Source organism: Saccoglossus kowalevskii, chromosome 4 (genome assembly GCF_978046115.1).
Source record: "Saccoglossus kowalevskii chromosome 4, keSacKowa6.1, whole genome shotgun sequence".
Classification (NCBI taxonomy): Eukaryota; Metazoa; Hemichordata; class Enteropneusta; family Harrimaniidae; genus Saccoglossus; species Saccoglossus kowalevskii.
In genome coordinates, this window is record NC_140644.1 from 10,993,737 (window position 1) to 11,065,825 (window position 72,089).

At 35.6% G+C, this 72,089-nt stretch overlaps 4 protein-coding genes across 5 annotated transcripts; 3 read left to right on the forward strand and 1 right to left on the reverse strand.

Moving 5' to 3' along the window:
• The first annotated feature begins 1,265 nt into the window (after window positions 1-1,265).
• Window positions 1,266-28,984, forward strand: LOC102806033 (glutamyl-tRNA(Gln) amidotransferase subunit B, mitochondrial-like). Its single transcript, XM_006824414.3, has 12 exons — window positions 1,266-1,360; window positions 3,430-3,583; window positions 6,136-6,249; window positions 7,212-7,413; window positions 7,705-7,827; window positions 8,494-8,607; window positions 9,676-9,760; window positions 10,816-11,050; window positions 15,872-16,005; window positions 20,653-20,776; window positions 21,583-21,672; window positions 26,494-28,984. Exons 1-12 carry the CDS (start codon window positions 1,266-1,268, stop codon window positions 26,632-26,634), a joined length of 1,611 nt encoding a protein of 536 aa, XP_006824477.2. The 3' UTR covers window positions 26,635-28,984.
• LOC102805795 (vacuolar protein-sorting-associated protein 36-like) lies at window positions 28,803-38,126 on the reverse strand. Its single transcript, XM_006824413.3, has 14 exons — window positions 37,959-38,126; window positions 36,785-36,853; window positions 36,173-36,243; window positions 35,764-35,878; window positions 35,165-35,233; window positions 34,564-34,647; window positions 34,346-34,378; window positions 34,011-34,088; window positions 33,435-33,569; window positions 32,360-32,425; window positions 31,916-31,980; window positions 30,998-31,082; window positions 30,045-30,121; window positions 28,803-29,040 (listed from the first exon to the last, which is right to left on the reverse strand). The coding sequence occupies exons 1-14, from the start codon at window positions 38,052-38,054 to the stop codon at window positions 28,941-28,943; spliced, it is 1,143 nt and encodes a 380-aa protein (XP_006824476.1). The 5' UTR covers window positions 38,055-38,126; the 3' UTR covers window positions 28,803-28,940.
• A 511-nt stretch (window positions 38,127-38,637) lies between these two features.
• LOC100376447 (kelch-like protein 5) lies at window positions 38,638-54,101 on the forward strand. Of its 2 annotated transcripts, none has more exons than XM_002741064.4 (10): window positions 38,638-38,776; window positions 39,139-39,448; window positions 40,293-40,489; window positions 41,962-42,174; window positions 43,879-44,068; window positions 44,894-45,118; window positions 46,435-46,597; window positions 46,805-47,017; window positions 48,366-48,537; window positions 50,487-54,101. In XM_002741064.4, the coding sequence occupies exons 2-10, from the start codon at window positions 39,169-39,171 to the stop codon at window positions 50,571-50,573; spliced, it is 1,740 nt and encodes a 579-aa protein (XP_002741110.2). In that variant the 5' UTR covers window positions 38,638-38,776; window positions 39,139-39,168; the 3' UTR covers window positions 50,574-54,101. The 2 variants fall into 2 exon arrangements, with proteins under 2 accessions (XP_002741110.2, XP_085353885.1); XM_085497759.1 differs by having other exon boundaries at window positions 41,962-42,018.
• A 6,391-nt stretch (window positions 54,102-60,492) lies between these two features.
• LOC100368599 (uncharacterized) lies at window positions 60,493-67,158 on the forward strand. The gene is made up of 9 exons (XM_085498483.1): window positions 60,493-60,587; window positions 60,776-61,876; window positions 62,415-62,534; window positions 62,793-62,906; window positions 63,953-64,123; window positions 64,404-64,590; window positions 65,459-65,736; window positions 65,893-66,044; window positions 66,362-67,158. The coding sequence occupies exons 1-9, from the start codon at window positions 60,563-60,565 to the stop codon at window positions 66,533-66,535; spliced, it is 2,322 nt and encodes a 773-aa protein (XP_085354609.1). The 5' UTR covers window positions 60,493-60,562; the 3' UTR covers window positions 66,536-67,158.
• Window positions 67,159-72,089: the final 4,931 nt, after the last annotated feature.

The window sequence follows — 72,089 nt, forward strand, 5'->3', positions numbered from 1 at the left end:
GTGGCGGCAAAAGCAGAGTATAGTAATCAAACAAAACCTATTTTTTATAAGTCATATAATATGACATTATTGAAATAAGAACAGTGTATTAGTTCTTTATAAAGACTAGGGTAAAAGCTTCGTGTTTATCTTGTGCTAGAGTAAACATTTGGAACAGTATTGATAATAATCGGAAAAATTGTAAATCGTTTCACACATTTAAACAAATGTACAAAATGCATTTGTTAGAACAATATCATGAAATGTAATTTTTCTTTTATGATAATGTTAAATTAAGCATGTTATTTCATGTTATTTGTAATTAATATTTTCAATCGCCTATTAACGCAATAAGCAGTGCTTCGTGATGTCTCTTTTTTCTTGTAACCATATTTATTTATTTATTTATATTTTTTTTATATTTTGTGCATAATGTATTAACTGCAGATGGATACAAGGAAATACAATTATTGTCATTGTCATATAGAAATTACATCTGGACGCCTTTTTTGTCCTACTCCATCCGTGTATTGGAAGATTATAAAGAAATGTCAGCTAGACAACTAAGGAAGTCATGTTGGCACATTTAAGGGAAAATAAGACTTTTCAGACGAAAAACCGCACAAAAAAAAAAAAAAAAAAAAATGCACGTTGTCTTTCAATCAATCCCCATGATACCAAATGATTGATTCCTATTCAAACAGCAAGTCCTACATTTCTGTGTAAAATTGCATAATTTGTGACTGAACGTTTAACACTATTGTCTTACAGTTGTCTTGAAACTACACAGTCCGATACTTGCTCTGAAGTTTGTATAAATACAAATTTACATAAGGGTTGGACCATTAGAAACTCTTTATTTATTTATTTATTTATTTATTTATTTATTTATTTATTTATTTATTTATTTATTTATTTATTTATTTATTTATAGCTTTTTTGTCAGTTTTAAAATGAAATGATAACAATGTTCATATTTGTTTTACTGCATATATATATATATATATATATATATATATATATATATATATATATATATATATATATATATATATATATATATATATATATATATATATACATATATATATACATATATATATACATATATATATATAATTCTTTGTGCAGATTTTGTTTTCTTCACCCCAAGTTGCTTATGGTAACCTTCTTATTGCCATTTCCCGGCATCCTCTGCAAAACAAAATGGCTGCGTCCATTAACAAAATGTGCCTTACACGACATGTCGCCCGACTATCCATTTGTAGGCGCAACTTCTCTAAAACATGTGTTTTGTGCAAAAAGAAGATAAAGGAGAAGTATACAGAAAGGTACGTCTCAGCAAAACCCGAGTGAACGTGAGCAACCCACTACATACTGCGTGAGTGCTCGGATGCTGGTTTAAATAGATGTATGTAAACAACAATTGAAGCACGATAATGTTGAAGGCAGATCCTCATTCCGGATCACACGAATTATCGAAACTGTACGCAATGCTTATGATATAGATTCTGAACGATACGAATCATGCATATTTTGCACAAATATATTCAGTTGCTGTGTTAAATTAGAAACTGACACCGGAAACACCACCAGCATCAGGGGTCATTCCATTTTGTTTTCACACCCCCTACGGATGGATATTAAGGTTATGACACCCTATGGATTCAAATCCCCCATTCAGGTGTCGGATTTTTGTTATCTAACACACCCCCTGGAAACTTTACTGATTTGACGTATACGGATGGGTATGTGAAAAAATTAAATATATAAAATATATGACACCTCTCGGAATTAAACCATCCATACTTTTTGTAGAAATATGACCACTCGGATTTAAACCATTCGTAGGGGGGGGGGGGTGGACAAAAACTGGAATGACCCCAGGTCGCAGAAATAGTACAAGTTACCTCTCTGTTATTTCGTGGTCCCTTCGAGAAGTACCCACGAAATAAATAAAAGGGAAAAAGTTTCTTTTGTATTCCACCACTATTTCTAACTTTCGCTCCAAGGCCCTTACCCCCAATTCACTTGTGTATGCCTCTCTAAATAACTATAGGTGTACTTAGGAGGGGCATATACTCTATAATGTTAACTCTGTCGTTACGGTATTAATAAAGCATTATTCTATTCTATTCTATACAATCAAATTGGAACAGGCTACATAAATAGTGTATGGGTTTATATCAAGTCTAGAAACATAATATTGGTTAAAGTTTTGATGACAACACTGACGTTAATTTTGATTTATTTAAACAAATTTGGGTATACTGCATACAGTGCTTTCAGAAATACCATTTCTGATATTTACAGTTTATAAACGTGAAATATTTATAAATTTGCAAACTGTCGTTGACAAATCACAATGATTGCTGAAACAGTGGATGAATACACCAGCTGAGTTGTACAGTGTACAATACTGGTAGCTGATTGGCTAATTGCTGCACATCCTGAAACACCAGCTGAGTTGTACAGTGTACAATACTGGTAGCTGATTGGCTAATTGCTGCACATCCTGAAACACCACCTGAGTTGTACAGTGTACAATACTGGTAGCTGATTGGCTAATTGCTGCACATCCTGAAACACTGAAATATTATAGCCATTCCAGTTGTCTCAATTTGACCGAAATGTTTGATAAATTTGTTATAATCTACTAATCTAATAAAATATGGAAACAGCTTTTCTAAAAAGTAGACAGTGTTGATCTAATTTGAGCCAATCACTATTAAATATGAATTACTGTTAGTGATTGGTGTTTACATTTATTATAAATATGTTAATTAACTAAGGTAAAGCTTCCCGTCATATACTGTATGCGGAGTGTGTCTTCACTAATCAGTGAATTTTAAAGTTGGCCAAAATAACTGATATATAATTTGTTCAGAATAATTAAAATTCTATTTTAATGCCTCGTGCATTTATTTAGCACAAGTTGTGCTTTTGTCCATTATGGTTCGTGAGTGGTTATTTTTTAAATCATAACTTCCTCATATTCACCTATATGACGTGATTTAAAGTGACAGCTCTGAAAAGCTCCAATATGTAAAGGCAGTGGTGGACGTTGGTGGTGTGACATTTGTGTTGATAAACATTGATTTTCCCACAATCCAATGCACAATTTTAATGAAAATCACAAGTATGATTTTTGACCTAGGCTCGATGTGCACTGATTACTGCTGGTGACTCGTTCAAGACCTTCCCATTACCTAGTTAAAGCATGGTACCATCTCTGTTTGTACTTGTTTTTTCTTTGTTTATATGAGACCCATATCTTGCTCATACTTGGCGTCAAAACCACTCTCTCTTAAAAAAGTATGTCTAGCCATGGGTGAGTGGATGTAAGAGGAAACAATATTCCTGTGTTGCAGCAGAAGACAATATCCTTTTTTATAAAAAATGAATATTTTTTGCCATTTACCTCTGTGTTTATGTTTACTTGTTTTACAGTATAAGTAAATCCTGGGAATCAATGGTTGGACTAGAGATTCATGCGCAGATATCTTCCAAATCTAAAATGTTTTCAGGATCAGCTGTTAAGTTTTCATCGCCACCCAATTCATTGGTCTCTTTCTTGGATGCTTCACTGCCTGGTACACTACCTGTAAGTTATCCATTGCGCTGTTTATATCTGGCTCATTGCTAAAAATTCATTCTCAATTTAGTTCTGTTTATATCTGGTACACAACTGTTTTTATCTGGTACACTACTGTTTTTATCTGGTACACTACTGTTTATATCTGGTACACTACTATTTATATCTGGTACACTACTATTTATATCTGGTACACTATTATTTATATCTGGTACACTACTGTTTGTATCTGGTACACTACTGTTTATATCTGGTACACTACTATTTATATCTGGTACACTACTTTTTATATCTGGTACACTATTATTTATATCTGGTACACTACTATTTATATCTGGTACACTACTGTTTGTGTCTGGTACACTACTATTTATATCTAGTACACTACTTTTTATATCTGGTACACTACTGTTTGTATCTGGTACACTTCTATTTATATATGGTACACTTCTATTTATATCTGGTACTCTACTGTTTATATCTGGTACACTATCTTGTGAGTCATTTTAATTCAAACCTGGTTATAGATTCCCATCATTTTGTTTTATGGTTTTGATTATATAAAAAATGTTGTTCAATTACATTCATACTTGTCACCCTGGGATGCATAAACACATATAATCAGGTTCCAAGTGGCCAACTGATGTACCAAAATAGAGCATTTCTGTCATTCTGCAATTTGATCTTGTGTGTGCCTTGAAAGCATGTGATCCATTGTTTGTAAAAAAAATCAGCATATTCAGATTAGCTTCATAGTATATGATACCATATTCATCAGCCAATCAACATCATGGTTTTAGCAGCCCAGACATTATTTATGAGCGAGAAATCAGCTGAAAAGGAACGGGGCATAGTACGAGTCACACACGCTGTATGTGTTTACTTTGATCACTATGTTACCTTGCTTGCTGTGTATTTGATGTTACCGGGGGGTATTAAGTTGTAAAAATGATTTAGATAGATTGGTGAATTACTAGAAGATTTACATCCTTATCTGCTTTATCTATCTGCTCCAACAAATCATGTGTACATCTTGTAAACATACCGTACTTCCTCGAACATAAGCCCCCTTCCTAAGTATAAGCACACCCCTCTGTTTTTAGACATTCAACGAGTTGAGGGCATCCCAGGCCCAGGGTGTTTTACCGAGCTTCGATGACATTTATTAAAATATGCATGTAAAAAGTGTATTTCATTGCATAATATAATAATCGCGGTACCTGCTTTTACAAGAAATTTCGCATTAATTTCAGAGTGCAAGACAGGCAAACGTACGGAACATGGTTCGCACTTTTGTATTCTGTTATTTGCTCACGATGAACCCCGATGTTGCAATACTGAAGTAATCCATATTTCTTTTGAGTAGTAGTTTTTGAAATGCCAAAAATGTGATCCTCAAGTCGTGAAACCTGGTCGTTGAGCATCCCTTTACTTTTTCGAAAAATCGTGTCCATTGAGACTATCGTGAATGGGGTGTGATCAACGGAGCAAACTATTCTTCAACTTGACTTGTTGGCGACCGTGAAAGGTTTAAATACTTCCTCACCCTCAGTTTACCTATCGAAAATTGCGAATCAACCGTTCTTAGGGAAAACATCACCATTTTGTGTCGAAATCAGTGTTAACAGATAGCATTTTAACATCGTGGCAATTCACTTCCGCATTGTGTTGAAAAATTACTCCATCAATAATCTGAAAACTTCGTATGTACAACACAGCATTTCGATTGGTTAATGAAAGACGTGACCTGTTAGGTCAAAGGAAGTTGTACAGGTCTAATCATGATGAAAAACACCTTGGCGTAAATTGCTTTGTATTGAGAGTTTGCGTACGAGCGAAAATAGTACAGTACAGGTCTAATCATGATGAAAAACACCTTGGCGTAAATTGCTTTGTATCGGGAGTTTGCGTACGAGCGAAAATAAAGATAATGATAAAGATATTGCTTTCGACTGTTTTTTTCTCACCCCCTACCCATTTTTGCACTGTAAATTCAGACGGTATGTAAAACATATTCTAATAAAATTTGTGTATTTTTATAACCATGTTTGTTTCTTCATTGAAAAAAGTGTTTTGGAAATCAATGACGACTTGTTGCGCATTTTTCCCACAGAAAGATGTAATATTGCTTCGAGACCGTCACTGTAAACGAAAAATGTAATTTGGATAATTTTTCGGGGGTGGGAAGATGGTTACAATTTTAAACCCCCTAAAAAAATTTCTTTTCTGAGGTGGTCCTTGAGAATAACCCTAATTTTCCCGATTTTACATGTTCAGGCCCCTGGGCTTATGATTGGAGAAGTATGGTATATACCATAAGGCATGCACATTCATCTTACAGTGAAAATGTACAACAACTGTTATGTCATAAATTTTCATACTGGTTTATTGAAATACATATTCAATATTTGCGAGTTAGTGGAAATCAGTTTTCGTTGCAGTGAAATTGTCATTAGGGTTTAAAAAACGCAGGGTCCCAGTTATTTTCACATAACTTTGTTCTACCTAAGTCCAATAAATAGAAATTGAACTTTTTACATTGTGTATTGATTACATTACAGGTATTGAACAAATACTGCGTTGAAGCCGGAGTATTAACATCATTAGCATTAGATTGTCAAATCAACAGAATATCATACTTTGATAGGAAACACTATTTTTATGCTGATCTCCCAGTAAGTATTTATTACCTGCAATTATATGACAATCATTTGTGCTAGTACTTTGGTCATTGGTCGTTTTCAGCATTAGTCAACTTTGGTCATTGGTGGTTGTTAGCATTAATTAACTTTGGTCATTGATGGTTTTCAGCATTAGTCAACTTTGGTCATTGGTGGTTTTCAGCATTAATTAACTTTGGTCATTGGTGTTTTCAGCATTAGTCAACTTTGGTCATTGGTGTTTTCAGCATTAATTAACTTTGGTCATTGATGGTTTACAGTATTAGTCAACTTTGGTCATTGATGGTTTTCAGCATTAGTCAACTTTGGTCATTGATGGTTTACAGTATTAGTCAACTTTGGTCATTGGTGGTTTTCAGCATTAATTAACTCTTGTCATTGGTGTTTTCAGCATTAGTCAACTTTGGTCATTGGTGTTTTCAGCATTAATTAACTTTGGTCATTGATGGTTTACAGTATTAGTCAACTTTGGTCATTGATGGTTTTCAGCATTAGTCAACTTTGGTCATTGATGGTTTACAGTATTAGTCAACTTTGGTCATTGGTGGTTTTCAGCATTAATTAACTTTTGTCATTGGTGGTTGTTAGCATTAATTAACTTTGGTCATTGGTGGTTTTCAGCTTTAGTCAACTTTGGTTATTGGTGGTTTTCAGCATTAATCAACTTTGAACATTGGTGGTTTACAGTATTAATCAACATGGTTTTCAGCGTTAATCAACTTTGGTCATTGGTGGTTTTCAGCATTAACCAACTTTGGTCATTGGTGGTTTTCAGTATTAATCAACATGGTTTTCAGCGTTAATCAACTTTGGTCATTGGTGGTTTTCAGTATTAATCAACTTTGGTCATTGGTGGTTTTCAGTATTAATCAACTTTGGTCATTGGTGGTTTTCAGTACCGGGGGGTATTAATCAAATTTGGTCAGTCAATTGTTTGCATATACATTCATTTTCAGGCAGGTTATCAGATAACTCAACAGAGGGTTCCCTTAGCAACAAATGGAAAGATAGAATTTTCCTTATTTGATCAAAACAGCAGCAAGAATGAGCCACAAAAGATGTGTGTGAGATTAAAACAAATCCAGTTAGAACACGACAGTGGAAAGAGTTTACATGATGACGTCAATCACGAAACTTTGGTTGATCTAAATCGTTCTGGTAAGCATTACTAGTATATTTACCTCATAGTCATACATGAAGTAGCACTTTTCAGTTATACATGTATGTTTATTTCAGAAGTGAACCTGGCTGAAACTTGGTATGATGACAAAACGTTATTTTTAGAACGTCAATTCCAGCTTACTGGTGACCATTTTGTGTTTTCACTGTCCTACCAATTTCTCAGTCTCAATGTTACTGTCTCAGTCTTTTACTTTTAAGTTTTATCTCAATGACTTCTCATCATTTTAAAATGATAAGGCACTTGAATAAAACATTGTTTTCCATTAGGCATTGGATTAATGGAGCTCGTAAGTGAGCCTGATTTACAGAATGGGAGCCAGGCTGCTGCTATGGTTCGGGAACTACAGTTAATATTACAGTATATAGGTACATGCGATGGCAAGATGGAAGGTATGTTATGGTGAGGAACTATTTGTTTTACTCAAAGCCATATTGTCATGGTCTGTGTTTGTGCATACCTCCTTAGCGCAAAAGTTAGAGGTCAAGATCGTTAGCTTATACTAAGATAACATGCACAGACACTAAGCGCTAAGTAACATAATGTTTGAGTTTAATCTGACATGCTTTCAAGACGTGACCGACCCATAGCATCGACTAACGAAGTGTGCAGCAAACAGTTAATTTTGGTATATCATTTCCGACATGACAAGCACTGTCAGCGCATCCAGAGATATTGAACAAAATGGACTGAACATAATTGAGAGTGTACTCTTCTATACAACTACAAGTCTTTCTACAACTTGCACTTTCTAAATTTGCATTGTTATTGTTTTATGTTCATAGATAATCATCCCGGGTTACTGTACTGTGGAATGATTTGTTAAAAAGACTGGAAATTTGTATATCATTTCTAAGATTGGTAGTCCCTTAGTGTCTCCCATACATAAACACAACTGAGTCGGGGTGATCTGCAAACATTGAATTATTTTTAATCCCAGTTGTACTGGAATGTAGTCTGAATGCTACTGATTACTAAAACTCATCTCAGTGGATTCAAAATCATTTGCAATGACTTGTAATTGTGTAATATTCAGTAAACTCTTTTCCAATACATAGAGGGCTCTCTTCGTGTGGATGCTAACGTTTCTGTCAACAGACCAGGAGAGCCTCCAGGAACTCGTACAGAGGTGAAAAACATCAACAGTGCAAGATTTGTTAAGATTGCTATTGGTAAGTATCATATAATGAATACTGCTTGATTTAATCAATGTAATATGTCTTAAATATTCCGTTAACGTCGCTCAATTCAATTTCATAAAAGTCTTTGGAATTTGTTTACTGTGGAATACTTTATTTTCGCTGGAATTAATTTTCACTGAAAAGGCTTTTTGGGCGTTTTGCTTGGAATTTATTTTCACTGATTTTTCATGAGTTTAATGTGAAATATAGGAAAAAAAGTATATTCGCTGGATTTTATTTTCACGGAATCATCCCTTCAGCGAAAATAGCGAAAATAAATTCCAAGCGAAAATAAAGTATTCTACAGTACATTTTGTGCTTGTTGCTGTACAAGGTAGTATGTGGAAAAAAACAATTTGAATCACAGACCAATTTTTTTTAGATAAAATGTGATAATACCTGATGTAGATTATGGAGTTAATACATGGGACTCTATGGGTAACAAATTATACATGATTCGTTCAATTACAACATTTTTTTTTATAAAACTTGAGATTGAGAAATAATGTTTCTAGCACGACCAGGTATATTTCAGAAAAATGAAAAAAAAAGAGGAGTATTAATCTATTTGTAAAGATACATCAGTTTCAGTATTCGCCATATGTTAATACATACGCATGTAGAAACTTCTGCCATCCACTGTGAAACCATCCACATTTGGGAAATTGTATTGATATAATATCACTTAAAAGAAATCGTGTCCTGGACTAGCTACGAATTATTGGTTAAATCTTGGTTTGTCAGTTGGCAATAATGTGGCATTATACAGGGTGCTGAACATTACTGCGGTTTTCAGAATTATTCAACAATTATTAGGTTTGGCTATCATATTACAGACAGAAATCAACTGCTAACATTGCATGTCATAAAATGGATTCAGTCAAACTGTTTAAAAGAACATTTGAAACAAACTTCAAAATAACTTGTTCAAGTATTCTAATGAACCTGTATTGTTTTCAAAAACTGTACTATGTTTTGCCAGGTTGCAATCCAACTAACTAATTGACAGTCCAAATAACCCTTATACCTGCTGTAATTCTTATTGGTTTATTGTTACAGATAATGAAATACAGAGACATATACAAATTCTTGAAAATGGTGGCAAAGTTAATCATGAAACAAGGGCTTTTGACTTTAAATTAGGGTGAGAAATTGTATTTACTATGTACAATAATTTACTACTCTCAAAGAATCATATAATCGTGTTAATGATATGGCAAATGTCTCAATGAATCACATTATAATGTTTAGGATATGGCAAATGTCTCAATGAGACACATATTCTTGTTTAGGATATAGCAAATGTCTCAATGAATCAAATAATCTCATTTAGGATATGGCCAATGTCTCAATGAATCAAATAATCTCATTTAGGATATGGCAATGTCTCAATGAATCAAATAATCTCATTTAGGATATGGCCAATGTCTCAACGAATCAAATAATCTCATTTAGGATATGGCAATGTCTCAATGAATAAAATAATCTCATTAAGATATGGCAAATGTCTCAATGAATCAAATAATCTCATTTAGGATATGGCAATGTCTCAATGAATAAAATAATCTCATTAAGATATGGCAAATGTCTCAATGAATGAAATAATCTCATTTACGATATGGCAAATGTCTTAATGAATCAAATAATCTCATTTAGGATATGGCCAATGTCTCAATCAATCATATAATCTCATTTAGGATATGGGAAATGTCTCAATCAATCACATAATCTCATTTAGGATATGGCAAATGTCTCAATGAATCAAATAATCTCATTTAGGATATGGCAATGTCTCAATGAATCAAATAATCTCATTAAGATATGGCAAATGTCTCAATGAATCAAATAATCTCATTTAGGATATGGCCAATGTCTCAATGAATCAAATAATCTCATTTAGCATATGGCGAATGTCTCAATGAATCAAATAATCTCATCTAGGATATGGCAATGTCTCAATGAATCAAATAATCTCATTTTGGATATGGCAATGTCTCAATGAATCAAATAATCTCATTTAGGATATGGCCAAGGTCACAATGAATCAAATAATCTCATTTAGGATATGGCCAATGTCGCAATGAATCACATAACCAGATGTCCATGTAATCACTTTCAATTAATCTTTCATTTCACGGCAAATGTCACTGATATATTATTTATAAAAACAACAAATTCTTTTTTCCCCCGTTGCTGCAGTCAAAGTGTTTCAATGAGAGACAAGGAAGGCTTTTCAGATTATAGATTCATGCCAGAACCTAATCTCCCACCATTGGTTATATATGATAAGAAGACGATAATGAATGCCAGCAAAGATGATATTGCTGTTAATATTGATGACTTACGTAAAAAATTACCAGAATTACCTGAACAACAAAGACAGAGACTCACAAGGCATTATGGTATACCGCTCTTACATAGTATGGTTTTAATGGTAAGACGATTACTTAATCCTGTAGTCCTTAAACAGTTTATTCTTCTCACAACCCATATATATTCAGACAAAGTCTAGAACTGGACACTGATACATATGCAGATTACCTCAGAGCTTCTATTCCTGGATTCATTTGGATTTGTATCTCAGACATACCTGGACACTGATACATATGTATATTACCTCAGAGCTTCTATTCCTGGATTCATTTGGATTTGTGTCTCAGACATACCTGGACACTGATACATATGTATATTACCTCAGAGCTTCTATTCCTGGATTCATTTGGATTTGTGTTTCAGACATACCTTGACTCATGATCATACTGAAACATGTTGTCAACCTTTTTCTATGTTCAAGATGGCTGGCTCTCATTTTAGTTGTAAAATTGCACTAATCTTGGGCACTAAATTGTATTGAAATATAATTTTCCTGGACTCTACTAATTTGCACACCCGATTAAATTTAAAAAAAATAAATATTCGTTGTGTTAAAAATAATTTAAATTTGTATTCTTTTATTTCGTGCTCTAAATTTGTATGCAAAACATAGCAAGAAATTCATTTAAAAAAAAAATGTGTTGTATAACATAACATGATTCCTTGATGTATACAACACCTTACAGCTCAGGTGATCCCTATATACCGGAGATTTCAACATATCCTACAACTGTTTCTACAAAACATGAACTTTAATCTGTTTTATTCACAATATAAAAGTAACTACAATGTACTGGCATGTGACAAGGAAAAAGTGCTTCAAATCAATGCATAAAAATCAGAACATTTCCTTAGTTAACAGAAAGCATCGCTGTGACAGCTTCAATGATCTTGACACCTTGATGTTGAAATTTCATAACTATTATATATTAATGCCATGAGTGACTTAATGCATGAATTCACATCTTTGATTGCATACCAAATCAATGAAGCTTTTAGTTGCATAATTTTAAATTCCTCATTGTGTCTAAAATTATTCAAACAATGAACTTATATGGTTTTCGAGGAAAACAAGAATATCCATTTTTTGACTCCCATGTGCGAAGCACAAAATGGGAGTCTTTGCAGTTAGTGTGTCTGTATGTGTGTATGTGTGTATGTGTGTATGTGTGTATGTGTGTGTGTATGTGTGTATGTGTGTCCGACTGTTCCACTGCTATCTCAAGAACCATACATCGGTTTTTGATGAAACTTGGTGCATAGATGCTCTGGGCCAATGCGCAGATTTGATTAGGTTTTGGTAAAAATCCATGCTCGTTAATTACCTAATTTGCATGATAATTAGCTAATTTTTAGCTGTTCTATGACTGTTCCACTGATATCTAAAGAACCACTCATTGGATTTTGATGAAACTTGGTACATAGATGCTCTGAACATATGCGCAGATTTGATTAATTTTTGGTAAAAATCCGTGCATATTAATTACCTAATTTACATGATAATTAGCTATTTTTTAGTGGTTCCATGACTGTTCCACTGATATCTAAACAACCACTCATTGGATTTTGATGAAACTTGGTACATAGATGCTCTGAACTAATGCTAGGTTTTGATTAGTTTTTGGTAATAATCCGTGGATACTAATTACCTAATTTGCATAATGATTAGTCAATTTTCGGTTTTTCCACTGATATCTCAAGTACTAATCATCACATTTCAAATGAAACTTGGTACATAGATGTCATACGACACTGCACAGACCTGATAGTTTTTATGGTAATATCAGTACATATTAATTACCTAATTTGCATAATTAATTAATTTTCAGCATTTGATATAAGTAGTTAGCATTACATTTCAATGAAACTTGGTACTTACATACTCAAGGACTATGCAGAGATTGATTGTTTTCGATAAATATTTGTGCATATTAATCACCTAATTTGCATAATTAGTTAATTTTCAGCTTTTCCATGGGTATCTCAAGTACTAATCATCGCATTTCAATGAAACTTGGTACATAGATCCTTTAGGACTATGCAGAGACCTGATTAGTTTTAGGGTAAATAATTGTGCATATTAATTACCTAATTTGCATAATTAATTTTCAGCTTTTCTACTGATATCTAAAGTACTAATCATTTACATTTCAATGAATCTAGAATTATGCAGACCCAATTAGTTTCCGGTAAATATTTGTGCATATTAATCACCTAATTTGCATAATTAACCAACTTTCACACTGATATCTCAGGTACTATACATCACATATCAATGAATGTACATGGATGCTGTAGGACAATAGACAGACCTGAATAATTGTGGGTTACAATCTGTAAATATTAATTACCTAATTTGCATAATTAACCAATTTTAAGCTTTCACACTGATATCTAAAGTACCGTAAAAACTCCAAAATTTCGACCGGTTTTAAATAATTGGCGTTAGAAATGTGACATGTTTTTAGAGTCGTGGCCGAGTTGTAACTCAAAATCTAAACAAAGTCATCAATCAGTGAGTATTATGACAAGCAAAACAAAACATCAAGACGCGCAGAAGAGGTCAGCACAAAACTAATAGGTCAAAAGACAAAGCTGTCTCGCACTACCTAGGAAAACTTGCGAATGTTCGAAGTACAGGTACCCATTGGACAAAAGATACATGGAAGTTTAGCAAACTATCTCCCCGACCCAGTGCAATGTATCCGGTTAGAATCAAAGCTCACGTGTCCCTTATTTGAGGGACCAAATTCTGCCGTAAATTCGCCCTTGGATTAAAAAATAAAATGGGATTTAAGAAAATAAAATGGGACTTTTAAGGTGTATTTTGGCGTCATTTTTCGGACATTTCAATCAATCCTGCCGGCTAAAATAGAGTCTAAGTTTTACCGTAGTCATTGACGTCTGTCTATTCAAGAGTACACGTGTATGATTTTTATCGTGACTAGCGTGAGCGGGTAAGCTTCCTTTCGAGAATGAGCTGTTATCACTGTGAACAATGTTAAATTATTCTTCAGATGACCAGTTTATTTTTTAAAAACAACTAATTTTTTTATTTAAAAAAAAATCATGCCGTTTTCGCATCAAAATCCAAGCCAAAATATCGTACTACAACATCAATCTCTTCGCATTGCGTTCAATAACATTAACATATTTAAATAAGCTATGGTAATTTGAACACGTTGGCATCATCCAGCTTTTTGATTGGTTAATTAGCGATTTGACCTATTTGACCTAAGAGAACATGGCAGATATCCTACAGCATCAAACGTTTATACGAGACCGGAATCATTCGCTTACGATGAAACTTAGTTGACTTTTATTTGTATTTCATAACCATTCAACAAATTTATTTTGTGTACATTATTATAATCACTACTGAGTACAGTAATAATCAACAATTCAGAAACGCAGCATGCCGAGATTTTTGTGTTCGTTTTTATTTGAAACTTCGTTTATTTAGAATATATTTTCGTTACCAATACCAGAAACCCGGATTCATGCCTTCGAGGAAGGTCCCGTTTGAACGCTCACATCGGTTTTTTTTTTCGTTTGGGGGAAAACTAAAACTGGTCGCAATTTTCGAATAAGAATGAGTCGGCAATTTTTAGTGGAGTCGAAAATTTGGAGGTAAATAAAACACCGAAACCCGGCAAATAAATAGCCAACCGAATTTTTAGAGGGGTCGAAATTTTGGAGTTTTCACGGTACTAATTATTCCATTTCAATGAAACTTAGTACAAAGATGCTCTAGGACAATGTACAAACCTAATTAGTTTGGGGTGAAAATCTGTTCATATTAATTCCCTAATAAACATAATAATTCATAATTTTTTGGTTCTAATCACATTTCAATTAAACTTGGAGACATAGATTTTCTGTTACATTGCGCAGACCTCATTAGTTTTACACTCAAATCTGGTCATATTAATTTTCTGATTTGCATAATTAGTTTTCAGCTAAGTAATTTCGAATTATATTTAATGTGTCTCCAATACTCTCAGCACATGGGAGTTCTTTCTAAGCTTTCTTTGATTTGAATGTCTATCTTGGAGGTAACTTGGATGTCACAGGGTTATTTTTTTTGACAGAATTGCATATTGAATACCGGTACCATGTGTCACAACATAGATGTGTTTGGTACGTCCATGTTCGTGATGATTGGTTCTTTAAATTTGCATTCCCGCTTATGAAACATCACTCCTAGAACAAGGAAAAAACATTAAATGTGTTAAAATGACGCAGGTTTAGCTAAACAAAATGTTAGATGTCCACACTTTCCACTCATTTCATTTTGAGAGTACTGGAGGGTCTTATCCCTAAGACAAACATACCAACAATGTAACTGACCTTCAGGGACAAACAAAGCCCCCTAACTCAGTGAGTCTATGCAAATGTAGCTTAATTTGAGGCATACTTATATTTTTATTCCGCACTTAATTTCTCATTATACCCAACAACATTTGATGGTGTATATGTTGATCACAGAATAGTACCACATAGATTTTGCAAACTGGGAATGCAATTTCATTAATGATTTCAGTATCATCTGCACTTGCATTTAATCAGCGAAGCACCAAAATCAACTACTTCTGTCCTTACAGAACTGGATCTTACGTGTACATATCAGGATTTCATTCAAACTCATAAGAACACTCCATGAGCCAAAGTGATGCCTGAATAATGCTGTATTTTAACTATTCCGAGGAGGGAATTGCTCATTTCTAAAATCCAGTGATCAACATGTCGAAAGTTTATAACTAAAAGTGTGAAATATCTACTCGTATATGATATAATACTTTATTAAAGTCTATATCTCACAGATATCATTGTGCGTATATTGATATTTATTTATTGAATATATTGTACATGTATGTTGTAGCAAGAAGATGGACTAGTGGAATATTTTGAGTCAATTGTTCAAGAAAAAAGTCGAAATGCCAAGACTGTAGCTGATTGGATTATAACTGTTTTCTTGAAAGAACTAAATGCACATGGCATGACATTAAAAGACAGGTATAGTAATCATTTTCACAATACAAATATATTCTCTATTTGTAATGCCAATTCTAATACATTTTATACATGTTCTAAATAATTATTCATGCTTAATTAGGCGGTCAAAATAATTGATCTATGATTCAGACATGCTTTAAAAGTTACTAAGAATGCTACTATGATAATCTGTACATTGTCTGAAAGCTTTCTGATATCTCAAGAACTACTTATCATATTTAAATTAAACTTGATGGGAATATGTAGGGACTCTAGGATAGATCACAGACTGCAAACTACAGATATGCATTCACATTCTTTAGTATTTCGGTTAGAATTACTGTGAAAAGATTTCTATCACATTGTGCATCTCTAAGAGCAAAGGTATATTAACCGACAATCTACTTGTTTAAAGAGGCTCAATTTAAATTATTAATTTTAAATGTTCTTTATTAGTCCCCGTTCGGACGAAGTCCGAAAACGGGGACTTATAATTCGGTCTCCGTCCATCCGTGCGTTCGTCCGGAGTCATATCTCAGAATCCCTTGGTCTGATTCCGTTCATTCTTTGCATGTGCCTAGTACTTTATGTTGGACATATGCACATGCAGTGGTTTAACGATTCGGTTCAAAATGGCCGACTGGCAGCCATCTTGTTTTTTGAAAATGTCGTATTTTGTACATGCTTCGTCAGTTTTCATTCAAATTTAGTACATAGATCATACATGTTAGGATACATGTCCCCGACCGTCCATGAGTTCCTGAGTCTGTCCGTCCGTCCATGCATCAGTCTGTCCAGAATCATATTTTAGAATCCTGTGGGCCGATTCCGTTCATTCTTTGCATGTGCCTAGTATCTTATGTGGGACATATGCACATGCAGTGGTTTAGCGATTCGATTCAAAATGGCCGACTGGCAGCCATCTTGTTTTTTTGAAAATGTTGTATTTTGGACATGCTTTGTCAGTTGTCATTTAAACTTAGATTATACATGTTAGGATAGATTATACATGTTAGGATACATGTCCATGACGATTTATTTCGCAATTGGATCAAAGATGGTCGACTGGCAGGCATCTTGTTTTTGTTTTTTATGCGGTATCTTGGATGTGCTCTGTCAGTTTTCATTCAAATTTGGCACATACAGGTACTTTATACATGTTAGGATGCATGTTCATGACAATTTGTTTCAAAATCTGGTCAAGGATGGCCGATTGACAGCCATCTGACTTTTTGGCCTTACTACTATTATATTTCCACAATTTATGTACCATTTTTACCTTGCCCGTACCATCAAAGATGGAAGGGAAAGGTATATTAAGGGAAAAATTGTGTCCGGCGTTGTCGTCGTCGTTGTTGTTGTCGTCGTCGTCGTTAATAATTGTTATTGTGTGCATGATAACTTTACTAATTCTATTCCAAACTTCATCAAACTTGGTCACCTTGTTCATCAGTATAAAGTCTTCCCTGAGTTTGAACAACAGATGTCCTGTATGAAAATATCATGCAAAAATTGAGAAAAACTGATAAAATATTTTGACTGTTTCTACTTGACTGATCACTGGTGATACACATCAAAGGTCACTGATCTCAGTGGAAATATGCTTTGTTGTATGTGTTCAATAAAGCAAATGATTTATCTTGTAATAATATCCTTGGTAATGTATCTCAGAATCCCTTACTGTGTTTCAAAACCAACTCATGGAGAGATTAGATTGCACAGTCTGATACACATTTGCAAACCTACCAATAAATCTTACAGAAAACAAGATGTCAGAAAATCAATATAAGCAACTCCTATGAACTGGGTGCCAAACTTTGATCAAGATCTGAAGCTAATAGAAAATCTGTTTAGTTCAAAGTTATCAAATCAAAAACAATACATAAAAAATACCTAAAAAGCAAAACATTTCATCCACATTTTAAAAAGAAAATTGTTCTAAAATATATGTATTCTGTATTTGAAAAACAGTTCATTCGACAAATGAAAACTCACAGGAATATGTTTCAGCTATTAGAACAGAATGATAGAGTTTTTATAATACTAGTTTAAAAACTCACTTCAAACAAAGATTGCAGTGTTTGAAGATGTAGGTTCTCAGGAGGCAACAGTACTGTTGACTTCTCCCTCCACTGGACACCAACTAACTATTTAAAGCAGAGCTTGCAACATAATAGCTATTCATAAAGGGTGTTTTTTTTTTTACTTTTCATATAATACAGTAGTCACACAATGAGGCAGTTCATATTTGTCTCAGTGAATCATTAATTTTTGACAGACACCTGTACAAAATACTTGGACAAAAGCCAGCTAAGATTTTCTGTTATCTTGCATGTTTTATGAATCTATTCACGTCTAAATGCAGCACTTTTTTTTTTGCAATGAGGCATTTGTTTTTATACTAAAATATCTGAATTACTTTGAATAAAGCTGGAAATTATGTCCCTTAAAATAATTAAACAAATAAGGCACAAATGTTTTTGTAAGATATTTACATCTTTAAAGGACATTCGGTAGACTGATTCCCCACTGTTAGTTCAACCCCAAAACTTTTTTGTATTCAAAATTAATTATGACAATGTATATTTATATTGAAACAAACTATGTTGAAGGGAATTATATTATATAACAAAGGGCAAGGTCACCAGAGTTCAACTATGTTCATTCCTATTTGGCACACATATCATACATATCAGTGTGTTTCATAATCAGATCAAAGATGGCCGAATAACGGCTGTTTTTATTTTTGGCCATATTAATTCTACATGGAACACGTGTTTTGATGTAAATAAACAATCTGTTGTGTACACCACTTGGAACTCAAGTTTCAAGGACACGCTCGCGACAACCCCTCCGCTTTAATATGACGAGTATACAGAGAACTTTCAAAAATTTAACAGGGACTGTGATAGATTTATTGATTTCATTCAATGTTTTCCAGTCCAGTATCATCACAGCTTATTGGTCGGCAGATAGATTTAATGATTTCATTCAATGTTTTCCAGTCCAGTATCATCACAGCTCATTGATCAGCTGATAGATTTAATGATTTCATTCAATGTTTTCCAGTCCAGTATCATCACAGCTTATTGGTCAGCTGATAGATTTAATGATTTCATTCAATGTTTTCTAGTCCAGTATCATCACAGCTTATTGGTCAGCTGATAGATTTAATGATTTCATTCAGTGTTTTCCAGTCCAGTATTATCACAGCTTATTGGTCAGCTGATAGATTTAATGATTTCATTCAATGTTTTCCAGTCCAGTATCATCACAGCTTATTGGTCAGCTGATAGATTTAATAATTTCATTCAATCTTTTCCAGTCCAGTATCATCGCAGCTTATTGGTCAGCTGATAGATTTAATGATTTAATTCAATGTTTTCCAGTCCAGAATCATCACATCTTATTGGTCAGCTGATAGATTTAATGATTTCATTCAGTGTTTTCCAGTCTAGTATCATCACAGCTTATTGGTCAGCTGATAGATTTAATGATTTCATTCAATGTTTTCCAGTCCAGTATCATCACATCTTATTGGTCAGTTGATAGATTTAATGATTTCATTCAATGTTTTCTAGTCTGTATCATCACAGCTTATTGGTCAGCTGATAGATTTATTGATTTCATTCAGTGTTTTCCAGTCCTGTATCATCACAGGTTATTGGTCAGCTGATAGATTTATTGATTTCATTCAATGTTTACCAGTCCAGTATCATCACATCTTATTGATCAGCTGATAGATTTAATGATTTCATTCAATGTTTTCTAGTCCAGAATCATCACATCTTATTGGTCAGCTGATAGATTTAATGATTTCATTCAGTGTTTTCCAGTCTAGTATCATCACAGCTTATTGGTCAGCTGATAGATTTAATGATTTCATTCAATGTTTTCCAGTCCAGTATCATCACAGCTTATTGGTTGGCGGATAGATTTAATGATTTCATTCAATGTTTTCCAGTCCAGTATCATCACAGCTTATTGGTCAGCTGATAGATTTAATGATTTCATTCAGTGTTTTCCAGTCTAGTATTATCACAGCTTATTGGTCAGCTGATAGATTTGATGATTTCATTCAATGTTTTCCAGTCCAGTGTCATCACAGCTTATTGGTCAGCTGATAGATTTAATGATTTCATTCAATGTTTTCCAGTCCAGTATCATCACAGCTTATTGGTCAGCTGATAGATTTAATGATTTCATTCATTGTTTTCCAGTCCAGTATCATCACAGCTTATTGGTCAGCTGATAGATTTGTTGATTTCATTCAATGTTTTCCAGTCCAGTGTCATCACAGCTTATTGGTCAGCTGATAGATTTAATGATTTCATTCAATGTTTTCCAGTCCAGTATCATCACAACTTATTGGTCAGCTGATAGATTTAATGATTTCATTCAATGTTTTCCAGTCCAGTATCATCACAACTTATTGGTCAGCTGATAGATTTATTGATTTCATTCAGTGTTTTCCAGTCCAGTATCATCACAGCATATTGGTCAGCTGATAGATTTAATGATTTCATTCAATGTTTTCCAGTCCAGTATCATCATAGCTTATTGGTCAGCTGATAGATTTATTGATTTCATTCAATGTTTTTCAGTCCAGTATCATCACAGCTTATTGGTCAGCTGATAGATTTAATGATTTCATTCAATGTTTTCCAGTCCAGTATCATCGCATCTTATTGGTCAGCTAATAGATTTAATGACTGATGGTGTTGTATCTGTAAACACAGCAAAGAAAATAATGCCAATCCTGTTTACAGATGAAACAAGATCACTTACACAGGTGAGTTCTTTTGAAAAGGTTGGTTTCCATAGTGTTGGTATTGATAATAATGGCACATCGAATTATGATTTTTATTAAAAATAATATGTTTGACAACCAGTCGTGGATTTCAAAACAATGTTGTTTACAGTGACCCAACTAAAATGGTTACCATAGCAACGAAGGTTGCTATAACAGTGGCCCAGAATTGATGGTTTCCATTTTCCACCAATGACTTGCTACAACAGTTAAAGAGTGGTGGCTATAGATATCTTTACATAAGGTTAATCAGGTTAATTACAAGGGTCTTAACATCATATTTTTAGTCCCCGTTCGGATGCAGTTTGAGAACAGGAATTATAACCTGTGTGTGTCTGTGCGTGCATGCATCCAGACCTGTATCTTAGACATGCCTGGACCAATTACATTTTTACTTCACACAAACATCATACATAATTTTATACATATGCACATCAATTTGTTTCACAATCTAATTTAAGATGGCCAAATGGTGGCCATTTTTGTGCTAAAAGTCATCAAAATCAAGCATTTATGGATGGATTTCATACAAACTTGGCCGACCGGTGGCCATTTTATCTTAATTAATGCAGTTCCAGAGCAGTATTTCTCAATATGGACAAGTACTTGATCAGATGCAAGATGTTAATCATTTTAATGTTAAAAAATTATCGTAATCAAGCATCAACTTCTAGATCCATACATGTTCCAACTATATTACTATAAAAAAAACTGTATACCATAAATTTGATAACTAATGAGGACTGTGCCATGCATGGCTTGTTACTTTTATTACTTTCTCCTGACAGATTATTGAAAGTAAAAACTGGGCACAAATAAGAGATGAAAAACACCTACAAACACTGTGTGATAGTGTTATAGCTAACAATATGACAGTGGTAAGTATTGTCATTACAGTAATTGCATGTACCATCCAAGTATCAACCATGTCTGATCAAATGCACATACCTGTGTACCTTAACCAAAGTCACATACATGAGTGAATAATTCTCAGCCAGTACTATAGCTTAGATTCCATCGAGGCCAGAGGTAACCACTAGTTGTTGAACCCAAGGTAGAATTGAACTCAGGTCTACTCATCATTGGTACAACAATCACTATACTACAGGTGGCTTCATTACTTTAAGTGTGTTGTCTATAAAGTGTTAAATTCACTACATTCAATTACCCACCATAGACTCCGGTCAGTCAAAATGATTATTTTGAACTGTAGGCATTAATTAGCGATTTTGCCGGTGACGGAGAAATAGAATCTAGGTCAGGGGAAGCCCCATGACCTCAAGATTCTCTTTCCCTTACGTCACGAACCGCGTGACCGAAGCCATATGGCAGCACCATTAACGGCTGCACAATCACTCTTTTTTCATCTCCGCCTCGTCGGGAATGATTCTGAGCGGCTCTGCCTGGCTCTTTTGCTTTTTCCTGTTTCCTGTTTCCTTTTTCCTGTTTTCCTTTTTCCGGTTTCTAGCTTGGGTTGTTGCCGCTGGGCGGCATTCGACATTCTACCTGGTAGGATAAGTTTTTCTTGTCTTCTTTACCCTTGTGTCGTTTTCCCCTTTGTGTGTAATATTTTTTCACAACAAAGAAATTAAAACCCAGCGCCACTACGCAACCACTTGTTTACCAGCATAGAACCTGCATCCGATATGCCTTTTCGCCGTGGCTGCGGTCTTTGCCTTGAAGGTGTGCGTTTTTTACTGGAGTTCTGAGGCCTGAGATTTTCTTTCAGAGCCATCAAAATCACTGAGACTGACCACGTCGCTCGTTTTTTCACAACAAGGTCGCGCGTCCAGTAAACAAATCAGTTAAAGTGAGTTGTGTGTCTGGCATGAGTGGAAAGTCCTCACGCTCGGCTACCGGTGCTTCGTGTACCGGGACGTCGAGTAGGAGGCCCGATGGTGGAGGTATCAATATTTTTTCTCTGCCTCCCCCCCGCTGATTGGAGGGTGTCCTCACAGTCTGTTTTTTCAGGCGGTGGTTTACCCAATTTTACTGGCTGCAGCGAGGCTGTGCCCCTGGAAGCTTTCCTCCTATGGGACCCGTTGCGGGGCCCTTTGTGGACCCTTCCTCGCACGGCGCCGGATTTGCCTCTGAGTTGAGGGCTTTGGTCGAAGGACTGTAGGGGCAATTGCGTCCCTGGCAGGCCGGGTAGATCAGACGCAGTCGGAGCAAGCTGTCTCCACTGCGGCCCCTCGGTGGGCAAGCAGGAAGAAACACAAAAGCATGTTTGCATTCAAACACGTCTCTTCCAGGGAACCCCCGTTCCCAGCCGCAGCTCTCCCACTAATTTGAGTGAGGCCAAGGCTCAGGCTAATTGCACCGGGCCTCCTCTGGAACCTTGGGCACTGAATGCCAACGGGGTGCTGGCAGCCAAGCCTCCGATCTCGGGGCAGGGCTTACAGGGCAGGGCACACTACTTTCAGCCAGCCAGGGTTCATCGCGCGGTAACGGTACAACAGTAACGAATTTATCCTTGTGTCCAGTCTCCGCTGTGGGTTTTGACTCCCTTCTTACCGACCCACGGGTGTCCCCAGAGGGAACCGACCCTGTCATGAGACGCACAGTGGAACACGCTCCCTCTCGCATATCTAAAGTGAAAGGAGACACAGTTCGCTCGCGTCGGATACAGCTGGTATTCTGGGCAGTCCCTCGGAGTCTTCCATCCGTAATGACTCGGTGAGCCATGCTTTTGGGGTGATGCGGAGTATCATCGATCCTAGTTATACGATGTAAATACCCCCACCCTTGATCCTAAGGCGACCACCTAAGGTTGCTTCAACGCTTATGGGATCACGGGCGTCGGGATCCAAAGCAACCCCGTTGGCACGTCTCTCCCTGTCCGTCCGAGTGCGGAGTGGGATGCATGACACGCAAACGGTGTTGATGGGTGGACGTTGGTCAGCTGCGGAGGACGAAACGCTTAAGGCCCCCGGGTGGGGAAAACCTTAGGCAACACTTCCCGCTGGACCAAACGCTACCCGGTCGGTCCAGGGGTGAGGAACAGTCTGGCAGACGGCCTTTCAGGGCGGCTCCGTCTCCAGAACACTGAGTGGCTGATACAAGCCTCCAGGCTGTTTCGGCTGTGGGACGATCCAAGGTTAGACCAGTTTGCCGCACCCAGGAATGCCAAGCTCCGGACGTACGTAACACTCCTGCCGACTCCAGGAGCCGGGCCCAGGGTCGCTTTGCTTAACCCCGTAGACCCACTTAGTTGTGTACGCCTTTCCTCCCTTCCCGCTAGTTCACCGGGCACCGGAAAAAACTTCGACAGGTGCACACCTGCATATTATCATTGGTCGCACCCAATTGGCCAAACAAGGCCTAGTTTCCACTTCTGTCGGAAATGCTAATCGAAACACCAGCAGTGCTTCCGGACTTACCAGACCTGCCGCCCCAACTAGACGGCGCACTACCAACAAGCCCAGCGGGTATCACTTACATGCATAGAGGCTCTCATTAGACACATACGAAAACTTTATCTGAGCGGGCTGCCAACGTCCTGGCCAGGGCGAACAGGGATCCCACCAATGCAGCCTACATTCCTAGGCTGCAAGCATACACTTATTGGTGTAGCGGAAGGGGGATTGATCCATACCATCCCTCTACTGGCCAGGTAGCAGGCTCCTTTGTCCACCTGTTTGACGAAGTGGGTTTGTCCTACGCAGCTATCGTTGGCTACAGGTCGGCCTTGTCCCCCACCATTGAGACGTACGGGAACAAGACTAGCCGATTGTCCTATTAATATTATTAGAAGACTATTTACTGCTTTCCAGACGCCGAGACACATACAAGGGAACCGCCCAACTGAGACTTGTTGGCTGTGTTGTCCGCTCTAAGCAGACTGCCCTTTGAGCCTCTCTGATCAGCACCACTCAAATCTTTGACGTCTTCCTACTGGCCTTCACCTCAAGTAGGCATCGGCCAGAGCTGGGGACATTGTCCTTCTCGGATGATGTTGTGCTAAAGACACAAATTGTGTTTCTCGCCTAGAACCAAATCCCAGGACACAATCCTCACCCGATTGCCATCCCCCGGCTGTCAAATTTTGTCTGTCCGGAGGGTCAGGAGGAATATCTTCTCTGCCTGGTTTGAGCACGGAGTTGCTACCAAACCGTACTAAGGATTCAGGATGGGGTGCCAGGCACATGTCTTTGTGTTACGGCCCAGGCAGGCAGGATAGGCCGGCCTCCCCAATTTCCATAACCAGGTGGTTTACTGTGACTGTATTAGAGGTCTATAATATGTTAACTTCCTTGACACAGGGCTTGCAGAGACACCAAGTACGTGTTCATGAGGTTTGTGCGATTGCCAACTCACTAGTGCTAGCGTCAGGTGCCTCCCCTCGAGCATACACGGAGGGCAGGCTTCTGGAGAACGAAGAACGTCTTTATCAACTACCACCTAACAGACACCAAATCCATTGAGGAAGGTCTCTTTAGGTTGGGTCCCGTTTTAGCCGGATCAGTCTTGTTTTTCTGACCCAGCCCAAACGACCACAAGGGTCCCTGCACATAGGCAATAAGTCAGTCTCGGCATTTTATGCGATCAGATTTCTCTACCATCAGCACTCCCTGGAAGTTCCCAGGGCCCGCTTTTCAGCCTATGCCCTCATGCAGAACTGTTTTGGTCTTTACTTCGACAGCTTACTACCCCCAGAATTGGGTTGGGGTCTAGCTTTCTCAGGCACACTGAACCTTGTCACCAGAGCAGCATTTTGGCTTCTTGCTCCGGGGACAGCACAGGCAAGGTAAGACACCACCCTTTTTGGGGTCTTAACTAAGGTGTTGAATTTATTGTAGTTTGTTTCATCCCGGACTGGGAAAAGACTTTCATCATTTTCTGTTTGCTTGGAAAACCGGCCACCTATCGGCGTCTGACTCTGCCTACAGTTCAAAATAGTCATTTTGACTGACCTGAGTCTATGGTGGGTAATTGAACGTAGTGAATTTAGGTAGAGGGTTCTCCGAACCCACCTATTCACATAGTTCATACCCACCATAGACTCTGGGTCCCCCCCAACCACCCCACTCTTTCCATAGCGTTGGTCTAAGTTCTCGAGGCGGAGAGAAAGGAATCAGAGTGATTGTACAGACGTTAATGGTGCTGTCATATGGCCTCTGTCACGTGGTTCGTGACGTAGAGGAAAGAAAATCTTGGGGTCATGGGGCTTCCCCTGACCTAGATTCTATCTTTCCGTCACCGGCAGAATCGCTGATTAATGCCTACAGTTCAAAATAGTCATTTTGAGTGACCGGAGTCTATGGTGGGTATGAACTATGTGAATAGGCGGGTTCGGAGAACCCTCTGCCTAAATCTGTGGAACATACATACAGGTCTCCAATAAAAAGTACATTATATTAAATTCATTTAAATTACATAACATTAATTTCAATTAAAATTGAAGTTTAATTCAACTTAATTATATAGAAATGTAATTAATACACTTTAAGTAAACTACTATATATCCAGCTGTAATACAACTTCAGTTAATTTTAACATGTCTTGGCATTAGGATTAGGGTAAAGGAATAAGTAGGTACACTGTATATCGACCAATGCCAAGACACAGATTTTTTACATTGTCTATTAAAATAATTTCCATTTTTCAGTGATGCAATCCCATTTTCGGTTGAAGGTTAATTCTTGGCTTCCCGACTTTTGATCTGACATCCAGAACTAATTGTGCATTGTATTTTACAGGTAAAAGCTTATATTGATGGCAATAATAAAGTATTCAACAGATTAATGGGATTAATACAGCATCAAACTCAAGGAAGAGCCGACCCCGGCCTTGTGAGAAAAATACTACAGACAAAACTCGAAGAGATGAAACTCAAATGATACAAAGTTTCATTATAAGATTTTTAATAACGTTTCATAGATTTACTCAGAAATAACCTTATTGAGGTTAAATACAGGTCATTCATACTGGGAGCTAGGCAATATTTCATATTGTGGAAGTGCAACGTACCAAGTACACTCGTGGTGAGATGAAGGGTGGCATAAGAACCAGACAGATAATAATGAGAATGAACTGAGATTTGCATATTTTATGTATGCTTCTATAATTGAGATGTTTCTATAAAGCAAATATACCTCAAATTCGAATACCCAGAATTTCCTCATTTTGAAATACATTGTACTGTAAAATCTGTATTAGAAGCCGCGGCTTCTATTAAAATGATACAATGCAACAGAGGGGATGCGGCTTCTATTAGAGCATCTACACATATGAGAAATGATGAATTTTTGGTTCTCAATTACTGTAGAATACTTTATTTTCACTTGGAATTTATTTTCGCTATTTTCGCTGAAGGGATGATTCCGTGAAAATAAAATCTAGCGAATATACTTTTTTTCCTATATTTCACATTAAACTCATCAAAAATCAGTGAAAATAAATTCCAAGCAAAATGCCCAAAAAGCCCTTTCAGCGAAAATTAATTCCAGCGAAAATAAAGTATTCCACAGTATTCAAATAGAATGGATGCGACTTCTATTAGGGATGCGGCTTCTAATACAGATTTTACAGTACTCTTGGACAATACAAGGAAATTGACTATAAAAAAGTTGGGAAAATGATGGTTGTATTTTAGTGGATAGTAACCATTTTGTCAATATTATAACATTATTGGCTGGTGACATAGGCTGAATTGTTTCAAAAATCTATGTTTTAAAAAATGTAAAAAATGCAATTACCCCTTAACATTGTGTTCTATGGGATTGTTCTAAAAATTTTGATTTTTGAATAATATTAAAACAAGTTTCCCAAAATATGTGACTGCAACACACAAAAGAATGCTATTTCATGGTGCTATGCGACAATACAAATGTAGCTCCATGAGTTTACATAATAAACCATTAAACATTGCAATTTTATTATCTAATATCAGCTTGTATGTTACTGATCGGATTTATAAACTAGAAAAGAATTTTATTTTTTAATCTGTAAACTTTTCATGTTTATTGGTTACCGGTAATAGGTGATTTTTTGTTTACTGTGAGATCTCATGTATGGCGTGAAAAGCATGGACTAAGCGTTTTCCACAAAAATCTATTTGATTTTGAACTTTAATTTTTTTTTATAACTCTTAAAATTATGCTGATCTTTGAGAGGGGAATATTGCGTTGAGAATCCTTCATCAAAATCGACCATCATCAAATGTGTATGGCACATTATTAAGAAATGTTTGTTGAATCCCATGCGATGTTTGTTGTCACGACAACGCTATGACCTTTGTTTTTCCTCTTTATATGTTAAATTTCTTTCAACAAAGGATATTGCAGTGAATGAAAAATGGTCCATTTTGCCTTTCTGCGTGATTTGTTTTTGTTTCTATAATTTGGTAGTAAAGATCTTACCAAATATGTCCGTATTTTACTTTTATTTTGATGTTATTAAAAATGTTTATTATTTCAACAATAATTACATCCCACTCATACTATTGAGTGACATAACATTACCTGCCGTGGTTAGCTTCTAAAGCCTGATTATTGGTTATGAGCTTGAGCCGAAAGAACAACTAATGTTTTATCAAGTACTCATGAGCCACCTGGTGCCCTACCTGTCAGTAGAGAGCACTGGCTTCCAGTACTACAGCTATAACAAATGTACAGCCAGATAGAGATAGGTAAACCTTATTGTGTTGGAATTGACAAACAACATGTAATTGCATTTCTTAGCCCCTGCGATTTCAAAGTTGAAAATGAATGGTCAGATCCAGATGGCTGCCATTTTGCTCAGATAATAAAATGAATAAATGTGCTATATTACCGGTATGTGTGACAAAAAATGACCCTAATCAGTCGGGGCATGTCGGTGATATAGCTCAGATCGAGGGATTTTCATGAATGTTTATAGCACATTAGGCCATCTCATCTGATATGTATCCTAAAATGGAATTTTAATGTTATCATTCTAGGAATATCTGGTGGAGACTGACACTTGCTTGGAGGTCAAATAATAATTCCTAGTTTTTGAACTTCTTTCAGCTTGAAGCACCACAGTCTTTTATAAATATCTTTTTATTCTGAACTTTACAGAATAATTCAAATCTGTAACAGTCACAAATCATAAGAGTATACATTCTATTCATATTGGGACGGGAGACGTTTTAGTTGGATCCTTCACTGTAACACCAAAATGATTATCCAACAGATTGTGTTTTAAATAAATTTGGGAAGAATCTTATTCCTTCTACTGATTCATCACGACAAGCTCTTCCCTTCTCTTCTGCAGCCAAAAGTCTGAAAAAAAGTAGAAAAACAATTAATTTAGAAGAAATTGGAAGTCAAGAGAAGATCAAGTCCCCAATATTCCTAACAGGAAGCACTACAAAATGTCTGTATTTTGTTGAGTGAGTGGTTCCATCAAAGAAATGAACATGTCATTGTCATAGTCCTTGATCAGTTTTAGTGACTAAGAACTATAATCAAAGCGAGGGAGTCGTCACCTGCGTATGCGTCAGATGTCCATAGCTTGTCATTGTTTAAAACAAGCATTTACCCATGTGCCTTCGCGTTTTTAATATGCATTGTTACCGTCCCTTGAGAGTCTATTCTCGCACAGGTGACAATCCCTTCGCTTTAAATGTTGGGAGAGTAAATACAACTGTCAAGTATGTCAGAGAAATGGTAATAAGTTTGAATAAAATCAGCCAAGACGTATACAAGACCATTATTTCTTAATAAAATCAACATGGCCGTCAGACAAACCACAAAATAAACTGATGTGTATAAAGTAGTCAAAGTTTAAACAAGAAAATCATCAGAGATAGCAGATCTCTAGGCATCTATTTTACAAGCACTGGTTGAAAGCCTGTATTTCCAATAGTATTTATGCATTTTTAATGGAGTCACATGACCATATATGGTCATTAAATATGTTGATCTGATTTAATATGCAATGTTTTCAATGAAGCACTGGTTGAACATCTATAACTCCAATAGCGTTAAATTTATGCATTTTTAATAAGGTCATCCAAATTCAATAATAACTTAAGCAGAATTACAACCCATTATGTCATGGTTTTGTACCACATTTAAAGGGTGGTGGTTGTTGCGCTGCGTCATGTGCAATATAGGACTCATAGCGACGTATACAAAGCTTGTAAAATACATTGTTTTATTTACATGAAATTAGAACACGCACTGGGCGACGACCCCCCCACCCTTTAACCCTTATCTTGTCTTCCAAAACCAAAACCCGAACTATTAAAATACTGACATGACAATATTATCTGATACATTACCTTCCTTTTGCTAATAAAACTGATATGCCAATAATATGTGATAATTCATCAGCTGAAAGACATCCCTTACTTGATAACTAAAAAAACAAAAACAGAAACATTGATTTCAAAGTTAGTTGTGACGTTTTTGGAACTACTTTATTGTATGCGTCAGAATACATACTTCTGTAATGGTGTTATATGTCACCTGATCACCTGAGTGGATTGATATTTAGAGAGTGGTGCCGTTGGGGTAACTGAAAATGGCGGAATAAACAAGTTAAATTTGAAAGCTTTCTGGTTTCTTTGATGTTCTGTGTGTTCCTGAGTCAACACATCTCAGTTGTGCTATTCTAGTGGCATGGTATTGGGGACTATGATAAAAACAAGCAACCTCTGGGCTGAGATAGCTTCGCTGTTAGCAATGCACATTTCAATTAAAAAACTGAAGATATCATTAGAAAATGAACAAATATGAGAGAGGTCTATTTGTAGTACCGACAAGAATTCAAAAATATCACTTTTTTCCAAAAATGACAAATATTCATCAAAATCAGAGAATTGAAGATATCATCACGAAATGAACAAATCTAAGTGAGGTCTACCCAAGGTACATATACACTAAGTATCAAAGCAATAAAAATTGTAGTTTTCAAGAAGAAAGTTGACATGGACGACGGACAATCACTTATATGATAAGCTGCACTCGACAAAGTTGAAAGCGAAGCCAATAAAACTGCTGTGTCTCTAACATGGTACGCAGACTATGTTCTATGGATGACTGTTACGTGATTGGCTGATAATTATAGCATGATATATTAATTAGAAAAATCTAAGCAGTAAATTCAGACTAATTTAAAGGCGCCTACTGCATAGTTTGGTTATCAGCCTTAAGTGCTTCCAAAATAACATGGATCTAAAAAGGAAATGTCCATTAATAATTGATTATGTAACAGCGACCAGACACTACTCACCAGCTCTACAGTCTGGTTTATTGCTTGTTCTTCTGCATGGGACACCAGTTCTAAAACTTTGACTCCACTTGCAAATATTCTGAGCCTATAAGGAAAAGGGAACAGCAATACTTTAAACTATGAAAGCTAGAATTCAGTGATGAGTGACTCTTCATGTCTTGAGAATGAACTAAAGGAGTGGTTTTATTAGGGGAGGGAGGGAGGTATGTTTGTGATGGTCAAATGACAATGTTGCAATTATTTTAGTAATGGGAATGTTGTTTTAATGTTGCCATACGAGTGCATAGACAGAATTGGTGGTGTCATGTGACCTAATTAATATGCATAAATGTGATTATTGGCAAACTATCATATATGTATTTAGAGATATGCAACCAGATGTATTAAGGGTTGGGTTGAGTTGGGTATTATATCCATAGCAACCACCAAGTAAAATGTTTTTGATGAACATAAAAATAGTTGACACTGGATTGAGGATAACATAGTACATAGCAACCATGATCTCACCTGTACACAACCATAACAAAATCCAATACATAAGTTCCACAAGTTCATTACCAATAGAGCTCATACTCAGAATATACATTCATTTTGTAAACGACTTTGTAGTAGTGGGTCATCACGGCAGTATAGAAGACATGTATTGAGTATACCTATCAACCATGATCCCACAAATTTATATGTTCTATAACAATAGCTTATACATGGCGAAATTTCCATTCATTTTGTTGACAACATTATGAATATCCTTAGTACCACCATCACACCAATCAGTTCAACAGCATATATTTCTATTTATTGCAACTTATTCAGAAACTTACATGTACACTCTAATCAAATTTGCATTGTTCACTTAGCAAGCCGATAATTTGTTGTCAATGTTGCCATATACCACACAATACATGATGAGCATCTTACCTTAATGGCAATCCCAGAATTTCAAATTGTTTACAGGCTTCGACAAGGTCATCCGGTGACAATAACTAAGAGACAACGTATGATATATAGAAAATATATTATGTATCAACTCCAGGTAAAAAACAAATAGTATGCATAAAGCATGCACACTTCTATTACCACCTCTGTCATCAAAACTATGGCAGACCTCTCGGTTTGGAGTCTAGAAGTTCACAGGGATCAGCAAGGGCTATTTTCGTAAGCTGTAATCAATTGTTTTTATTTTCGTAATAATGTAATTTCCTCACTTGCAATGTTTACTTATATACCCACACTTTAAATACCTCAAAAGTAAATAAATTGTATCATTATAAAAACGTAATACATGTGACACTATTAAAGTGAGGAAGCTCATTATAGATGCATTACATCATGCATTTTGTCTATGATGTATAACATTCTTACCTCCATACCCCTTGCTCTATTAACTCTACAGTACACATCTGTTAATGCCATTATACCACCATTATCCTGTAAATAACAGTAAAAATCAAGTGGGAATATATTCAAAATTTCGCTCCCCAGGAACACACTGTATCTGAGTTTTATCCAAGTTTTACAACCCATCCCGACCAGTCACAATCCCGGTCATTGAAGCCAATATGATCTGAGCCATGGACAGTACCATTAATTTTGAACCCAACCTGTCCTGCCAACACTCTGGTCTCACTGCCTTCATTTCCAACCTATCTTAATTTACATGATCAACACTTAGACACCTGGTGCTTTTGTACACCAACCCATATCACTACAATGTCAAAATCCTGGTCCTATGAGCATTGTTCTTCAACAACCCAGTGACACTGACATGACACTACCCTGAACCCAAGAGCCCTAATGTTGTTCAAACTAACCCAAACAAAACACACCGAGTTCCTTTGTTGATACTGGTAACCTGTTACAATCATGCACCAAAAATACAGTATAGCCTGAAGTGTACCTTCCAAGTATTTGCTGTAGTTACTTATTCAGGCAAATTTTACAAACTGCAAATTACATTGATTTTCAAAGCAAGCTAAGCTAACATTAAATCTAAATGTTAACTAGATGTTAACACTCCTACTGAATTGTATCTTGTGTGAAATATTTAACTATGAAATAAAGTTTACTGATTCTAGACTCCACTTATTTGTTTGGACACCTGTGTTGCCATTGGAAACAATCACCTAACAATTCAGGTTATAATGTGCTATACATGGTCAGTGTCAGTGTACTACTGTAAAGTAATTTATTTGCACTTGGAATTTATCTTAAGGATGAATCAGTGAAAATAAAATTCAGTGAAAATACCTTTTTTCCATATTTTACATTCAACTCATCAAAAATCAGTGAAAATAAACTTTATACAAAACAGCAAAAATGTCTTTACAGCAAAAATTAATTTTAGCTAAAATAAAGTATTATACAGTATACATTTGTAGAATACATGATGTGATCACCTCTAATATTTATATCATGAATAATATAGGATGTGACTTACTTTGATGGGAGTTTCTAAAATAGTGGCCAACTGCTTAGCTAATTCTTTATGATACTTAGTCCCAGATCCATGTGTTTCCCGCGTCACAGGATTAGTTATACCAAGACTTAACAGGTAAGCTTTGAATTTAACAGTCTGAAAAACAACAATAAAACACAAATTAAAAAAAAGGTAGTTTTAAATTTGCCCTTCACTTGACACAGGACTGACCTTGAAAATTTGCTGCAGCAATCTACCATGTATGATGATCATTTAAAGTTTGATTAAAATCAGCCTGTGCATTTCAGAGAAGTAGTTGTACAATCACTTTATACTCACTCATACAGATGTGGGTAAATTCCCAAACATCGCCCAAAACAGGATAGAATCAAAAGTTTATTTACATAACCACCTTTTTACTCACACATACAGACTATAGGATTGTTTTGAACTCATGTGGTGCCAGTAATGAGAAAAAACATATCCCTAGATAATGTACAACACAAATCATCTAGTTGAACAGTTCTACTCATTTACTCACTTTTACTAAGTACTAAACTCAACCATCACAAGAAGTAAACAACAAATTTATAATACCTCATCCTCTGTAATGTCTCCCTTCTTCTCTTTAATTTTTGTTGCTATATTTTTGGACAAATCAACCATTTGTTTTGCCTAAAAAGACAAAAAAAGTCCAATGTAGATCCACTGACAGATCATTACATGCAGTTATTTTTTTTTTGCACATCACCAAAAAGTGGAGAATATTTTGCAAGATAGCATTTAAAGCGGGAGTGTCGTCACCTGCGCACACGCAGGAATTGAGTCGCAAGTGACGATAACAACACACGCAAAAAAACAATGACATGCTGTGGTCATCTGACGCATGCGCAGGTGACGACTCCCCCGCTTTAAGCTATTACATTACTCACCTGATGCATTAATTTATTCAAATCTTGAAAAGCCTGGATAAAGAACAGAAGTAAAAACAGACTGGTGATATATGCAAATTAGAATAATGTTAATATATATCACTAGGGACAACAAAATTCATTTTGAGGCAATAAGTTGCCATATTTGGTTTTCCCATGACATACATGTAAGTAGTTGTCAATTGCAATTCCTGCTGATAAACGTTATGAAAATTTACCATTGAGATGTTCTGGTCAGTTTCTTTCCTTTTCTCCTCCAGCTTTCTTTCAATTCCTACAATCCCTGCATGAACTTTTTTCATCTGAAATCAAAACAAAGTACATGCTTAGTTTGACACTGAAAAAGAATATCACTACCTTACTTCAAGTACAACTGGAAGTTACACTCCAACTTTGTATTACTTGCAGAAAATCTGCCACTTGATTTCTTTCTTACATGTAGATCCTTAGATGTTTACTGGGGTCAGTGGGAGGTCTCAAAGTGGCAAGGCAACTTTAAATTATGATGTAATTATGTGATTTCTTCTCTTACATGAGAGTAATAAGTGTAGACAAAACAAGTTCTTCTCAATGACATAGTCCCTGTTGGGTGAACTGAAATTTGAGGTAAAAACACAAGGATGTCGAGGGAATTTCATGAAACAAAAAAATAAATTGGCATAAATTTGAAATTTAAAATGGCTGCCAAATAGTTAAATTTCATCAAAACCCCCAAATAACTGAAGAGAATATGCAAACCATTATGTCTTTCCCTTATGTCATATTTAATTCCAATCAGAAAAAATGTATCTGAAAAATACTACTTATTTATATTCTTACTTTCAATGGTTGACTTGATTGATGCTCCCATAGTCGTCTTGACAACTGTTCTGATAAACATCTGTAAAACTAAATAACAGGACTCAACATACAATGAATAACAAGGCGAGGCACAACTATACTTGTGTCCTAACCTAGAGTACGCACAACTGCTACATTGAAACAAAGTGAGACTTCCGCTTCCATACGCACAACTACCATGATTGATTTACATACATCACATTGACATATATTCACTACAAGAATTGTTTTATGATTTGATGATTGATTTGGAAAATTCAATAATTTTTTCAAAACTAAAGCAGTCTACAGTAATAATAATTACCGTAAAATCTGTATTAGAAGCCGCATCTCTAATAGAAGTCGCACCCATTCTTTTTGAACAATTGAGAACCAAAAATTCATCATTTCTCATATGTGTAGATGCTCTAATAGAAGCCGCATCCCCTCTGTTGCATTGTACCATTTCAATAGAAGTCGCGGCTTCTAATACAGATTTTACAGTAATTTGTATTCCGCCACCAATATTAAAGATATACCATAGACTCTAATCCACAATTATGTTTTGTACGGAATATGGAAATGTACTGATTACTTACCTCTGTCTGCCCTCCTTCTTTAAATGAAATTCTAATATACGGATACTGACTATGTACAACTGGGCCTGCAGGTTTACTGGCTTCAGCAGGATGCAAGAATAAAACAATTTTGGGACTGTACAATGGAAAAAACATAGTTATATTATTAGATACATAAATTAGATGCGCACATAAGCCAAAAATTCTATTAATTATTCTGCATGCGACCATAGATAAACCTCTGGTATCGGTATTTACTTAAGTGCATGCGCTACTAGTACTACAGCCAATAAAGTATTGCAATAGGCTGTAATTACATTTAAAGAATAAACCTTCGTCTTGCATGGTATTTATTCCAAGAGATTACGCAAGCAAATTATCATATACCAGCACACTGAACTTGCGTGAATCAACAAATATTTGAACTTGCCTTTTAGTGAAGCTTGATTTTTGTTCTTCAGTGAAAACAATACTTCTCAAATTCAGACAAAGTGAGCAATTCTGTGGAGGATAGACTTCAAGGCTTAAATGCATTTGTACAAAGTGTTCATGCCAGCAGCAAGGCAGTCAAGATGAATAAATTAATTGTAATTCATTTCACTTTCTCGGTTTTCATCAGTTATATTCATACAATACACTCATATTAAGCATGTAACTACAATGCACACTTTCACAACACACTGCCTTAGAAGAAGAATTGCCAGAATCACTGACCTTAAAAAGTACAAAACATGTTGGTGCAAAATTAATAAGCTATAGGGTGTTATTATGAACAATCAACCAAACACTGAAACCAAAACAAACCCTACATCGAAGTCTCATACATTGTTCTCACAACTGTGCTGCAAACTTAAGAGGGTGGGGGGTTCGTTGTGCGTGTAAAATTGAATCGTGTAACTTACACAAATTGTATTTATAACATGGGACCCATTGTTTCAACCACAGCCCTAACTCACACAGCGCAATCACATCTACAACTTGATTATATATACATAACACATGCACTAACTGAAGTATACATTTGTTACCAATATCTACTTACTGGTCTTACTGCATCTTGCCAAAGAATTCTGTATGAGGTTAGTTGTATGTTACCTCGTTCAAATTGAGTCTGTATAACAACAGCAAAAATAATTAGACGCATAATAACAACGACAGATTTTTACAAAACATCCAGATTGGGCAATTTAATGGTCAGATAGGGAAATAGTTTAAAACATGCATTCAACTCTCTTTAATATCAAATTAACACCACAACAGCATAGTTACCAGTAGTATATTCTTCTTTATAGCACAATTCACATTATTTAATATTACTGAGAAGTTGATAATCCTTAGCTAAGTTCTGAACAAAAGTGCTACCCTGTGATACTTTTAGAATAATAATAACTTTATTGTATTTTTAAAAATACACAATTTTCTATCAGTACAGTTGTATATGGCAATAAAAAAAAAACAATGAAATAAAAAATAAAATTATTTGTGGATAAGATTACATATCATGTTTTTTTTATTTCTAACTAAGAAGACATTGTGTATAAATTCTCCTACAGATTTGATAATATTTTTATCTGTGCTTTGCAATAAATAAATGAACTTTTTCAAAGTGATATTTATTTGGAACATTTCATGAAAAAGTGTAGTTCGTCTTCTATTTCTTGAAGTGAGTATTGAACACAAATTCTATTTTCTAATGGTTTTTTTTGAATGAGTTTCCTTGTTACAATAGCTAGGTTATGGTTACTTGTTCTGAAATTCTTCATTTTTGATTCAGAAGAGTTAAATATTCTTCAAAATTGTATTTGGTTTCCAATGTAGCATATGTCCTCAGTTTAGTTTTTTCTTTCACTATTTTTTGGCTGCATCGATTAATATATTTTTGTTTGATAGTGTTGTTAATTATTTTCTTAATGTGCTGTTGTGTAACTTAATTTTGTGATTTTGTTGATATACCTGAGTCAGTTAATATGTCATTCATACAAGATTCCCATTGTAATTTGGACAGAGACTGTTCTAGAAATGCTTGTTTTGTATTCTTATTTAGTGCTAGATCTTTAACACGAATCCATTATTTCATCATGGTGCAAATAAGTTAACATCATTACAACCTACCAACCCCCCAAGGGTTGTAAATGGGTCATCCCAACCTAGCAAACTAGTAAATATTTTCTAAAATGGTATACGCGGACTGTTGGACATTTAATTCATCGACGTACCTTTTCTTCGCCATCATAAATCTTCACGTCTGATTGCTGGGTTATTATGGACTCTGTTGGCATCAACCTTCCGTCGGACCACTCAAATCTGTCCATTTCCAACACAAAACAGTACACAACGAAGGGATCTGGATTATATACCCACTTTATAGATCTCACTTCCGTATATACGCATGTCACCTCTAGAGGGCGTCCCTAATACACATTCTCAAGTAGGAGCCCCCAAGTCACAACTAAAATGCCCCTTGTAAAAGTACAAACTTGGAAAGCAAGTACATGTATATTTATTTAACCTCAGATTTTATACATATAACTACATATACAACATTGAATTTTCTACTTTTACAAACATAGCGGGTTTTTTTTCTAATGATAATTAGTTATCGAACTACAGGTACATTAAAACCAAGAGCAAAGAAAAACTGCAGATATACCGGTAATAATAGTTAAAAATCAGTCTAAATTACTCAATGTGTACCAGTACATATTCCTAAAACTTTGGACTGGGTCACCCCTTGATATACTGGTATTTACGCAGCTACTAATAAATATAAAAAAAAGATTTAAAAAAAAAACAGCCTGTGTGATGTCCCCGCAATACACATTTACTTTACGACATTTCTAATACTAGTACATCGGTAGATTTATAGGGTCTCCTGTGCTTTTTTGAGTAACTTAGGGTGCCTGCCTTCAGAGATTAAACTTTATGCGCCGTGGCCGTGCGCACAAATGTACTGAGAGGGCGGAGCACAAAGCATAATGATTGAAGTTTGATCGATGAATGAAATTTTGCTTCTGTCTTCCTTTCAAACAATTTGGTAAGTAGAATTTCGTTTTATTTAAATAGTACGATAAGTTAGTTGTATTGCATGTATGAAGTAAATTATCCTTGTGAGGCGTTTATCTGGAATTGTCTGCTTCGTTGATGACTTGATGTTGTTTTTGAGTCACGGGCCCCGACAGACCTCACACCACGCAACACAATAAACATGGGTGATGAGGATCATCTGACGGTATTATCATAGTGTATGAGATGGGCGAACTTGGCATAAAATCTGCCAGCAAGAAAATGCGTTGGTGAAGATAAATTAGATTGGAAGTACAGTACGTAGTAGTCTCGCCATAGAAATGTTGTTTTCTTCAAAATTTTCTCTGATAAAATATACCTTTTATTTAACAGTAAAACTGGCTTAATTTTGTAAAAAAAAAAATGGAGGACAATAGCGACGGTGAATGTTTCCGGTCCGTAAGCCATGCTGAGAAAACGTTTAAAAAGATGGAAGACTATTTACACAACAAGCAATTGACTGATGTGATACTAGTTGCAGGTGATATGAAAATCCCTGCACACCGTCTTGTTCTTAGCGCAGTCTCTGATTACTTTGCTGCTATGTTTACTAACGATGTCAGGGAAGCAAGGGAAGAAGAAATTGAACTTCATGGAGTTGACCCCGAAGCTTTGAGATCTCTCATCAAATATTCTTATACCGGTAAGTACAGATGTATCAACAATACATTACTATGTGTTCTCATTGGAAAAGTTACATTACTGTGATTGAAAGAAAACAATTTAGGCACCTATTTTCTTGATTATGCCTTCTGATCTAAATCTCAGGGAAAACATGATGTGTTACATTGACTGTAGTGGTTTAAATATAGTGGTTTTTGAGTAGTCAGTATTGTCTGCAATGAATATTACTCCACTTCCCTAATTTTATTACCTGGTTTCCCCATCTACATACATCTAGATTTGTAAATATTAGTAATCACATTTAACATCCTACATTTTGACTATGCATTAATCTTGATTCAAAAAAATCTTCACACACAAATGGGAAAAAATCATTGCTAGATTTTATAAGCTAAGAAATCCCTGCTTATGTAATTTAATCAAACATGTTTTCTGAGTCAGCAGTTTGGCTGTTATGTCGGTCTCAGACTGTGGCTCTCTGATGCAACTCTAGTTTGATGATTGTGTTATGAGGGTGTGTACATCATGTACCAGAAAAAAAGGGGACATCTTGTGCGACATACGAGTATGTGAAATATTGTTCCAGTTTAGGGTTAGACAATATAATAATAATAATTTTATTACAACATAACAACCCTCAGAAGGAATGAAAATAGTTATAAGTAAAATGGAAATATGTGATAATCGAATTTAAGCAAACATATACCAGATATGTTGGTGCATTGAGATATTTTCTCAAAATATCTGGGGAAGACACCTAGGTAGAACCATCCTGATTATTCATAGTTACTGGCATTATAAAATATTACCGTTAAATGCTATTAAATTCATGTCAGTTATTATGATGTTGTCATTCTTTTCAGGTCAACTTGATTTAAAAGAAGAAACTGTAGAAAGTTTATTATCTACGGCTTGTATATTACAATTATCGGAGGTAGTTGAAGCTTGCTGTGGTTTTCTTATGAAACAGTTACATCCCTCAAATTGTCTTGGAATACGTTCGTTTGCAGATACCCAAGGATGTAGCAATTTGTTAAAAGTTGCTAATAATTATACAACGGTAAGTGTTTTACAGCAAGAGCTGAAATTAATAGGTGGTGGTCGATGCGCCACACAAACGTGAAATATGGGTCTTGTATAAACAAAGATGTTTACTTTGACTGTTTGCAGATGAAGTACCAACTGAGACGTTACCCAGCTTTAACTAAGTAATTGGAAGATATCGAAGGAGCCATTGACGGTTGCTGGATTTTATTTTCACTGAATCATTTTCTCAATGAAAATTAATTCCAAGTGAAAATAAAGTATTTTACAGTAACTTCTTTTTTCCTGTCAGTGTTCTTTGCAACATTGTACGGGTAATATTCCTAGGAACATTACCAGTGGTGATTATGTATAACTTCCCTTCAACCATTGGAAATTAACAATACTTATTTGCATATCAAAAGTCCAAACTATTTTATAAAGGTGTTTCAATTGTATGCTTGAGATCAAATAATAATTGACTGTTTTCTGGAATAGAACATTCGTAGCTATATATATAGGTTTTAATAATTTACCATTTTCATATTTTGCTCAATTCTACCACTCAAAATCTGACTTTTGAATTGAAATCCGTAAATCCCATTTGAAAATGATCCTTCAAGGAGTGTTGGCTTGCTGGTATTGAAAGTGCTGAAGTCAAGACAAACACTACTGGTAATGTTCTTAGGAACTTTGCAATATTGTAAGGGAGATTAATAGTGAGATAGCACCCAGGATAAAAATAATGAGTTTCTGATAAACCCAACCTTGTCTTGTTTTTTCATACTGACCCTGTATCCTTTTTATGGCCAAACTGGAAAATAGGCACTTCTAGGTACACCTTTCAACTTTACTTTAAATTCTTTGAACCAAAATGTCAACCTGTACATGCAAGATGTGTTGTATTATGAAAAATCCTCGGGGGCGGACATCCGGGCATTTTCTACCGCCTGGCAACCCTCGCGGTGAAAACAAAGACCAAAAACTCGCAGAAAACGATACTTTGCGATGGTTGTCCCCTGAACAGTGTAACAAGATTAGCCCTACGTGTGTAACATATATGAATTTGGTTGTTCAGGATTACTTCAAAGTTGAGTTTGTGTTGTTTTCTCGAGTTTTCACCGGCTCCACCGGCGTTCCACAGCAGCGCGCACAGAGCCCATAGAAATATGTGGTACAGTGGTGCGCGTCTTAGCAACGTAGAACGTCCGTGACGTAGCTCCGCCTCCGAGGGTACTCTCATATAGGCCAAGCAGCACTGCAGAATAATTAATTGAGAATAATTATTTAATTTTCATAAAATAAAAAAGTTATTCCTATCAACCTATTGTACTTTTATTTTCAATGTCACTATTAAATTTACTTGGCCCCACTATAAAATCTGTCCGCAGCTGATATTGACAATATTGAAATCGGAATTTCTCTAACTACTACTATAAATTTTCCATGATGTGTTAGGAACCTTTTTTTGTGCATGTAATTCTGCTATTTTTGTTTTATTTATTACAGGAACATTTTGTTGAAGTGACACAAAATCAAGAATTCCATATATTATCCGTAGAAGAAGTATGTGAATTATTTTCCAGTGATGACTTGAATATATCGAGTGAAGAGATGATGTATTATGCTATGCTTACATGGGTTAATCATGATTTAAGTAGCAGAAAAAAAGATTTAGCTAAATTAATGCAGCATGTTAGATTACCATTACTTACACCACAGGTAAATAACAATAGAACATTTCTAGCACCTTGCGAGCTCTCGTGTGATTCGGCAAATTAGCGTGTCAAAGGTCATATTTTACATTTGGTACATCTGTTAAGTTACCGGGTAAGTAATATTCACAAAAAAGGGTGTTAAAATCCAACATTATTTTTGTTTTTTTCGTTAGAAATATATTTATATAATTCAAACAAAGTGATTCTGAACAAAACATCTTAGATTAGTGATATTATATCGTTCGGATATTCTTCCATTGTTACTCAATTTCTCACCTCAGGAACTTGTTCAGGATCATGAAGTCAGAATTATACACAAGTATAAACAAAAATGATGGTAAATAACCAAAGTTCGCTATGAAAGAGCTGACAGAAATAACCTAGAAAGGGTTGATTCCTTGTCATACCATTCAGAACGTTATAAACTCACTCCGTGCGAGATCACGCCAGGAGCTGAAAATCCCCCATTGAATAGGTGTGGCAGTGTGTTCTGAGGATGTGGTGTGTATAATGTTTTGAAGACTGAATGTAAACGTGTGTGTGTGCCCAAGTGTCAGTGTAATTAACATAGTGGTGACATAGAAATGAAAATTCACTAACAAAGTGACAACACTAATATGAAGCACCATCAATTCTCCTTTCTAGTCAACTCCCATCCTCCTCGTGACAGGCAACCGTCCATTCTGCTTACCAAAATATTAGCATTACTAACATATGTGGGCGAATGTTAGCTTTGCGTCAATGCAAAGCTAATTTGCATTGACACCTTGCTGATGTGTCGTGCATTAGCATATTCATTGTTAATTGATTCAAATAGCTTTTTAGACTTCAATACGGAAACTAGAAAAGTTGAGTTGTGCTCTGCCTAGGGAATAATTTAATTTATGACTTTATCATTTTGAGTTGAAAAATATAAATTTTTGCTATTAAAAAATTAATTAATTAATATGAATTATATTTATTATGGAAGTTAGTTGGGTGTTTTTTTTAGCAGTCAGAACTGTGTTTATGGCCCCAGTACATACCAATGGGGTACACTAGTTTTGATAGTTCAGTATAGGAGTATTTTTAAAATCCATTCATGTGTTGTCCTGCATGTAAGATCATTGATTGCTTCCAAATGCTTATTTCACCCGTTACTTTTTCCCCAATTATTATCATCTTTTATTCGTTCACATTGGGCGTCCAATCGAAATGGGGAATCTTGTTTCTATCTATCTGCCGTCAAACGTCATTTCTCTGACATGCCCAGACCATGAATTACAAGTTGATACAAAAAATATGCATGTTGATTGCCCGTAGTTTTTTGTTTTGACCAATTGGTGGTAATTTTAGCTCTCCATCTCTCATGTTGGTGATATTTTTATCTGTTCTTAAACTTGATTTTGTACTTTGACTTGATTTGTTCAAAGTACGTACAATATCAAGACATTTTGATGACTTTTGGCTGACTTGGCAGCCATTGCTTTCATCTGCAATTGCAGTTGTTTTCTTGTACATATATCCTCCCTTTTCTTATTGATATCTGGTGTTTAGTTCATATGGGATAACTTTGAAAAAGTACCAACAGGGGCTATGTCATTGTCAATGATATTTTTGTGAGTCGGTTGACTTTTTATAAGGGGTTCTGTGTCATGCTTATGATGGGTCTCTCTCAAAATTGATAGAAAGTGCCTGGTCATTGAACTATTTTTCCCATTTTTTTCAGTTTTTATCCGATCATGTTGATACAAATGTGCTGTTCAAAGGTGATGACCAGTGTCAACGTCTGATAGTAGAAGCTCTTAAATATCATTTACTGCCTGAACGAAGAGCCTCATTACAGTGTCAACGAACTAAACCACGGAAATCTACAGTGGGCTCACTTTATGCCGTAGGTGGCATGGATAATACTAAAGGTGAGTACGCTTATATATAATCCCATGACATTTTTTTTTTTCTTAGCTTGATGTCAGCAGACATCAGCAATGACAGCCTGCATCAATCTGAGCCATAGGCGAGAATTGATGCTACTTCTTAGGCGGTATACCGGTAATCATGAATGTCTGTTGACGTCACCCTAAGAGAAAATATCATGGGATTGTATATTTAGCATATGTTTAATTTCATCGAAAACAAAATCGTTTAATGGTGGGTATAGACAGTGGAACTATTGCTGCTCATTCATGACGTTTGCTTCAAATTTGTATTTTTGAAAAAAATGGCTTGTAATTGGGAGGACATGATTTTGTAGCTTGATCATAGTAATCGATAATATGATACTGTAAAAGGGTTAATTATTCACCTGGTTTTAATTTCGCTGACTGGAAAATGCGCTAAATTAAAACCCAGTGAACATGTAAAATTCAGCATAGAAAACATTATCTAAATGATGAAACCGTGAGTTTAAAACCCACTGGATATGCCTGAAATGCTAAATCAGTGAAATTTAAACCTAGTGAAAATTAGTCATTTTACAGTATTATATTTATTCACCGATTTTTGAACAAGTCTAATAGTACCTAAACTAGTCTGTTGGAACTTATTTGATGCAGAAAAAATAGATTAAATAAATTACTGGAAAAAGTGAATGTGTTGCAATGGAAGCTTGCGAAATCAAACGTGATGCACCAAGAGAGGTCACATGGAACATCGTTCTATTTCTTTTTATGTTTACTACCATTGCCTGTCTCTTATTCTCTAGTGCATTTGCTTGAACCGATTATTTTTCTATGTATTGCCAGGTGCTACAAGTATAGAGAAATATGATTTGAGGACAAATAGCTGGACACAAGTTGCCAATATGTGTGGAAGAAGACTTCAGTTTGGTGTAGCTGTATTAGATGATAAGCTTTATGTTGTTGGTGGACGGGATGGTTTGAAGACTCTCAACACAGTAGAGTGTTATAATCCAAAAACTAAAAGCTGGACAATGATGCCAGCAATGTCAACACATAGACATGGCCTTGGTAAGATATTGTCCATGTTTGGAATATATATTGCATCAGATTTATTATCAGATATCAAATATTCTGTCAGCCTAAACCTGCATCATTGTGATGTTAGATTGGGTAACAAAAAATGATGCAATGTTTCTGCAGTTATGGAATTTTTAAGTAAGAACAAAAGAATAATTTATTCATGTTTAATCATATTGATATTAATTTATTTATTAATGTCTCTGTGTAGAGTGACACACATGTGTATATAGCAGGGTTACAACATTCTATGCTATGCACTAATCAGGTTTGAGAATTAAAATGAGCTGAGTCTGCATAACCCTGAATTAAAATCCCATTTCAAAAAAACAACGGTTTACACTTTACAATTCGAACACGTTCTGATTCCCAGTTTGCTGATCGATTTATAACAATAGACAGGATGTCTGCATCTTTAGTATGTTTTCCCGTACGTCTGTTTTGAGTAAAATAAATCAAAAGGTCTATTTTAGAGCGAAACACACATACACTTCACTAGTATGAAAAAAACAAAAAAATTTTCACACACAGAACTACTGGTAACTAAAAATATATAACATGTAGGTTGTCAAATTCTATCTTCACTGTGAATTACAGGTTTGAATATAAGCGTCCATGAACCTGGGTCTCATCCTTAACTTCAACTCTATTTTGGGTTAAATTCAACAAAATAGAAATAACACCTTATAAAACGTAAATGTATCTAATTACATACAGACCTCAACTTTATTTATAACTGTTTGCTTAATTTAGGATTAAGAAAAGTGGCAGGGTCAAGATAAGTGGCTGATTCTAAGCTGGATAGATGTAGCATGTTTGACTGGGCTTTGCTTACTATCTTGCATAGAATCAATGACTCATCCAGTATTGCACTGTGAGGCAGTCATTATATGTTATAATATTAATTGTATTGCATTCTTCATATTTGTTTTTACTTGGCAAAATGGAGTATTGTGTTCTGAAACCAGTATACATGTATGATAAAAACTTCCCCTTTAGTTTTGTGCACAGCGATACACATGCCAGCTGACTGTGGTTATACCCAAGATAGCATCATACACAACCATAGGAGTTGTGTACCTGTATCTTGCATATAAACCAACAAAAAAATAAGCAGAAACATTACAGATATAAACACATAGGCAGGTTCACTGAGAAAACCCAAAAAAGGGGGGAAAAAAAAACTTGCATTCCCAGTGTTTCAAATAAAACAGATAAACCAACTTGCTATAATTCTTCTGTATGTCTATATTGTGTACTGTGTATATTATTATTTGTGTATTTTGTTGTTTGAATTTATATTTCAGGTGTTGGTGTTTTGGAAGGGCCTATGTATGCAGTAGGGGGTCATGACGGATGGAGTTACTTAGCAACGGTGGAAAGATGGGATCCTCAGAGCAGACAGTGGAGTTTTGTATCACCGATGTCTATGCCAAGGAGTACTGTTGGAGTGACTGTTATGAATGGAAAGTAAGTCAATAGCTGCAGACTAAAATGAAAATGGTGCAGTGTAGCATGTATCAAGATGCTCGGAATCAGCAGGTTGCATCAAATAACATGAGTCATCTGTTGAAGTAAAACACAAGGTTTTACTTCAACTAGCTGTGTATACGATTGTACACTGCAAGTGATTCAGATCACGCGCATATATTAATTTACTGCATATTTTTGTTACAGGCTATATGCTGTGGGTGGCAGAGATGGTAGTTCATGTCTGCGTTCTGTCGAAAGTTATGATCCACATACTAATAAATGGAGCACATGTGCACCTATGTCTAAAAGAAGAGGTGGAGTAGGTGTAACTGTTTGTAATGGTTGTTTGTATGCGATAGGTGGACATGATGCTCCAGCAAGTCAACAAACATCAAGGCAGTTTGACTGTGTAGAGAGGTACGTAGTCTCTTGTGCAGATATACACCTATTGGAATATGCTTGGATTAATTACAGTCAATTCAGTTTGACATTAACATCATGTAGTGTGATTACTGATGTGGATAATGTTTGTGTTTATAGTTTGATTCAGGTACCCTTCGCATAGGCCCTTTTTGCTACTCGCAAATGATACATTTTACCACTCGCATATACCGTTTTTACCACTAGCATATGGCATATTTTGCTACTTGCGACTTGCAACTTGGTACTCGCATATGGTACTTTTTCTAGGTCGCACATACCTCTTTGATTCAAAAAATGGCGTACTGGCAGCCATGTGTACCTTGTCTGTATCATCCTGCATGAAAGGCAAGGTATATGAAGGGAAAATGTTTGTTCTTCTTGTTGTTTTGTTGTCATTGACTCTGTCATAAAACTTGTTCTTGTATTTATAATAACAAGAACAGTTAATTTTTATCCAATTTCTTTCAAACTTGGTTAATAAATTAACCAGATTGACCAATTTTGATTATGGTACATGTTCTAAGTATATTTTTCAATATTCATAAAATTTAAACCAAATTGTCTTCTTTCTGTGGTTACTATGACACTTTTTATCTGATTATCTTTAAATTTGGGAATCTTATCAATTGACATAAAATGTCAACAAGTTCAATTTTGGTGTAACTAGCAAGTGCAATATGACTGAAATAAAAGTTTTTGGACAGAATGAAGACATTTATACTGTTTAATAATGGGAACCTGATGCAAAATATTAGATATGTTGCTGTACTACTATTTTTGTATACAATTCAAGTTGTATTACTTGTTGAGGAATGTACTATTATTTGAGGAACATGAATTAATTTTTTTATGTAATTTTGATAACTATTTGAAGTCAGTATTTCCATGCAACATGCTTAGATAATATATTATTGCACCATTTCAGAACTTTTATACTCACCATTGCTATACAAAGATTAGATAATATATTGTATTATATAAAGTTTGTTATCCATTCATTTCATACATTTGTTATTTAAACTAGGTTCTCAGTGGACAAAGTTGTAATAGTTTCGCTATGTATTTTCTGACACTTTGAGCATTGGTCGTTGCATTGAATCGCTCTCATTAAGAGTCTTATAGCGATGAATATAACGCATGTAAAACACAATATTTGTTTACACGAAATTTGAACATGCTCTATGCGACGCCAACCACCATTGAAATTTAATACAATGGCAGGGCAAGTGATAGTCATTTACATATGTATGTCAATTTGTTTTTGGATTCAATGAAGTGGTCATGCTTTTCTCTTTTGTGTTCACAATTGCAAAAAAGATAATTTATTACGTTTATTGTGTAGGTATGATCCAAGATCTGATACGTGGACCACGGTTGCTGCAATGAATATTTGTAGAGATGCCGTAGGTGTGGCAGTCCTTGGTGATAAATTATATGCAATTGGTGGATATGATGGATCAACTTACCTTAATGCTGTGGAATGCTACGATTCACAAACCAATGAATGGACTATGGTGAGTATACCAGTATGTCATTTTTCGATCACATACGGTCTGTTGCCTTTCTGTAATATATGAATTTTCTTTTACTAAATTTCAAATTCCTCAACTATATTTTTAAGATATTTTCCAAGGTAACTTTTTCAAAGTCAAAGATGCATCAAGGAATGAGCATAACTACATTGTAGCTACATCACAAAAATGGTCTGTACATAAGTGATGCATTATATTTGCTTAGAGTGTGCATGCAATGTGTGTGTATACACAACATGTGAATGCTTGATTGTTGTGGTACAAAAGTAAGTTACGGAAAGTAAGTTACGAAACATGTAACTGTGTAATTACTATATATATTATATTGCAAGTGAATTGGTGGTGATACACGAGTCGAAGTTGAGTTTCTTGTTTTCAGTTATGAATTAACCTTGACTTTTTACCTTGCCCGTACCATCAAAGATGGAAGGGAAAGGTATATTAAGGGGAAAATTTTGTCTGTCGTCGTTGTCGTCGTCGTTGTTAATAATTGTTATTGTGTGCATAATAACTTTACTAATTCTATTCCAAACTTGATCACCTTATTCATCAGTATAAATTCTTCCCTGAGTATGTTAACAGATGTCCTGTATGAAAATATCATGCAAAAATTGAGAAAATCTGATAAAATATTTTGACTGTTTCTACTTGACTGATGACAGTGGAAATATGCATTGTTGTATGTGTTCGATGAAGCAAATGATTTATCTTGTAATAATATCCTTGGTAATGTATCTCAGAAGCCCATACTGGGTTTCAAAACCAACTCATGGAGAGAATGCACAGTCTGATACACATTTGCAAACCTACAAATAAAATCTTTACAGAAAACAAGATGTCAGAAAATCAATATAAACACTCCTATGAACTGGGTGCCAAACTTTGATCAAGATCTGAAGCTAATAGAAAATCTGTTTAGTTCAAAGCTATCAAATCAAAAACAATACATAAAAAATACATAAAAAGCAAAACATTTCATCCACATTTTAAAAAGAAAATTGTTCTAAAATATATGTATTCTGTTTTTGACAAACAGTTCATTCGACAAATGAAAACTCACAGGAATATGTTTCAGCTATTAGAACAGAATGATAGAGTTTTTATAATACTAGTTTAAAAATGCACTTCAAAGATTGCAGTGTTTGAAGATGTAGATTCTCAGGAGGCAACAGTACTGTTGACTTCTCCCTTCACTGGACACCAACTAACTATTTAAGTTGATTTGCTTACAAAGCAGAGCTTGCAACATGATAGCTTTTCATATAATACAGTAGTCACACAATGAGGCAGTTCATATTCGTCTCAGTGAATCATTAATTTTTTACAGACACCTGTACAAAATACTTGGACAAAAGCCAGCTAAGATTTTCTGTTATCTTGCATGTTTTATGAATCTATTCACGTCTAAATGCAGCACTTTTTTTTGCGATGAGGCATTTGTTTTTATACTAAAATATCTGAATTACATTGAATAAAGCTGGAAATTATGTCCCTTAAAATAATTAAACAAATAAGGCACCAATGTTTTTGTAAAATATTTACATCTTTTAAGGACATTCGGTAGACTGATTCCCCACTGTTTCAACCCCAAAACTTGTTTGTATTCAAAATTAATTATGACAATGCATATTTATATTGAAACAAACTATGATAGAGGGAATTATATTATATAACAAAGGGCAAGGTCACCAGAGTTCAACTATGTTTTACACATGTTTTCTTACATGATGATTACCGATGTGAAATGTCAAAGAAAACTTGCCTGATGTATTACATGTTTATCACAAAAATTGTTATGATGACCATATATGTATTATATTACATAATCCTCACGTGTAGAGGGATTATTTTCAAGGTCAACTAATTTCAGGTATCAAAGTATTTAATAACTGTATTGTTATTTTCAATGACTTGTTTCAATTATATTACAGATGGCACCGTTATGTACAGGGCGAGCTGGAGCATGTGTTGTACAAGTACCAGACCTTACATCACATCATCACCAAGTCCACATTTAGCAACTTTTAAAGAGACATGACTTCGCCTTCACCTTCACCTTCACCTTCGCCTTCACCTAATCCTGTATCAGCAAACTGAATGTTGAATGTAGAGCTGACGATGCTTATCATTGATGTTATAAGTGAAATATGTGACAATTGTCATGATACAGGTGTCACATGTTCCTCCCATCACAGTCACATGTTCCTCCTATCACAGCCACATGTGTCACCAATTACAATCACATGTCTCACCAATTACAGTCACATGTCCCTCCCATCATAGTCACATGTCCCTCCCATCATAGTCACATGTCCCTCCCATCATAGTCACATGTCCCTCCCATCATAGTCACATGTCCCTCCCATCATAGTCGCATGTCCCTCCCATCATAGTCGCATGTCCCTCCCATCATAGTCGCATGTCCCTCCCATCATAGTCACATGTCCCTCCCATCATAGTCACATGTCCCTCCCATCACAGTCGCATGTCCCTCCCATCACAGTCACATGTCTCACCCATTACAGTCACATGTCTCACCAATTACAGTTACATGTGTCATCCATCATAGTCACATGTCCCTCCCATCATAGTCACATGTTCCTCCCATCATAGTCACATGTGTCATCCATCATAGTCACATGTCCCTCCCATCATAGTCACATGTCTCACCCATTACAGTCACATGTGTCACCCATTATAGTCACATGTCCCTCCCATCATAGTCGCATGTCCCTCCCATCATAGTCACATGTCCCTCCCATCATAGTCACATGTCCCTCCCATCATAGTCACATGTCCCTCCCATCATAGTCACATGTCCCTCCCATCATAGTCACATGTCCCTCCCATCATAGTCACATGTCTCACCCATTACAGTCACATGTCTCACCCATTATAGTCACATGTCTCACCCATTATAGTCACATGTGTCATCCATCATAGTCACATGTGTCATCCATCATAGTCACATGTGTCATCCATCATAGTCACATGCGTCATCCATCATAGTCACATGCGTCATCCATCATAGTCACATGTCTCTCCCATCATAGTCACATGTCTCTCCCATCATAGTCACATGTCCCTCCCATCATAGTCACATGTCCCTCCCATCATAGTCACATGTCCCTCCCATCATAGTCACATGTCCCTCCCATCATAGTCACATGTCCCTCCCATCATAGTCACATGTCCCTCCCATCATAGTCACATGTCTCTCCCATCATAGTCACATGTCCCTCTCATCATAGTCACATGTCCCTCTCATCATAGTCACATGTCTCACTCATTACAGTCACATGTGTCATCCATCATAGTCACATGTCCCTCCCATCAGTCGCATGTCCCTCCCATCAGTCACATGTCCCACCAATTACAGTTACATGTCTCACCCATCAGTCACATGTCCCTCCCATCATAGTCACATGTCCCTCCCATCACAGTCACATGTGTCATCCATTACAGTCACATGTGTCATCCATTACAGTCACATGTCCCTCCCATTACAGTCACATGTCTCACCCATCAGTCACATGTCCCTCCCATCATAGTCACATGTCCCTCCCATCACAGTCACATGTGTCATCCATTACAGTCACATGTCCCTCCCATTACAGTCACATGTCTCACTCATTACAGTCACATGTCCTTTTCATCACAGTCACATGTGTCATCCATTACAGTCACATGTCCCTCCCATTACAGTCACATGTCTCACTCATTATAGTCACATGTCCCTCCCATCACAGTCACATGTGTCATCCATTACAGTCACATGTCCCTCCCATTACAGTCACATGTCTCACTCATTACAGTCGCATGTCCCTCCCATCACAGTCACATGTGTCATCCATTACAGTCACATGTCCCTCCCATTACAGTCACATGTCTCGCTCATTACAGTCACATGTCTTCCATCATAGTCACATGTCCCTCCCATCACAGTCACATGTCCCTCCCATTACAGTCACATGTCTCACCAGAGTCATTTATAAATCATATGTTCCACTCATAGCATACATACTTTTTTTTATTTCTTACATAAATATATAATTATTTTTGTCATTCATACCTACATTTATTTTGCATATAATTTATTTATCCATAAGTTAAACTTTTCTTATATTAAACTTTAAAAATATATTCTGTAATATTTTTGTTCTTATTATATTTGTTTTTACCTCAAGCTTATTTACTTTTGAAGTATAGGCACTGTTAACATCTATGATGTTATCTTATCTATGATGTATGTGATCAACTTGATATAGGATTGTTTTAACAATCCATACAACAACACTTTATTCAGAAAAGATAATTGTATAGTCTGTTTAAAAAATGTGTAGGGTTATTTTTATTGACCTTCATGTTCTGCCAGCCGATCTCGGACCAATTTCATTCCAAGTTAGATACATGTGAATGTATGCCTGTGCTCACATTTCAGTTAATTCTATATGGCTGTCTGGTGGACATTTTAGTGTTGATTGCACTAAATTCAACATGTGTTGTACAATAATAATAATAATAATAATAATGTGCTATTTATTCATTTACAAGACCATACTGAAGCCAATAACAAATTAGAGAGTAATTTGAAATAGAAATTATAGTAACTGTTTATATTCAGAAAAATATACCTTTCATGTGTAATGAATAATAACTTAATTAAAATGCTTTTTGCTGTTCATACCTAAGTTAACGATTTACAAATTTGTATCACTCAAAGCTTTCAAAATTGTCAACATGTATCTATTTTCGTTTTGGAAAATGCTGTTCAGGAGCCATATTTAGGATGCTTTTTCACAATAAGAAACGTGTACATGTACATATTTTGGACAAGTATTGATCCAGAATTGAATTGCATAGTATAGTATTGGATTGTTAGAGCAAAAGACAGGTCATACCATTTCAAATCAGATTAGTTAACCTTTTCACCACCAGACTTTCTTGTCCAAATATTTCTGCACTTTTTTCTTGTATTCTGTAATATATCTGGAAATGAACCCCAATTTTGGAGCCAACAGACAAAATTTGAGTCAATTTTCAGTTTTCGCTCAAAAAATTTGTCAATTTTTGTCCCAATCTTCTGAAGGACAATGCAGACTATAAACAGGAGTATTTTGTGAATTTGTGATGAAAAGAGGGAACTGCTGGTGAAAAGGTTAAGAGAGTTGAAATCCTTGAATTATCTGATTGATGGTTGAGTTGTTTCTTAATACTGTGAATCATGGCCTGTTTGTTTTGTTTGAATTGATTGTTATTCTATGTATTACATTATCTCAAACATATTTATTCTGCAAAGTAGACAGTATCAATGATATCTCTATGGGATGGTGCAATTTATATGGCATGTAACAATTCAGTGACAAAAAGTATTATTTTATTAACAATTTCACTAACATTCTAACTGTTACTGTTATTTATGTTTTTAGTTTGTATTTTTGTACGTTATTATTATTCTCTTTTGTTTAAAGTATAGTGTTGTGAGTTGCTACTCATATTATAGCCAGCAATAAGCTACAATAAATATAATATGCCATACATATGAAGCCGTTCAGAGTTATTAATTTGGAACAAAGCAATTGTGGGCGTATATGTGTGAACATGTTTAAGTGTTGTCGCTTGTGATGACTATCCAGTTTCCAAAGTATACAGTCTTCCGTTATTCATTATATACATCTTGTATGATTTTAAAATTTGAACTTTAACCTCATTAATTGAAAATGATGTACCTATAATTTGATTGAATCTTTCCTTCCTCTGCCTCATATGAAATACAAAATATGGCTATGAACAATTCTAGAAAGTTTCAAGACTGTACCCATGAACATTTTACCATTATGCTTGCACTTTGACTAAAAGAGAAAAATGCTCTAAAAGGGGGTGTTGTGGACAAGGAGAGGTGGTTGCACGAAGATTAGACAAATTAGAGGTAATTAGGTGAGAACATCCAGATGGAGAGGAAGACGTATGAGGAGAAAAATGTTGAAAGAGATGTGGATAGATGAATCGGTAATGTGAGTATTATCGCCAGGATCACTGTAAAAACAGCCAGGCTGTCATAAAAAGAAAAAAGCATACTCGTTCTACCATTCTTCCATCCTTTGTTAAATCAAAGACACTAGACACTCTAGTGTCTTTGGTTAAATGGGCTTTAGGTTTTTGTAGACAGCTGACAATAGGAGACAAGGTTTTCCACCCAACACCTTTACTGTGGGATTAGTACGAGTCTAAACAATGGAAGATCACGGTAACATCCAATTGACACTATGTACTAGTACTGGCCAGTGAGTGTTACAGATTGCGTGGATGAGAAAAAAAAACAGAAAGCAAATGTGGTAAAAGAGGATTATGCACTGTGTTTCAAAGTAAAAACAATGCGTTCATTAAATTTATTGTTACAGTACTTGTGGTTTAGTATTTATATATATAAAAACGTATGTAGTACAAGTTCAAGAGGGGTAATAGATATCCATGGAAGCGTTGCCAAACACAGACTAGGTCGGCTCGTGGGTACTTTCCGTGGAACGTTTTTCACGAGATATCCGTGAATGTGAATGAACAGCAATGAAAAATCTGTCGAAAATATCCGAAGTAAGCGCAGAAAAACAAAATAATTTCCTGAATAAGGGAGATCATGATCATGATAGTTTCAAACTCGTAACGAATATTAGAATATTCAAATATACCTATGGCAGAGACCGATTAAGCGCCCCCAGCCGATGTTCGGAGAATGTCTAAGCAGTAGAAGCGACTGACTGTTCATCTCTCGTGGTGATCTTACATTAACTCTGACCTATGTAACATATACCCTATTTGCACTAACAATATTTGTTTAAAATTCTAGTATGTTCCGTTGTTTCCCAGGTAATAATAATATCGGATTAAGTGCTGGCACATATCATGTAGTGACGTCATCCCAACCACGGCCTCCACCACCATAAGTCATTATCGTACTTGTGTGTGTGTGTCCACGACCGAGAGTGACAACACCCAGTGTTAATATGCGGATATTCGGAACACTCCCGGTATTAGTCACTATAATGGTTTTCTGTTTAACAACTCTAAGCAGAGCAAAGTTGGAACCCATGAAGAAAGCGTCAGATTTGATGAAAATGGTGAGATATTACGAACTTATCATTTGGCGAGCATACTTTCTGATACAGGTCTAGGTTTTCCCGACCGCTTCCACGAGTCGCATTGTGTTGTATAAAGATGTTTAGTTTAGTTTTGCATTTACGGTAATTTAAAAAAAGAGTAAAAATTGTTATTTGTTTTTTTTTCAAGTTGTATTTTTAGAAAAATCAGGAGCAGGGCCTATCTCTGTCACGAGTAAGGTGGTAGTTAGATTCATCATGTCGACAGCTCGTGTAATTAATTTATAATTTGTCGTGATTCGATACAACTTGTTGACATCTGAAGGCATTATACCATAAACAAGAAAACAAGAGGTGATTTGTTTTAGAGAATACATTCCGTTTTAAACGTTCACGCATGTTCCGATGTTTGAACGAAGTACTACTACTGTCACTAGCTTCGTCAAAAAATGAAATGTGTTTGGAGTGAAATATTACTACTCAGTATGAGCGCAGTTAAGTGTATTTGTTTTTAAGTTTTGCCGAAAAACAAATAACAAAGGTAACTTGGTGGATTGCATTATGTACGTCACGGTACATGAAGTTCAAATCATTAATGTATGTTGTGGTTCTGATGCGAGTCAGTGATGATAATTGTCGTCCAATGCCAATTTGAACGGGGTCAACAAATTAATGACGTTGACCGACTATTTCCCAACATAACGCAAAAACTAATAGGAAAATAAATGACGACATTAGTTTTAACGATAATCAACGTTCAAGTGTAAGAACTAACCTGACCTCGAACACACACTTGCTAATCAAAACTAAAATGCTCATCAATTGTTTATTGATGGTCATACAACATTTTCATCTGTGCCGTAAATAGTAAAATAATAAACCTTACTTTACTTTATTCAACCCCGTTCCTTCTTGTTCATATAGATTTTTGTTAAAACGTCAGTGAATAAACATTGTTGTGTTTAAGTAGTGAGAAAGGTAGCTACCAGCACATTGCACATGTTTTCACGTAAAAATCGATCGTTTTTTTTACTATGCTGTATCAAGATATTATGCGACTATGTGAATACATTACATTGATAAATATGTTACATCATTAAACTTATCATCTATTATTATATAGCCATATCGAAAAAAAAACACTCTCTTGGTGGTCGATATACTCATTGCAGGTAGAAAATAAATGCTCTCTCACCTGAGCGATTCCAGGCCATCATATCATTCAGCGCTACCCAGGCGATCATTATATTATGGGCTCGACTCCGCCCAGCTCATTGGTTCTATTCTCGCCACACAGTAATAGACAACGTGTCGCTCTTTACTTTACGCAAATTTCCAGCGACTGTCTATTTTGCCACCGTTTTAGAGAGTGTATTCACATGAACAGTTATACAATACCGTTGATATCTTCCATCCAATGTAAAAAATATATATATATACTGCTTGAACCGAAAATATGATATATAGTAGATAATGTTTTGCAATAGTTGTCGTAAGTAACTATTCAAAATAATTAAACGCTATAAAGAGCCAAACGTTTAGCTAATTTGAATAGGCGCTTAGGACAACGATTAGCAAATATTTTCTAATATTTATATAGCCAGAGGTACATTACTTGGGGTTTGCAACGCGCATAGTACTGTATGGTGACATCATGTCAAGATCCCATTCAAGTCTCATCTCGTAGATAGCGAGACTGGTGCTACGACCTTCTGACATGAGATAGGCGGTTTGTAATAAAATAATAAAACATGTATTACCACATTCATAGTGAAAAAATGTAATACATCAAATATGTAAAGAAAATATAGTTATCGTAATCCGTCATATCGTGAGCAGCTATTTTGATCCACCTGGACATTCCAGTATCCTAGTTACCTCGGGCATGCGCATTCGAATTTTTCTGAGTTGGAACGCTTATGCGAGAGCGAGATTGAAACGGGATCTTGGTATCATGACACCGTAGTTGCAAACCCCAAGTAATGTACCTCTGATATAGCGCATATATAAGTGAATCCTTACTGTAATATGGGAGTGAATTTAAAGGGCTTTGTTTGATACAGTTTTATAAATACGAGTTTTCACATAAGGGTTATTGTAAGGATTGTCGTACTCTACAATCTTTACTCTAGCTCTAACGACGACTGTAGCGCCTTTAATGTCAATTTTATATAGAGTTCGCCATTTTATTGAACGCAATCCCAGTCATGAGTGTATCAATTTTTATATCAATAATGAATTAAAAACTGATCAGGGATTCAAATATTCTGTTACTATAGCAATTTATCTTATACATCACCTCAAAGCTTAGAGGTACTAGTAGGCGAATATTAACACTTTCATGCGAATGTCCTGTGAATTGCACGGGACGTACATAACGCGTTCTCCCTGTTTTTGTCTGATTGTCCTCTAGTTATTACAAAATAACTCTACGGACTGTTTTGACAGGCTATAATTTGAAAACTGGAGCATGCAGATAACAAAAATCGAAACAGGTTTCTTGTACATTGCCACGAATGACTACTCACAAAAAACAACACTATCGTCTGGAATAAATATGGAGCAAAGGACCTCGCAAAAACTAAAAGTATCTTTACATGAACATGGCGTATGTACTAAGTTATTCGCTTATATTTAAGCTGTTATACATAATTAGTAACTTTTGAAGAATATCTGAATCACGGATCAATTTCGTTTACCCCTGTTGCTACCTCGAGTAATGGCATCACTTATCATGATAAATTTGTTCATATATCAAAATTATACAGTAATTCAAACCTGAGCTCTCTATATCTTAGTTGAGTTTTTACTCACCATGCAAGAATGTTTCGAATTCTGGTGCGACTGCTTGCTGCACACGAATACATGGGAAGTACGTAATATTTTAAATTTGCCCGGGTGCCATGGCAACATTCGAAATGTAGCAGCTAAAACCGTGCACGACCTCAACCAATTTAGAATAACTAATTTTTAATTGGAAATTTGAAATTTATAATAAGGTTATTCTAAGACCATAAACAAATAACTGAAATGTTCGATAATGTTTGGCTCTTAGCAATAAGCATCTCCGACATCTTACGTACGCCACAACTGTTGCATTATTATTATTATTTTCAAATGAAAGATAAAAATACAGGATACAGTACAAAATAAAACCCAAGTTCGCGGCCATTTATATTCAAATTTATCTTTCACAATGAAGCTATTTTTTCTTTAGCTCTAGTTTTGTGTGAAATTTTTGTTATTTTTCCACTCAGAACAAACATGATGAAATTAAACAATGATTGCAAACTTCCTGTCTATTGTTATCAATAGTTCAATGAACAGCTGTGTTACGATTTTGTCCTGTGTGTCTTATATTTTCATTCAGCATTAATAAATAAATTACCACTTAACGTATGTCATGTCACGATTTTCCCACCCACAGCACATTTTGTCAGATTGAAATAATATTACACGGAACGTAGTTATTTAAATCGGAATTAAATAATATCACACATTACGTAAACTTTGGATCAGATTTTATTTGGCGAAATATGGGAAATATGTTCATTCAGTGATTTCATCAAAAAATTACAATATGAATTACAATATGGGGAAACAATAATTCAGAACAGGGGCGAGTCCTAGCGATTTTTCCCCGCAAATCGAGCATAGTCAAATATTCCTCTTAACACAAGACTCAACTAAAGCCATATGATTAATATCAGAATACGACTTTACTATATGTGCGTGTTTACTTACATGTTTTAGAATTCGCCCTTGAGACAACACGTGGATATGCTAAAATATAGATTTGTGGTCCATCAGAAGCTTGATACAAAGCAATTGAGATCATCCAAGAGATATGTATCAGAACAAACAAGTAAGTAAATGGCATAGGACCTTACCGAAATCGGACATCATGACGGCATACAAATACAATACTATATCACTATGACAACCAAATAACGAATCTGATATATCTATATATTACAGGAACTTTAAATTTCTTATTTGAATCGAATTTACTCCAAACCCTACATGTAGCTCTTTTAAAGATGTTATATGGCTTATTGTTTTCTTTGTATGATGTTTACATTGTACAATACTATAATTATAGATTTGTGTACAGCAGTATCGCCTGAATCGATTATTTCCATGTCTCGTTCAACAAAATCTGTGTTTTAGTTTCGTATATGCCCGGTTCTTTGTCGATGTCTACGTCCGGAGTCATTTTGCTGAGTTTGGTACAAAGAAAATACAGTATCATTCAAAAGCCCATCATTTTGCTGTTGAATTTGTCTGGTGGTTAAAAAGCACATAGGAAATACACAATATTTTGGATACATACGCCAATTTGAATTGCACTTCGATGGCTTTTTATATAACTGACTGACCGACATTTGTGCCTTAATACAAATGTTCGACATGTCATTACGTTTTTCAGCCATGCCTGAGCGAATTTCATTAAAACGTGACATAGACATTACACAGAATTGGTCACTGATGTAAGTTGTTTTGTTTCACGATTTCATTCAAAATCACCGACTGCTGGCCATACTATTTTACTTTTCGAGTATCCATTTTCGGGCACTCCTTGACCAATTTTGTATAAATGCAACAAAAATGATTGCTACACATTATGTTGTCCATGAAAAAGTAGACTGAATCCCTGCCACAAAACACATATCAACGTATCACACCAGGCAACTTACCGTACCACGATAGTAGCCAACACACTTTAACGCTTTGCTGTTGTATTTTAACTGCATGTCACATCAGTCTACCCACATACGATTAGTAAACTGTTGCCTCACAAATGTTCATTGTATAAAATAGGACAATGCCAGTGGAACGAATATAAATGCAGTGACGGTAGTGTCTGCATTCCAAATACCTTCGTATGTGACTTTTGGCACGATTGCAGAGACATGTCAGACGAGCAGGACTGTAAAGGTATTTAGATTATAACATCGTAGTTTGTTACTCTTAAGTTTCGCCATGCAAATTAGATATGACTTTTATGGAACTGTTGGTCAATAGCAAATTCATTAGGAATGGTTGCTAGAACTAGTTCATCTAAATGAAGATATTGTAAAATTATTAATCATATTTATTAATTTATATGAATTCATTGATTTCAGGGTGCTCCAGTAACGAATATGTATGTCGTAATGGGAATTGTATTCCTGATATTTGGAGGTGTGATGATGTATATGATTGTACTGACAAATCGGATGAAGAAATGTGTCATGTACAAACTACTTCACAACTATATTCGACTGAAACAACATTTGCTACCTCTTCGTCATCGTCATCAACGACACAGTCGTATCACACAAGTGAACGTTACGAATCCAACCTATACACTACCTCATATACTACCCAAAAATATACACCAACAACTGAACTTCACATGACTACAAAATCTACTAAAACACTTCCACAAACAACTGAAATTCATACTGTCACATCTACACAAGTCCACAGTACCACAACGACACAGCCAATACCAGAAACAACCGGAGTAGACACTACGACAACAAACACACAATCACACACGACCGACATCCCCACTACCACAGAAACTACACAACCACAAACGACTGAAGCCCTCACATCTACAAAAACTACAAAATCACAAACAACCAAAATACACAGTACCACAACTATACAACCACAAACAACCGAAGTACATACTACCACAACTACACAGCCAGAAACAACCGAACTACACACCACCGCAAAAACTACACAACAAACAGCCGAAGTCCACACTACCACAACAACACAACCACAAACAACACAAGTACATACTACTACAGAAACTACACAACCACAAACGACCGAAGTTCACACTACGACATCACAACCACAAACAACCGAACTACACACCACCTCAGAAACTACACAACAAACAGCTGAAGTCCAGACTACCACAAAATCACAACCACAAACAACACAAGTACATACTACTACAGAGACTACACAACCACAAGCGACCGAAGTTCACACTACCACAACATCACAACCACAAAGAACTGACGTCCACACTACCAAAACATCACAACCACAAACAACCGAAGTACATACCACAACTACACAACCACAAACAACCGAAATACACACTACTACAAAAACGACCCAGCCACAAACAACCGAAGCAAACAGTATCTCAACTACAGAACCGCAGAAAAACGTTACTGAAATTACAGAGATGCCATCTCAAACAACGACCACTTCAGGTTAGAACCAGTCAGTCAATTCCCCATTCCTCTAAGTCAGGCCCTCTAGTGACAGAACGTATCTGTGACGTCATAATAAAGTATACGCCTGAAGGAAATGTCCTTCACATTAACAGCTGTTCTCGCTTGGGTGGATGGTCGTCATTTTGAATATAGGAACATCTCAAGCATAATGTTCAGTAATAGACGACACAGACCAATTTAAACTGTCTCCGGTCTATTACCACCATTGAAGCGCTTCGCCACAAGAGAACGCGACTTTCAATTACTAACGACGTGCTCGTGCAATATTTTCATCATATCATCTACATATCATTACGTACTGTCCAACTTAGTTGGGGCCCAAGGTTGGGTTAGCGAGCACCTTTAGTCGACTTGCAGAGCATGATGGAACTCCTCACAAGACCCAGACAAAGGATAACGTACAATGAACGTACTGTAGTATTTCATTTTGGTTAGTTGAAAATGTTCTATGAAATTTATAAAACAAACATTGGCTTTACCAATTTACTTACTGTATTTTTAACATATATTGCAGGTTTTCAATGTCAAGAAAATGAATTTAAATGTGTTGATAGTGATAATGAATGTCTTCCACTAGCATTGAAATGTAATGGATGGCAAGACTGTGATGATGGATTCGATGAACAGAATTGTGGTTAGTACGATTATCAACTTGAAGTTTAGCAACACAACGTAACGATATATGAAACACATACAAGTTGTGCGCGTGGTATTCTGTCAGAGTACGTCAAAATCTTTAGGCTCGTTCAAGGCTTGTTCCTAGCGCGAAGCCACTGGCTCGTACATACAGACAATGCGCGTAACGCCTTTAATGAAATCTATTGTCTATTTAGTTTTACTAATGAATAAATTAATCAGAATTGTAAGTATTTTAAAAGTATTCTTATTACAGAGATACCGTGCACCGATGATGAATATAAATGTACAGGTTCAGGTGGTTGTATACCTGGTAACTGGCAGTGTGATGGCATGCCAGACTGTTCTGATGGTTCTGATGAACTAGAATGTAAGTATAGTCACGATTACGCATTCATCGTATCTAAATATATCCACAATCTTATATCCACATATTTATAATTATCATTCTAGTATATTTTTTACACACCGTCTCCGGTGGGACAGATCTAAAACTGGGTAGAGGGGTGCCACTGAGCCGGCTTCAAAAGTGTGTGAATTTTTATACCAATGTTTTGATAACATCCATACCCATATTTATACCAAATACTTGTCAAATGTGAAATCACAGTTCTTCGGTTTTTGAATACCTTGTACAGCCCAAATATTGCAGATATTTATACCCATTATTTATACCTATTTGTACGGGACATACCTACAATCATATTTTTTATATATAGTATCAAAGGTACATTACTTGGGGTTTGCAACTACGGTGACATGATATCAAGATCCCGTTTCAATCTCGCGCTCGCATAAGCGTTCCAACTCAAAAAAATGCGAATGGGCATGACCGATCAAAATAGCTGCTCACGATATGACGGATTACGATAACTATATTTTCTGTACATTTTCGATGTATTACATTTTTTCACCATGAATATGGTAATACATGTTTTATTGTTTTATTACAAACCGCTTGTATCATGTCAGAAGGTCATAGCATCAGTCTCGCTATCTACGAGATGAGACTTGAATGGGATCTTGGCATGATGTCGCCATACAGTACTATGCGCGTTGCAAACCCCTAGTAATGTACCTCTAATAGTATACACATATACATCCATGGTTATAACATTTTCATATGATAACATAACATTTTGTAACATAATCATAAAATGTATATATATATATATATATATATATATATATATATATATATATATATATATATATATATATATATATATATATATATATATATATATATATATATATATATATATATATATATATATATATATATATATATATATATATATATATATATATGCAAACAATTATATATAACATATTTCAATTCAGTTATATAATATATTTATACATGATCATTATACATATTGCGCCATACAAGAAAACGTACTGGTTATATTATAGGTGGTGGCGATGGTGGATGGGCTGAGTGGAGTAACTGGGGTGAATGTAATGTGAACTGTGGTACTGGCGAGCAAACACGTTCTCGGTACTGTGAAGGTGAAGAAAGCCAGTGTGTTGGAGAGGTTATCGAGTACAGACTCTGTCATAGGACCCCCTGTTACATGGAAGGAAGTAAGTATTGCTCTTTCAAAAATAACCAATGCTTATTTTACCATTGGTCAATGTTTACTAATTTGAAAACAGAATTAAAGACAAACGTATTCGCCTTTTAGAAGCAGTACTATTGGGCATTCATAAATCCATAAGTCCAATCACACCTTCTCGCTTTGAATTGAATGCAACTAATTTAACATGTGTACAAATTATTTAATAAATGAATGTATAGCTGTGTACAATATTACGTAATAGTACGCATTTATAGGCGATGACATGACGTCTCTGTATCACCTAGGTGACGGTTGTGGCACGAGGAGTGTGGTTACTCAAGCTCGTATTGTGGGTGGCGAAAATGCATCTCCTGGGGCATGGCCGTGGCAGGCACAACTGTATTACATACCATGGGATTTCGTTGCTTGTGGAGGTACACTGATTGGAGCAAGACACGTCATCTCAGCAGCACATTGCTTTCAAGGTGACATGTAAGTATCCAATCTGCATAAAGCATAAACCTGTAAGTGTTTATTTTACATAAATTAATGACATGTAAATGATGATATCCATAAATCAAGTTGTGACCAATCTACATTAGGCGACGACATATAAGTGTCTAATCAACATAATGAAGCGACATGTAAGTAAATAATGTGCATAAAACGACGACCTGTGAGTGACCGGTTTTCACAGAGCAATTACATTTAAGTGGCCGTTCTGCATAAATTTTCGACATATACGCGACTACCCTGGATAAATCAATGACATGTAAGGAACCAATGTGCATTAATATACCCCATAAAAAGTAAAGCAGTTACAGGCAGGTGGTTTATAAAGAACACTGTCCACATTTAAGTTCTGCAATGCTCATTGTAGTTATATAGTATATTGTTTGGTATATTTGTAAGAATGGGAACAATGGGTTATTAAAATAAGAAGGTATTTCCGAAGTTAACTTCTTATTTAGAAATATGTTACTGTATTATTATATTTCGTGTTCAAAATCGTTGATTGTACGCAGTCACGTGATGGAGAATAACACTCTTTATTGACTAAGAGTCATAATAAAAAGTTAAAGCCGTCACAAGCAGTTTGTTCATAAAGGAAACTGTCAGACATTGACATTGTTTCTGTAGGAGATTGTTCGTTTCTATTTGTGAGACAGTATGAAAAAGGTATTTCCGTAGTTAAATTTGCAAAAGACAGATATTCATTCGTCAACGGCATTGCTCGAACTGACCAGCTTTGAAATGTGTATATGCTGAAATTTCTGCAATAATAATAATACTAACCAATCTGTATTCTCTGTGTGTTACCATGAATGTAATAACAAGAAAAACGATGTTTTACTGACAGGTCGAATAGTGCTCACTGGAAAGTAAGACTCGGACGACATACACTGAGTGGTGACACATCATTTGACTCAGAGGCTATAGAGGTTGATGTAGCAGAAGTAATTGTTCATCCACAATATAGTAACCAGGTGGAACTTAACAATGATATAGCCATATTAGTACTAGCAGAGGATGTCATTCCGAGTAATAAGATCAACTATGCATGTATGGATATCGAACACGAGACTCACTTTGATCAACATTCTTACTGTTTCATATCTGGCTGGGGATACACTCTAAGTAAGTCTTCTGTTCCTTTATCCTTCTTAAGTCTCAATATGCCGCAGATATGTCTATTAATCAGAGTAAAACAGCTGTACACTTCATTTTAGATTTAGAGAATACCTCGAAATCAAAATTGATATTCCGTTGCATCTCACATTTTGTGTGCACTAGCTTTCAGTGGGAAACAATCTGAAATACTACAAGAAGCAATGGTTCCACTGATATCTCAAGAATTATGCAACGCGCCAAGTTCCTATGATGGGTTATTAACTGAAAACATGATGTGCGCTGGATATCTTGGAGGTGGTGTAGATGCATGTCAGGTATGTGGTTGTAATATACAACATAATTCGTGCTAGTGTGTCATTGATATGGTACACAATATAATGTGCTGGTTATATCAGAGGTATGTGTGGTAGATGGTTTTCAGACACAACAGCATGTAGTGGTTTTTTCAGATCTAGCATTAATGCTATTTAGATATAATATGAGGTTGCTTATAAGGCAACCCAAGTAGGTAGTTCTCAAACACAAAATGATCTATATTTACTATTAAGTAAAACCAGCGAATTGCCACAATGAAAACATATTTTCAATATAGCTGTTCACTGTTATTATTCATACCAATTCATTTTTGCAGGGTGACTCTGGCGGACCTTTGGTTTGTATTGATAAAGGAGACGATGGCCTCGGATACTGGTATTTAACTGGAATCACCAGTTTTGGTAATGGTTGTGCTAATGCAGGTTTTCCTGGTGTATATACAAAAATAAGTCAATATATAGAGTGGTTAGGTGACCATGGTGCACTATAAATGCTCGATAAAATGAGATACGTAGTAATCTACATGACACACTCAGGTTTTTTTTGGGGGGGATTGAGATATCTTTGTCGCACAAACAAATCCCATTAAAATTGAAAATAAAACATATCACAACAATGAAAGTTTTGTTTTTAGATTTAACTTGTAATTTGTATATTTTCTCCTGTACATGTATATCAATCGATCTTATTCGACTTAACAGTATTGCAGCTGTGGCACAGGTGAAAATTATATTGGGAAAGAGTTATTTTCAAATAAAAGAAATGCTATATACATCATACGGCGACATACCAAATGCGCATCATCTTCCTGGGAACATTACAATTTTAGTACTTTCTAGCAAATTTGACTATTATACGGCGTTAGTGCCCGGATCTGCCACTGCTTTATGATAATTTTAATTTGTAATGTGTTTGTCTACGTGTGTGGCCTAGTCCTTGGGATTCTTATCATTGTATATTATCAGAACCGTCTCGGTAATTTCACTTCGTCTGATGGTTACGTTTCATCTATTATTATGTCAAACCACAAATCACAGTTAGCACCAACCCAAAATTGTCGTTCTGTCTTCATTAGTAGTAATAAATATAAATAACTATTTACTATAACTCAAATTTACTATCGTTATTCAACTACAAACTTCTCACAATCACAAATCCGAGTCTTCAGGCTGAACTAATTAATTACGCATATTTTACCCATGATTTACACTTATATTGACCATTCCATTCGAAAAACTCTGTATGTTTTGTGTATATATACCCCAATATATACAATCAATCAGTATCTCCTTGGATAAATTAAAGTTTCTAAACCATTTCTGGCAAATCATTGTATCTGAGCCGCTTTCAATTGATCGAAAAATATAATCTCATATGATTCTTGCTGTGTTATCATAATAACCTCACCTCATATATTTAACTATACGCCAATGTTTCAATTGTAGTTGCTAAACACTGCAATCAATCTCAACTTTCACATCATGATAAACGTACACCTTTGTTATTTCATGCTGGCAAGGGTATACACGCGTCGTCAAATATATCTCTAATCCAACTACCATCCAACTACTTATACTTTCTTTCAAGGTTTTAAACCCTGACATTTTTACGTTGGCCTAATGTGTTTTTCTCTTACGCCTACGAAAGTAGACCAGCGTTAAGGTACACAAAAAATGATGTGAACACGGTAATAATCTCAATTTCTGTATTTGTGAAAATCTTACACCAACTTCTTGAAAGTACCGAATTACACAAATGTTCACATCATTCACTATTCATAGCAGCAAATTATGAGATTAGGTCGTGAACAGGCATTATCTAATCATCTAGCCAGTTGTCTGGCCTATCATCCTAGCACTCGTGCGGGTGTTAACACATTGAGTACATGCAAGCTGCATTCCCCAAGAAGTTTGCGTTTGTAATGTATTCACACAAGTCCAACCAGTGAGGCAGAAACAGCTTTTATTCATTCACACGATGTTTCATACAGGCCACCATTACAAGAATGTCGTCATACCAGAGAATAACTTACATCACGTGTTAGGGGTCATCTCCAATGACCTACAAGTAAGGGGCGTCTCACAAATATATATAACATGAGTAAAAGTATACATTACAGCGTTTCACTAGATTATGGCAATATTTACTCAAACAAATATTACAAAGTATCAAGTATTGAAATTCAGTTTGGCCTGAAAAGGCATGATATTGTCTCAGCTGCAAGCACGGGGGTACCTGGGATCGATGATTCTCCATTTTAAACATTTGGGGTCTTCATTCTCAGGGGTAACACATTCACCCTACAAGTAGAGTTGTTAGCTGCCACCCAACCCGACATTATATTATCATTTACAGCCTGGTACATTCTAGAAACCACTGGTGTAAACTCCAGTCTAATCTCACTCGTGTCCTTATAAAAGTGGTACCACTCACAGAATCATAGATCCTATATATTGTCATCAAATTATCCATCACAAGAACAGATCTGTTCTTGTCTTTCAATAGACATTACAAAAGACTTGTTAGCAAACCAAATGCAAGGTTCTGTTACATATCAGACCTACTATACAGGGATCAACAGGCTGGAAACTTTAACAAATGATGATCAGGGTCTTAAAGCTCACACTCATCCTCTCAAATCGTATGTGAAATTACACTAGATAGTTTTAATTATTGTTTTGCTTTGCAGAATCGTACATTTCGCAAAGATGTCAGTGTTTCACGTTTTTAAATAAATGAATTCGAAAGTTCATAGATGTATTGATGGATAATTCATCTTGTATGATTTAAGGATTGAATGCAACTATTTGTATCTCTTAGTAAATTGGTGGGTTATTCATGCTACAATATAACGCTAAATACATGTACAAGGACAGAATTCATTGATGTATTAATGTAATTCATGTGACAAGATTCAGTGTGAAAGGTCTTGGCTCCGAGTTGGGTAATTCATGCTACAAAATATAGGAACCCAATGTGAAAAGGTATTACCCCTGGTTTCAATGATGTATTGATGGGTAATTCATGCTACAAAATATAGGAATCCAATGTGAAAAGGTATTAGCTCTGGGTTTATTGATGTATTGATGGGTAATTCATGCTACAAAATATAGGAACCCAATGTGAAAAGGTATTAGCCCTGGTTTCATTGATGTATTGATGGGTAATTCATGCTACAAAATATAGGAATCCAATGTCAAAAGGTATTAGCTCTGGGTTTATTGATGTATTGATGGGTAATTCATGCTACAAAATATAGGAACCCAATGTGAAAAGGTATTAGCTCTGGGTTTATTGATGTATTGATGGGTAATTCATGCTACAAAATATAGGAACCCAATGTGAAAAGGTATTAGCTCTGGGTTTATTGATGTATCGATGGGTAATTCATGCTACAAAATATAGGAATCCAATGTGAAAAGGTATTAGCCCTGGTTTCTTTGATGTATTGATGGGTAATTCATGCTACAAAATATAGGAACCCAATGTGAAAAGGTATTAGCTCTGGGTTTATTGATCTATTGATGGGTAATTCATCCTACAAAATATAGGAATCCAATGTGAAAAGGTATTAGCTCTGGGTTTATTGATGTATCGATGGGTAATTCATGCTACAAAATATAGGAATCCAATGTGAAAAGGTATTAGCTCTGGGTTTATTGATGTATCGATGGGTAATTCATGCTACAAAATATAGAAATCCAATGTGAAAAGGTATTAGCCCTGGTTTCATTGATATATTGATGGGTAATTCATGCTACAAAATATAGGAATCCAATGTGAAAAGGTATTAGCTCTGGGTTTATTGATGTATCGATGGGTAATTCATGCTACAAAATATAGGAATCCAATGTGAAAAGGTATTAGCTCTGGGTTTATTGATGTATCGATGGGTAATTCATGCTACAAAATATAGGAATCCAATGTGAAAAGGTATTAGCCCTGGTTTCATTGATGTATTGATGGGTAAATCATGCTACAAAATATAGGAATCCAATGTGAAAAGGTATTAGCTCTGGGTTTATTGATGTATCGATGGGTAATTCATGCTACAAAATATAGGAATCCAATGTGAAAAGGTATTAGCTCTGGGTTTATTGATGTATCGATGAGTAATTCATGCTACAAAATATAGGAATCCAATGTGAAAAGGTATTAGCCCTGGGTTTATTGATGTATCGATGGGTAATTCATGCTACAACGTATAGGTATCCAATTGCGAAAAGGTATTAGCCCTGGGTTCATTGATGTATTGATGGGTAATTCATGCTACAAAATATAGGTATCCAATTGCGATAAGGTATTAGCCCTGGGTTCATTGATGTATTGATGGGTAAATCATGCTACAAAATATAGGAATCCAATGTGAAAAGGTATTAGCCCTGGGTTCATTGATGTATTGATGGGTAAATTCGTGCTACAAAATATAGGTATACAATTGCGAAAAGGTATTAGCCCTTGGTTCATTGATGTATTGATGGGTAAATCATGCTACAAAATATAGGAATCCAATGTGAAAAGGTATTAGCCCTGGGTTCATTGATGTATTGATGGGTAATTCATGCTACAAAATATAGGTATCCAATTGCGAAAAGGTATTAGCCCTGGGTTCTTTGATGTATTGATGGGTAATTCATGCTACAAAATATAGGTATCCAATGTGAAAAGGTATTAGCCCTGGGTTTCTTGATGTATCGATGGGTAATTCATGCTACAAAATATAGGAATCCAATGTGAAAAGGTATTAGCCCTGGTTTCATTGATGTATTGATGGGTAATTCATGCTAAAAAATATAGGTATCCAATTGCGAAAAAGTATTAGCCCTGGGTTCATTGATGTATTGATGGGTAATTCATGCTACAAAGTATAGGAATCCAATGTGAAAAGGTATTAGCCCTGGGTTTATTGATGTATTGTTGGGTAATTCACGCTACAATATATAGGAATCCAATGTGAAATCGTATGAGCTCTGGGTTTATTGATGTATTGATGGGTAATTCATGCTACAAAATATAGGTATCCAATTGCGAAAAGGTATTAGCCCTGGGTTCATTGATGTATTGATGGGTAATTCATGCTACAAAATATAGGTATCCAATTGCGAAAAGGTATTAGCCCTGGGTTCATTGATGTATTGATGGGTAAATCATGCTACAAAATATACGAATCCAATGTGAAAAGGTATTAGCCCTGGGTTCATTGATGTATTGATGGGTAAATTCATGCTACAAAATATAGGTATCCAATTGCGAAAAGGTATTAGCCCTGGGTTCATTGATGTATTGATGGGTAAATCATGCTACAAAATATAGGAATCCAATGTGAAAAGGTATTAGCCCTGGTTTCTTTGATGTATTGATGGGTAATTCATGCTACAAAATATAGGAACCCAATGTGAAAAGGTATTAGCTCTGGGTTTATTGATCTATTGATGGGTAATTCATCCTACAAAATATAGGAATCCAATGTGAAAAGGTATTAGCTCTGGGTTTATTGATGTATCGATGGGTAATTCATGCTACAAAATATAGGAATCCAATGTGAAAAGGTATTAGCTCTGGGTTTATTGATGTATCGATGGGTAATTCATGCTACAAAATATAAGAATCCAATGTGAAAAGGTATTAGCCCTGGTTTCATTGATGTATTGATGGGTAATTCATGCTACAATATATAGGAATCCAATGTGAAAAGGTATTAGCTCTGGGTTTATTGATGTATCGATGGGTAATTCATGCTACAAAATATAGGAATCCAATGTGAAAAGGTATTAGCCCTGGGTTTATTGATGTATCGATGGGTAATTCATGCTACAAAGTATAGGTATCCAATTGCGAAAAGGTATTAGCCCTGGGTTCATTGATGTATTGATGGGTAATTCATGCTACAAAATATAGGTATCCAATTGCGAAAAGGTATTAGCCCTGGGTTCATTGATGTATTGATGGGTAATTCATGCTACAAAATATAGGTATCCAATTGCAAAAAGGTATTAGCCCTGGGTTCATTGATGTATTGATGGGTAAATCATGCTACAAAATAT

Excerpts from the sequence above, each read along its gene's own strand:
- LOC102806033 (XM_006824414.3), top strand. The coding sequence starts at position 1,266 with ATGTGTTTTGTGCAAAAAGAAGATAAAGGAGAAGTATACAGAAAGGTA. Across the intron at positions 1,361-3,429 it reads AGCAACCCACTACATACTGC|TATAAGTAAATCCTGGGAAT; the intron begins GTGAGTGCTCGG and ends CTTGTTTTACAG. Across the intron at positions 7,828-8,493 it reads ATGCGATGGCAAGATGGAAG|AGGGCTCTCTTCGTGTGGAT; the intron begins GTATGTTATGGT and ends TCCAATACATAG.
- LOC102805795 (XM_006824413.3), bottom strand. The coding sequence starts at position 38,054 with ATGGACAGATTTGAGTGGTCCGACGGAAGGTTGATGCCAACAGAGTCC. Across the intron at positions 36,854-37,958 it reads TTTATGATGGCGAAGAAAAG|ACTCAATTTGAACGAGGTAA; the intron begins GTACGTCGATGA and ends GTTGTTATACAG. Across the intron at positions 34,379-34,563 it reads CTGACCAGAACATCTCAATG|GCTTTTCAAGATTTGAATAA; the intron begins GTAAATTTTCAT and ends TTCTTTATCCAG.
- LOC100376447 (XM_002741064.4), top strand. The coding sequence starts at position 39,169 with ATGGAGGACAATAGCGACGGTGAATGTTTCCGGTCCGTAAGCCATGCT. Across the intron at positions 42,175-43,878 it reads TACCATTACTTACACCACAG|TTTTTATCCGATCATGTTGA; the intron begins GTAAATAACAAT and ends CATTTTTTTCAG. Across the intron at positions 44,069-44,893 it reads TGGCATGGATAATACTAAAG|GTGCTACAAGTATAGAGAAA; the intron begins GTGAGTACGCTT and ends ATGTATTGCCAG.
- LOC100368599 (XM_085498483.1), top strand. The coding sequence starts at position 60,563 with ATGTCAGACGAGCAGGACTGTAAAG. Across the intron at positions 64,591-65,458 it reads CATTGCTTTCAAGGTGACAT|GTCGAATAGTGCTCACTGGA; the intron begins GTAAGTATCCAA and ends TTTTACTGACAG. Across the intron at positions 65,737-65,892 it reads TGGCTGGGGATACACTCTAA|CTTTCAGTGGGAAACAATCT; the intron begins GTAAGTCTTCTG and ends TGTGTGCACTAG.